The sequence below is a fragment of the Stegodyphus dumicola genome, chromosome 12 (assembly GCF_044657685.1).
Source record: "Stegodyphus dumicola isolate Sdum_Otavi_A_Nest chromosome 12, ASM4465768v1".
In the NCBI taxonomy this organism is placed as follows: domain Eukaryota; kingdom Metazoa; phylum Arthropoda; class Arachnida; order Araneae; family Eresidae; genus Stegodyphus; species Stegodyphus dumicola.
This window is the reverse complement of record NC_140779.1, coordinates 124603437-124675525: the sequence shown is the minus strand read 5'-3', so window position 1 is coordinate 124675525 and position 72089 is coordinate 124603437. Positions and strand designations below refer to the sequence as shown.

The 72089-nt window shown below is 34.0% G+C and overlaps 2 protein-coding genes across 2 annotated transcripts; one reads left to right on the top strand and one right to left on the bottom strand.

Annotated features, from left to right (window-relative positions):
* Window positions 1-35916: 35916 nt before the first annotated feature.
* LOC118192750 (uncharacterized) lies at window positions 35917-36378 on the top strand (the record flags this gene model as incomplete). Its single annotated transcript, XM_085827428.1, has 1 exon — window positions 35917-36378. A coding segment is annotated over one exon (459 nt), but the record flags the coding sequence as incomplete, so codon positions are not given.
* A 489-nt stretch (window positions 36379-36867) lies between these two features.
* Window positions 36868-41503, bottom strand: LOC146993759 (uncharacterized). The gene is made up of 3 exons (XM_085827427.1): window positions 40989-41503; window positions 39422-39485; window positions 36868-37015 (listed from the first exon to the last, which is right to left on the bottom strand). Exons 1-3 carry the CDS (start codon window positions 41350-41352, stop codon window positions 36868-36870), a joined length of 576 nt encoding a protein of 191 aa, XP_085683553.1. The 5' UTR covers window positions 41353-41503.
* Between the last annotated feature and the right edge of the window lie 30586 nt (window positions 41504-72089).

Below are 72089 nucleotides of genomic sequence, written 5' to 3'. Positions count from 1 at the left end.
ATGCGAACTTGGAAAGATGTCATTTCGCAGAAGCTGCCGTTGAATTTGCAGAAGAGGTTAGATCGATAAACACCAGCCAAAATTATTAATTTCCCTAAAATTGGGCACTTTATTTTAAAATTTAACTTTATTTTAAATTTTAATTTTTAAAATTTAAATAATTTTCATGCTGTAGAATAATATTTTGTAATATGTTCCTCGGCGTCTACAAAATTTAAAATAAAATAAAAAAAACTGGAGAGAACAAACTAAATAATAAACTAATATCTAAATAATAAACTAAATAATAAATAATAAACTAATAACAAACTAAAAAATAAATAAGTAAAATAAATAAATAAAAAAGAAGGTTTTTTAATACTTAGGACAGAATAAAAAAAAATAGATAACATAAGAAAAATGAGTGAAAACAGAAAATAGTACAAAAAGGAAATTTAATATTAATACGAAAAGGAAATTTAATATTAATACTGGTATTACAGAGAACTACGGAGTAGGCGAATCAATGTGAGAAAGATATTAGATTAATTGAACTAAAAATGAATGTCAATATAGCAGATATAAGTTAAAAGGAAGAGAGAGTGGTAAATAATGAAATTATGAAACTGAAAAGTGGTAAATTAAGACTTCCTTTTACTAGCAAATATATATATATATATATATATATACATATATATATTATGCACGTTGCACAATGTAGTCGCACTTATTTTAAATAATTTTAGATGGTAAAATTTAAATAATGTTCATTATTTTTAAAAAGAAACTTAAAACTATTAAAGTTTTGAAATTTAACTGCTATATAATTTCTATTTTCTTAATACTTAACAAATTCTTAATATTGGAATAAATGCCAGAAACATGATATAAGAAAGAAAATACGTGATTGAAAGTAAACATATTTGTTATATTTGGATGCAAGAAAAGGGGATAAAATAAAGTCATTCATGTCCCCCAAAAAAAAACATAATTTTATGCAGTTCTTACACAGTGTTAAATCAACATTACCAAGTATTAAATACATACATTACTACTTCGCACATGTCCGCATAAGCAAACGCATACAAAGAATATATAAACAAACGCATTCAAAGCAGTCTGTTGGCGTATGAAAATGTCGCCAAAGCAGAATACTAGACTAATTAAAATTATATTGTATTACTAAAATTTTAACATTTTTTTTTCGGAACACAGTTATTAGAAACATACATATATATTAAGATACTTTTATTTAAATGTTATTTGAAGTATGCATATATTATATAAAATTAGAATATCTATTTTTTGTTAGAAAACGGCAAGTAGAGTGGATAAAAAAAAACCTCTACATTTTATATAATTACGTTTTAAAACATTAGAAAAAGCTCAGCTGTGAAATGTTACTCCTCCACCTTTCACGTATCTGGAATTTCATCTATATGCGGAGCACGAAAGTACCATTTTTGAAGTCCGAAACAATGCGCGTACACGCAAAACATTTGCTTCTCACAAATTCTCCATAGAACTGTAATGGGAAGGAAGATCCGCGGGAAATACGATCTGGGAAATGTTCCAAATATCACGTGGTTCGCATTCCTGTTCCCCTTCAGGGTTGCCGTTTCTCTCTCTAGTACATTACAGCTCTATGGTAGTATCTGGTTGTATTTGCCAAATGGTGAAATGCGCTCCTTGTGCCCATGAATGACCTTGAAATAGGGCATGGAATGGCAAACGTGAAAGGGGGGAACTTCCGTTCCGTTCGTCACGGAGACTAGAGTTTGAGGTAGTATAATTAATTGCCTTTGTGTGCGCGGAGGACGAGTGTGAAATAGTGGAAATTTTTCGAAAGGCCGTTCGTTGTGTGTGTGTGGGGGGAATAGTAGCAGTTGGAGTCACTGTCGCCGGCATTGCTCGCTTGTGATTGGAGTCGGTATAGTCAGGAGGGAAAGGGAGAGGAGCACTAGATGATTTGCAATCCGAATTGTGCATGTTTTAATTTTTCATCGTTTGTAGGAGAAAAACTGCGTGGATCTGAAATGATTGATTTGGTAAGTTGCTGTTGTTGGATTGGTAAATGGAATCAACTACCAATTAGATTACTTGCTTTTCCTCAACATATTTTTAGCTTAAATCATGAAAAATATTTTTCGTGTGCTTGCTTAATAGGACAACGTAAATCATATGATCCTTTTTAAATAAATATGATCCATTTTTATCCCGCTGTACCTACTTCAAAAAATGTCACAGCATCTAGTGGATCACTAAGCCAATCAACATAAAATACAGACGCAATTTTAAACTTTTCTAATGAAAGAATAAAGATAACTGACCAACTTATGATAATTTTTCCCCCTTCTAAAAACAGATTTTCATCTCGCCAAAAACTAAACCCAGGTCACGTGTCCAACGCAGGATTGTCAACGCCTGCTTTACCCCCCAGGACGTGACGACGCTCCTCCGATAGGAAGAGAGGTGAACTTTCACCTGGCAGTCCCAATCGTCTTTTTTTTTTTTTTTTTACTCTCTCTGTAGCTTATTTGAGGGAGGAAAACTATCGAATGGAACACCGGAAATTATCCGGACATGTTTATGTAAACATACATGTCCCTCCCTTTTTTCCTTTGCATTTTTTGCTCTTTCATGCCTGATTAATAGAATAATTACACGATATTGCACTTACCCTTTTCACAGCGTAGTGCTGATTTTAGAATTTGCGGCTGGAGTGAACAGCGGAAGTCGTTGATAGAATTTTTTTATGCTTATCTGACGATGCTGATGACCATCTCCCAATTTCGTTGCTTTTCCCATAAGATTCATTCTTGTCTCGCACTGGTGAGTATCGGTACGTTATAGAATTCCTTAGTCTCTATCAGTTTCTTACGCCTCAGAAAAAAAAAATAGAATTACAAAATGTCTGGTAAGAAAAGGAAATTCAGTTTGATTTGGCAGCACTTTTAATACTTTACTAATGAAGACAAAAAGTTATGTGTGACATTTGTAAAGACCTTTTATCCATCAAAGGTGGTTCAACAGGAAATTTAAAAAAACATTTGCAAAGGAAGCATCCTTGTGTAAATCTGCACAAGAAACGTGCTTTGCCGAATCAAGATGTTGATGATATTGATGCCGCTCCAGCCCGTTCTGTCGTCACTAGCCCTGCAGATGGTGGGCAACCATGCACATCCCAGCAGACTACACAACTTACGGTAGACAACAGTGCTTGTGATATTGTTGATGTATTTTCATAAAAATCCCAGTCTAGCATAATGCAGTTTGTCCAGAGAAATACGATGGATGTATGTAAAAAAAACTAATCGATCTCGCACTGATCAAAATGGTATATAAGGATTTACAACCAATATGTATCGTAGAAAATGAGGGATTCCGAGAATACTCAAAGGCTTTGAATCCAACCTATTCCTTACCTTCACGGAAAACGGTTTCTAAATCCTTGCTTCCTGCTGCTTACGAAGAAAAAAAGAATAGTTTAAAAAACGTTCTTAGTGCTGTACAAAATATCTGTTTGACTGTAGACTGTTGGAGCAACCAAAAGGCTGTTTGACTGTAGACTGTTGGAGCAACCAAAAGGCATGGCCGTGACAGGCCATTTTATTGACGAACACATGCCATTGCGAAAGGTGGTTCTAATTCTAAATGAAGTGAAATACTTCAACAATCTACAAAAATAATCATTTTATTTACAAAGCAACTTTCGTTGCATCGAAGGTTCACTGCTAACTAACTACGTCGCAAACTAAAAACTAACATTCTTTTTCAGAAGCGAAGCGCCCTCTAACGGCGATATATAAATCATTTGGGGAATTTTTCCACACTCCCCACCTGATAATTTTTGTAAAAATTATCACTATTTCAGCATACAAATAATAAAATATAAGAAAGCAACTTACATATCAAATACATTCAACTGATGTAAATATAAACTGCAAAAGGAAATTCTATAAAATAAACAAATATAGTTCCCACATAGCACAAAAACATCCTTGGGATATCCCGAGGATGTTGCTCGCGGGATATGCGCACATCCTCAGGACATCCCGCAAACCTCCTAAACACCTCCTCCCGAGTGCTTAATGTCACATCCCGGGATATCCTAAGTCCCATCGACAGCGTGCGGGATGTTATTAGGATATGAACTCCTACCTACTACATCCCGCGATATCCCACTAACCTCCTAAACACATCCCATCATATCCTAAAAACATCCCTTCTATCTCCCATCGACAGCTCATGGGATGTTATTAGGACTTAACGTCCTACTTACTACATCCTCAGGACATCCCGTAATATTCCAGTTTCCTCCTAAACTCATCCTCCTGAGTGTTTAATGTCACATCCCAGTATATCCTTAGGACATCCTATCTAGGTCCCACTGACAGCGTATGGGATGTTATCAGGATTTCAAATTTTTACTAGTTACAATATCACTTTAACCTTTAAAATACATACTCTCCACTGCTTAATACCCGGTATATATACAAAGAAACTTCCAGTGAAAATATGTGAAAGTGTCGTAATGATCTAAAACCTACTTATTTTACAGACAGTCTCAAATGCTTCTCCTAGAGTTACTCAGGAAAAATCAGAAATGTTGAGAATATTTATACAACTTATTTTGTTTTTAAAACTAAATTTGTGAATATATTAAAACTGAGCAAGGAAATTAAAATGAATTATTAATACAAAATATTATAACAGAAAATTTTGCTTTTATTTTTAAGATATTAAAAATCTTTCGAACATTTTTAAACATCCAATAGCCCCCAAATTGAAGTATTCACAATTAAACTATTTTACAAAATCAGTTTCTAATTTCAGTTAATTTGTATTAAAAATTCAATAATAAAATTAGCCATTTAATAATCTTTACATAAATGAATCATCTTTCTTTAAAACATGTAAAGAAATTTTAGTGTTTTGATGAGACTGTTGGGAAATTGTTAAAAGGAATAAATTGTATTTTTAAAACTAAATCAATTCCTAGCCACAGAATAAATCAATGTTTTCGTAACATGAAAATGCTGCAGGCTGTGTCATATATTTAATATTTAGTTGTAAAAATTATGTTCTTGACATTATGTTAACAATTCTTTACATCATTCGAAAGGTAACTCAAGCTCTTCTAAAATTCTATCTTTCTACTCACACACACACACACACACACAACAACAAAAAAAAAAAAAAAAAAAAAAAAATCTGAAAGGCCTCAGATTTTAGCAGTCACTTAAAAGGGCTCAAAGTTTATGAGTGCATAGATTATCAATACAGACGGGGCAGTGGAAATAGCAAAACATTTTATAAGATACTGACACCAGAAATTTAAATATCTTCTGTATATTTGAAAAGTGAAGAACTATATCATGTAATTATATAAAAATATTAAATGTTTTCAATTAGATATATGATGAATTAAATGCATTTTAAATCAATCAGATTAAAAAGTAAAAAAAAAAAAAAAAAAAAAAAAAAAAAAAAAAATACATTGTTAAGAACTGTGTGTATTGCTTTTAAATAGCTTGGCTTGTTAATCAATAAGAGATTAGATTTTAATATGTTAAATTTTGCCAAATGACAAAACTTGAATGAAAAGCGAAACAAGTTTACGATTGACGACATGAAGTCACATTTTGAGACTAATAGCCCTTTTGGACTAAAAAAAAAAAGTTCTGAAAATAATTTGCACTTGTGCTTATGCAAATTTCAGTACAATGAAATTTACCAGTTGAAATCAGCACCAAATTAAACTTCATAAATTCTAACACGTTAAAGGTTATCTCATCCAGAATTTTATTACTAACCATTCATTTCAGAGCAAAATAACACAGTAATTTCCATTTATATGACAATCAATATCGAAAATTTAAACCTGCATTTTACACAACAGAGAAAAATTCCAAAAGAAGATCTACTGTTTATCATGCAATTAAGGCATTTTATTCTGCAATCAGCTTTACCAATTATTAATACTTCTAAGTATATTCTTTCTGTTTAATATACGTTGTGTAAAATTTTCCATAAATTTATTAATTCATTTTATTTTGAGGTGAGCTGTTGTTCAATTCTCAATGTCAACGAAAATGTTTAGTTCATTTTTTATTCGGTCTCAAAAGAGAAATGAAAACATGTGGATTTATGTACGTGTTATAAATACATGTATTTATGAATCAAAATACATGAGAAATCAGAGTGAGAAAAGCACTACTACCTTAATCTGTGATTATAATATAACAAATGCAGTGAATTATAGTTAATAAATAGTGAAAATATTTATATTTCTGAAATATTTCATATATAACATTTTAAGTTTCGCATATGTGGCAATTTGAGAATTTTTTACGTATACCAATTTTTTTTAAATGTCTAAAAATTTTTGTATTTTCAAGGAAAGCTTATTCTTTCACCTTTAGTATACAAGTAATGGTGTAACCAATCCCTTAACATAAACTGTTGGACTAACTGTGACAACAAGGCTGCCCTCTGGTGAGTAGCCAGTACTTGCCTTTTACTGAAGTACTTCAGTAAAAGGCAAGGCTCCCACTAGATAGGTTGTACCAGACTGTTGCGCTGTAACTTTTCTTAAAGTTAAATGTAATGTCCGTGTGTAACTTAAACCTGTTAATAAATATTTGTTACACTATACCGGACTCTTCTATGACCCTATCTAAAATGACCCTTTTACAACGGTAATTTACCAGATAAAATTACTTATTAGGGAATACAGAAAAATATCTAACCACTTACCTTTGTGACTTCATCTGCAGAGAGACTAAAAATGCAGTTCAGCTAAATCTGTTATAATAAATATTTATAATAATGCTAAATCCTGCAATAACTATTAATATGACAAATTTTGTAAACCTATTTATTTGGATGAAAAATAAACACTTTCAGAAATTTATGGCACTATATTATGATTAACAGAGGAAAAACACTTTTCAAAATTCAAAATAGTTTTTATTAATCCAATTTATGACATTTTCTTTTAATTCCTGAAAAATAATCTTAGATCCATGTAAAAAAAATATGTATTCTTATGTATATAAGAACTCTTGATAAACTGGATCTCTGCCATTGCCTTTCACAGCACCTAAAATAAAAAACTTACAATTACTATATGTGAATATAATTTATAATTAAATTTAAACAAATGACTATTAGAATGCAAATTAAAGGAAGCATTTAAATTTTTTAACATTTAGTACCTATAAACAGCGTAGCAATTATTTGATTATAGTAAAATAAATATGGGGGATGCCTTTTAAAATTTTTTATGCCAGAAACTAAACTTAAACCACCAGCTGAACATATGAGGAGTTTTATCAATCAGCCATTGGTAGGTGACCTGGATACTGAATTAACATATAAAGTTGCCAAGATAAAGAGAGAAACAAAATTATGATAATCAGTCTCTTACCTAATCATAAAACTATTTTAAATTTAATGTGTAGGCAAGTCCAAAAAGAATGAGAATGAATTTATTTTGTAACACAAAGTAAAGTTATCTTGCAGGAGCAAAAAAAAACTTGTCTCATGAGATTGGCAAGTAAAAAATAATTAACTGCATCTGATAACACATAAGTGGTTGTTAACCATGCGCAGAAAATAAAATCTGATCACGATACAGATTTTATTTTCTGCACAGATTAGATTTTATTCATTTTAAACTTTTGAATTTAACTGCAGAAATCTACCAAAGAAGTATATATTTTATGTTGTAATAGTAGTAAATGAAGATGTGGCTAATCTTTGCTGTATGGTACACCTTGGTTTCTGTCTGAAAAAAATCGCAAAGTGGTATTGGTTGTTCATGAAATCTGGAAGCCCATTGTGTCAAATAAGTTTTTTGGTAACCCTAATATTGATAATGTTAGCGAAAGTATTCTTGGGAGGGAAATTAAGTTTTTGTCAATAAAAAAGGGTTACTTCCGCAAATATTGTCAATGTGTTGTGATAAACTTAGTTTTGGGCTCTTTTTTTGTAATAGTAACTCTTTTGTATGGACCCGGGTTTTTGGTTATTACCATTCTTTTCAATTTCAGTGTTTGGTTTCATGTAAGTGGTATGGTCTTGTATTTTGAACTTGCTATTATTTTGGTGTGGGTATCATCATTTGAGTATGTCTGAGGTGACTAAGAGACGAAAACTTTAATTGAATTGCTTACCTGGAAGATGGAAGAGATGGTGGTGGGAAGCCTAAATGTATGCATTTGAAAAAAAGGTATGTTAAAAAATGACGTTTCATTTATTTATTTGTCTCTGTGTGTTAATTTTTGTTAAAAGATTTGTTGTTTAATGTTTTTATGTTAGGAAATATGTATTTTTTGTAACTTATTCTGCTCTGTTTGTGCATTTTTGGTTGTTTCTGTGTTTTAAGACAGCGGCAAATTTTTTCCGGTTAACATGATAGTTTTAACCTTCTGATTTTCTTAAAGTGAAAATAGATCGATGTGTACATGGGCAAAGTTAAGGCAGTGCACAATGCCTAGTTTGTGCAGTTCTCTCTCTCTCTCTCTCTTTTTTTTTTTTTTAAAGTTAAAATAGGTTGATGTGTACATGGACACCAAGTTTGTGTATGTCTTTGACTTCTTATTTTGGTTTTGTGTAGTGCCCATCTTGAAATCGGTGCAGATCTTGGTATCAAAAAAGAAACAATTCGCCAAGGGTTACTGTAGAGTAAATTTTTACCAAAGATGTTCTACCATAATCACCATTTCAGTGGTTTAAACACTAGTGGAGCAGTATGCAGAGATGAAGATTTGAGTTTTGTTTACACAGCACGATGGTTTAGGCACTCCAGCTATTACGGTGAACAAGATTATAATAAACATAGCCACAACAATTGTCTATAAATATTGATGTATAACACTGTATGAACTAATAGATTTCTTATGTTAGTATATAGAGAATCCTTAATCGAAGTGAAAATGAGAAGACTGTGCATGCATTTCCTTTAATTGAAACATGGGTTTGACCATACAAATCTCAGTCTTATGGGACATGCCACACTATGCAGATAGACAGTAAATAGTGCTCATGCTGTTTTTGTTTCTTAGAGCTATGAAATAAATATACTTCTACATTTTTCTTTTCTTGTTTCACATTTGGATTACCTATCAAAAAGTAAGGAATTTTGATATTATTACAATATCTGAGTTAAAATAACATTCCAAATAACAATTATTGGTCATGTTAAGGTAATGAAAATTATAAATTAGGTTAAAAAGTAACCCTTAATGTGGCATATTTTTGAATTAAACTCTATTGACTTTAAAAACAACAAAACATCCCTCTTTATTAGGGAATTTAATAAACTAATTTTAAAGAGCTATGTATGAATTCTTTCCCTTCCATGTTATAATAACTGAAACAAAATTCCACTGATACAGTCAAAATTCCTAAATGCAAGTACATAAAATTTACTTTAGCAATTTTAAGAGATGAGACAGACTGAACACATGAATAAATTTCTATCAAAGAATAATTTATTAAATTTGGCCCGTTCCATAGTAAACTTTAACCATTAGATTACATTATTACACCATGTCATCAATTTGAAAAGCAAGTTATATGCCAGACCTTGATTGTAAAAGAAATACACAGAATAATATATAGATTATTGAAAAATGATCTGTACCAGTGTTTATAGATATGATTAAATGTAACAGAAAATTTACTGTCACAACCACATTTTTAAGTGAAATGTATAATTTTAACATTTTATAATATTTAAGATATAGCATTAAATGCAAAACTATGTGCATGGACTAAGTTAGTAAATTAAAAAAAAAAAAAAATAATAATTAAAGAATGAATGTCATGAAAAATTTCAAAACAAGCAGAATTTAATTTAGAAGGCTTTTAGACACTTATGATAAATAAATTTGAGACTTCTTCACCCAAAATTAAATTATAATTAACTAAAACCAGTGTGACTGACCTTCCACAAAATCCTTCAGCTGCGATTTTTTTAAGCTTGAAAACCAAATTCTTCTGGTAATAACAGCTTAACCAGTTGAAATCCCTACAGAAAGTTTGATAACACAATAATAGAATTAATAGAATAGAAAAATTAACACAAAATTATTAGAAAAATTAACACAAAATTATAGAACATCATTTAAACTTAACATTATTACAAATTTTGGTGCTTTCTGACTATCTGCAAAGCTGTGAAAATTGGCAAAATGTTTGGTTAGTTTCTGGTTCATATCTACTGCTCTGTTCACAAGTAGTAATTCAAATAAGCACTTTAATTTTAGGATGCACACACACAAAAATATATATATTGGGTCAACATTCACATATTTTTCATCCAACGGAATACTATTTGGAAATAAAGATTAAATATAAAGCATGTAAATACATGTGTGTGGTATGCATATTCATATTTTGCTGTTATTGTGTACATACTCTTGCAGTTTTAACATAAGTTGAAGCTGTGAGGGCAGATGATCAGAAAGTATCAGAATTTTTCATGTACAAGAAAAAATTGCCCTGACAATAAACAATGACAATAGTATCTCAATTGTTTAGCACTGACATTTACATAGTGCATTAGAAATATATAGTAATATATGTATAATAAAAAGATAATCGTGATAATTGCATACTATTAAATCCTTTTTTTAAATGACAAACTTATAACAATTCTTTCACATATAATTAAACAGAATTCTTTCACATGAACATCCAAAATCCATTCTTAACTAAAAAATAAATAATAAAACCATGTAAATTTCTTATGAAGCTCATCATTTCCAAAATGTCCATTTCTGAAAGTTCCCAGCATTTCTCAGTATATTATTAAATTACTAAACTAAGCATCAATGATTGTCATGTTCACTAATGTGACAATATCTTTCACACTTCTTTGTTACCACAAGTAACAAGTAAGCTTTGATAAATCTTTAACTGATACATGCTACATTTGTCTAAAATTTGTACAAATAATAAAATTAAATGAGCTTTATAATATACTCAAAGAAATAATTTTGCATGAAAATTTGTATGTTATGTAGCAGAATATTGGCCTGATTAATGATTCAGGAAATAATTCAAATTTCAGCTTGTGTTAAAATAAAAACTATAACACAAAGATAAGCAAATTTCCTTATGAACAATGCATATTAACAATATTATATACTGGCGATCACACAGTACTGATTGCTTCAATAAACATTACTGTAATGGTGTTATTTAAAAGACTAATATTTTAATTACTTTCTTAATTAAAACATTAGTCTTTTTCTCTTCCTCTTTCTAATACCAAAAGAAAACCCAGATAAGAAATATAAAAATAAATTATATTACTGAATGACACTTTACATTAATTACACTTATGCATATATTATTTTATTATAAATTATTTCAAAATAAAAGAAGAGAAGGAGGAGAAACTTTATTATTGGCATTTCTAAAATAATATAAACATTAATAATTTAGTACAGTTTATTATTTCAGGCAAAAAGAATTCCCTTTTCTATATAGCATTTATATTTCCCTCTCAACTTCAATAAAACATTACAGAAATGTATTTATGTATACTTGCATATTTGTAAATGTATGTGTGTGTGTATACATATGCACATACTTACAAACCCAGGTTCATACATTTCTGAATCCGGTCCCGATAACAGAACAGTACCCTCCAAAAAAACTTAAAACTTCCAATTCTCCATGTTTTAAAATTGAATTACAAACTAGATTAAGATAATGTTTCAACCATACGTATTTTGAACAAAACAATGCAAACTCTTATTTTTATACAATCGTTCAAACTATTTAATATAAATTTATTGCTGCAATAAAATAATAATCTGATCACACATAATATTTTGAAACAGAATGCATAAACTGAACTAAAAAGAATTCAGTCATAAACATTTGGATAGCAGGACAAATCAGATATTTGAAGACAGCCATTGAGATATACACGTAATTCACGACAGAACGGTAACAATTCATAAAGCTGTGATAGCTAACACATTTAACTGTCAAAATAACATAAATCGAAAAGCAAAAAAGTAAACATACAAGTATTGCAAATGAACTTACCTTTCATGGAACAAAAAATATCCATAGAAAAAGTAAACCTCATGGCGCAGCCATCTTGGATTTCGTTTCAAATCAGACGGACGCGTGACGTTTACGGATTTGCGGAAGAATACAAGGAACTAGTAGTTTGCCGGATGCAATGTGCAATGACGCGTAAGAATATAGTTCTGCAGAACTTCCTACATTATTCCGTAATAAACAGTACTATGTCATATTTTTTTTCTTTACCTCATTAATTAATTAATAGGGAAATAGTTAAGTAAAGCTGAATTAATTTTCAATGAAATGTAAAAATTTGCATGTATGTGACGACCACCTTCTGTCCAATATATTTCTGAGAATACAAACATATTTTGGAATCTGAGAGTATTAGTAAATAAATGTATAGAATATCGCCTCTCAAACGACCACTCCTGAAAGTGACCAATAGTTCTGAGATTATAAATAAATATTGATATTAAGCATTATTTCTATAAGACGACCATCTCTATATAAGACCAAAGTTTCTAGAATCTTGGATAGTCATCAAAGAATTATTTTTACTGCGAAATTATCGCACGACTGTAATTCAATATCAATAACAGATCGCGCGATTGAAAAACATTTTCTGTCCTGTAATTAGGGGAAAAAATTTTTCCTTATGAGGTATTTCTCCCGCTTTCCTAGCGTGCCTTCGTGGTGTAATGGTTCTGCACTCTGGGCCAGTATTTCAGAGGTCCGTGGTTCGATTCCCGGCGAAGGCGGTTGCTAATATTTCATCTCTACGGCTTTCCAAAAAAATCCCAATGTCTCTACAGTGGCGCCCGAACTACAAAAGTGTTGGATGAGGTATATCCACACCTAGGATTTAGTGATTGGGTACCCTTAAAAAAAAGTCGCCCTTTAAAAAGGCTAGTAATATAAGGTATTTCTCCCGCTTTCCTAGCGTGTATTCGTGGTGTAGTGGTTCTGCACACTGGGCCGGTATTCCAGAGGCCCGTCGTTCGATTCCCGGCGAAGACAGTTGCTAATTTTTCATCTTTCCTGCTTCCAAAAAAATACCTAATGTCTCTATACCCAAATTTTAAAAAGAAATTCGTTTCAGAATTAAAATATACATATATATATAATTTTACCTATACTTAGTAGGATTAGTAATCTGTAAGTTATTATACATGTAATTTATACATTTTTTATAAAAAAAATATATGTTATTTAGAATTTTGCAAATATTCTAGAAAATGCTAATCCATTGAAAAAAACTTTTCCATGACTAAATAAATTTTGAAAAACGTCAGAAAAAATAGCAGTTAAAATTAATAACAAAATAACAAGAATAAATCATCAATCATATCAATATTTTTAATGTACAGCATTTAGAAACAATTTAGTAAAATACATATGAAAATTAAATAATGTGCAAGTTTCCAGATGTGCAATGTCAAAAAATTAAAACTGGTAAATTGAACAAATATCCTCAAAATGTTTGACAACGGAAGTCCTCCGGACAATGCAGAATGAATGTCCTCAGGATGTGAAATTGGTGAAGTCCTCAGGACATCTGAGAATCAACATCTTCAGGACGTCCTGTCATGTCCCGGGATATAGCGACTTAAATAAGACATCCTCAGGATGTTAAATTACGATCTCCTTAGGACATCTGATAATCAACATCCTTAGGACATCCTAAGTATGTCCCGGGATATTACGACTTAAATAGGACATCCTGAGGATGTTTTGTGCTATGGGGGTTAACTGCATCAACTCAAACGTTACTCAATACGTAAATATTAATTCAAATTACAAACAGTAAATTATTAGTAATAACTAAACTAATTCTCTAAAATTAATGTTAGTGAATATGAAATACAAGAAGTAAAATTGAAAGGTTACAAATTTAGTTCATTTTCAATCTGATAGTTCAAGGGGGTATATCAATTGCACAGGTCTCTTAAGGTCCCCTTTTTTAGTTTTTACCATACATGATCGTACAAGACCATCACGTCCTTTGAAGACTTGAATTACTCGACCTAAATCCCAGAGGAACTTAGATTTAGTTGTTCCTTCAAGTAAAACTATATCACCAATTTTAAGATTTTTCTTGGCTTCTGGTGTACCGAAGAAGTGAGCATTTCTCAACTCAAGAAGATACTGATTTTTCCATTTTTTCCAGAACTGTTTTATAAGTGTTGTCTGATATTCTTTTCGTTTTATTAGACTCTTTCTTGTTGGAGAGTTATTCAGGATCTCAGCAAAGTTGTATGGATATTCATCCTTATGTCCGATCAATAGAAAATCAGCTGGTGCAAGCGGTTCAGGTTCATGTAAATCGTTGTAAACGTAGGTCAAAGGACGTCTATTCACAATATTTTCGACCTCTGTCAACACAGTCATAAATTCTTCAAAATTCAGTTGAGCTCTGCCTAATATCTTTTTCAACGGTTCCTTTATGGTTTTCATAAGGCGTTCATAAAAAGCTCCCCACCATGGAGCAAGCTCGACGATAAATTTCCAAGTCAAGCCTTCATTTGCTAGAAAATTTTGAAAGTCTGTACCTTTAATTATGCTGTAAAAATACTGTAAATCTTTGGCAGCATATTTGAAAGTTTTCGCGTTATCTGAATAAAAGGTGCGACAGTTTCCTCTTCTCGAAATGAAACGTCTGAGAGCCAAAATGAATTTGTTTGCAGACATATTGGAAATGAGTTCTAGATGTAATGCTCATGTAACAGCGTGCGTAAACAATACGATGTATGATTTCTGAATTTCGTTTCCAGACCTGATGTAAACTGGACCTGTGAAATCCACGCCTGTAACATAGAAAGGTGGAGTTTCAACAATTCGATCTTTAGGTAACTGAGCTGTCATTTGTTTCGCTGGTTTTACTGCGTATTTCCTACAAATTAAACAGTTCCCTAAGACTTTCTTTACCAACTGACGGCCTTTAGGAATCCAAAATTTCTGCCTTAGTTTGGCTAAAGTTGCTGCAACTCCCGCATGCAGAACGTTATTATGTTCCCTTTTTACAATTAATTCAGTAAATTTGGAATCTTTAGGAAGAAGAACTGGATGCTTCTCGTCAACTGTATATTCGGTTTCTTCTAATCTTCCCTTAATTCGAAGAATTTTATTTTCATCAAGAAACGGTGCCAAGCTGAATATATCAGAGCTTGGAGAAACTGACTTGTTAGATTGAAGAGCCTTAATTTCAGGTGTGAAGAAATCCATCTGGGATTTACGAACACAAAAAATTTCAGTGTCCTGAATTTCAAAAGCACTTAATGTTCCACTATTAGCAGGCAGTTTTCTTGCCTTAGCAACGAAACGTCTAACCCATGCCATAATTCTGAGATATTTCAGCACATTACTGAATTTTGTTATATCCAATAGTTGATCATCTCTTTTCACAACAACGTCATAAACAGATATCTTACTACGGAGTTCTAGTTGCTTATCGTTTCCCACGTCAAACTTCGGTTGAACTGGCCAGTCTATACGTTTGTTTTGCAACCATTCTGGTCCAAACCACCAAAGTGAACAATTTCTTAAATTAGCAACAGTAGTTCCTCGTGATATGATGTCGGAGGGGTTATCTTTCCCACGGCAATAATGCCAATTATTGCTTTCAGTTAGTTTCTGAATTTCATAAACTCTGTTTTTGATGAAAGATTTAAATCTTTCGGGAGATCCCTGAATCCAAAAATACGTTATTTGAGAATCTGTCCAGTGGAAGGGGATTACTTCGTATTTTAAACATTTTGCGATTTTATCACTCAATCTAGCGGATAAAAGCGCACCTAAAAGCTCCAATCTAGGAAGTGAAGGGATTTCAGAGGTGCAACTCTACTCTTGGAAGCAACAAAAACTGTTTGAAAAGTTCCATTGTTCAAAACTATTCTCAGATATACCACGCATCCATAAGCTTTCAAACTAGCATCAGAAAAGCTATGGAGTTCTATTTGTTTCACATCTGCATCTAATATTCCTTCTAAATAGTAGCGGGGAATTCTGAGGTGGTTCAGTTCTTCAATTTCTTCGTACCAGACTTTCCATTTATAACTAAGATCAGGTGGCAGTTCATCGTCCCAATCAATTTTGGCAGACCAGATTTCCTGAATCAGACAGTTTATTCTTATAGTGAAAGGGCCATAAAATCCGACAGGATCAAAAATACGGCCTGCGGTTTGCAATAGAAAACGTTTTGAGTTGATTGACGAGGAAATAAAATTTGTCAAGTGCTGAGTGTCAAAATAAAAATTATCATTATCCGTATCCCAGTTAATTCCTAACACTTTGATCGGGACAACTTCAGGAGATTCTTGCATCGAAAATTCTTTGCGATGCCAAATATCTTTGAGCTCTTTGGAATTAGTATGCCACTTATGTAGTGACATGCTAGCTTCATTAAAATGTTCACAATTTCTAAACTTGTTTTCAGGGCTTGTTCTAAATTTTGTTGACCACCAATAATGTCATCAACATACAGGCAGTTCTTTAAGAGTTCTACTGTTTCAGGATATATTTCTGAATATTTTTTAAGGTGATGCTTAATAGTAGCAACTAGGAGAAAGGGACTAGATTTTACTCCAGACAAAACTCTTGTGAATCTAAAGATTTTCAAACTCTCATTCTTATCATTAGGATCATCTTTCCAAAAGAATCGTGTAACGTCCCTGTCTTCTTCATTTAACTCTATCTGTAAGAATGCTTGTGTAATGTCCGCTGTAAAGGCTATCGAATTTTGCCTAAATTTTATCAATAAATCAAAAATATCAGCATATAGGTTCGGACCAGTGTATAAACAGTCATTTAGAGAGAGTGTTTTTGGTTTATGGGCTGAAGCCTCATAAACTATTCTTAGTTTGCTTGTTGCTCTATCATTTCTGATGACTGCTCTATGAGGTAAATACAATAGGGTCTTATCATTTTGATTGTCTTCTTGAACTGGTTCAATAATATGTTTTAACTCGTAATCCTTTAAAACCTCTGTGTATTGAACAAACAAAGAGTTATCAATTTTAAATTTATTACTCAATTTCTTAAATCTTTCAAGTGCTATATCCCTATTATCTTCCATTAAATGTTTTGAATTCGGTTTCCAAGGTAATTTTACTTGGTATCTGCAGTTCTTATACCTGATATCAGATTCGAAAGATTTCATAATTTCTAAATCAACAGTTTTGTCGTTTTGAGTATCACTTTCCAAACCCAAGTTTTCTAGCATCCAAAACTGTTGTAACTGATCTGATATCAAGTTTTCATTTACAATTACTTTCATAGTTAATAATTCACTATGATCATTATTTACTTCACCCTGCAAACACCACCCAAATAAAGATTCTGTGGCTACTACATTTCTTGAAATTCTTTTAATTTTACCAGTAATTATAGAATAGTAGAAATCTACCCCTATGAGAATATCAATTTTGTCACTTTTTCTACAACAATCTGCTAATTGTAGATTTTGTAAAATTTTATTTTTCTTAGCAAAGTTAAAATCTGGAGGAGAGATAACAGTATTGGATATATTTTTGGTTTCAAGAAGCTCAATATATATATTAAGATTAGGATCGTTTACATTTTCCAATTTTGCTCTAACAACATTAAAGGTTTTTTCTAACGCACTTTTATCACCAAAGGAATAAACAGAAAGTGATTCTTTTCTAACAATCGGAAGTTCCATTTTAGTAGATACATCTTTGGTTATGAAAGATCTCATTGAGCTATTATCAAAAAGAATTCTGACATTTTCAGATTTATCATTATTTCGGATCAATGCAGAAGCCGTTTGTAATAATATTTTATTAGATCTATTTTCATCGGAATTATATGACGAAACAGCGGAAATAACGCTCGAATCCGACGTTTTCTTTTCAGGTTTTTCATTATCTTTTTTCTGATGGAATGAATAACAAATGGCTTTCGAGTGTTTATTAAAGCAGAAGGCACAGTTTATTTTTTGTTTACAATTTTGGATCCGGTGAAACCGACCCAAACATAAAAAACACCGCGATTCACTTTTTAAGATCTCTTTTTTCTTTTCTACACTTAAAATTTCGCAATCCACAGATTTATGATTTGTGTTCCCGCAGAACAGACACTGCGATTCGGATGGCGCCGCTAATAACTCAACTGTAGACGGCTTGCTCGTTATGGCCGGAGAATGTTTATGTTTGAAGGGCAAATGCTTTTCCAATCGCGAATATTTTTCTCTAGAATTATAATTAACAGAAGCCGCGCGTTCTCTACTGAATACTTCGTTCCTCAAAAAGGCTAACAAACCTTTTAAATCCCAATTTTCGTCTTTATTTTTTCGGCTATAATCAAGAACGAATTCATTAGGAAGTAATTTCAAAATTAAAGGCGTTAAGAGATTTCCGTAGGTATCAGAGTCTATTTTTAATGCTTCAAGATTTCTTATCTGTACTTCGGCGTGATCTAGAAGTTTTCTTAATCCGTTTATATCATTAGGATTTCTAACAGGTGAAGTACTTAAGAGTTGTCCTAAATGCGAATTAATTAAGATATTCTTTTGACCAAATCTGGAACGTAACAGTTCAAGAGCAGCTTCGTAATTATTTTCGATGAGAGCGAAACCAGAAATAGCGGCTGAGCCACCAAGAAAGCTTTTTAAGTAAATTAATTTTTCTATTTTTGATAAATTCGGATTTTTATCAATCGCATTTTCGAACTGACCTATGAATTCTAACCAATCCGAAGAATCACCATAAAATTTAGAGATCGTTAATTTTGGAAGACGAGTGAATTTGTTACTTTCGTTTTGGGATTCTGTAACGGTTTCATTAGAAATGTCTCTATTTGCATTGTCCGAATTTTCCAACTTATTCAACTCCTTCAACTTTTTCTTTCCTCTAAACTGCCACACTTGAATTTTCTCTTCATATTCTAAAGCGGATGAGATTTCAAGTTCAAATTCGTCTTCTTCGACTTTTAATTCTCGTTCTATTTCAGCGTCTAAATTGCTCAAGGATTTTGATTTTTCGTTTAACTGGTCTAAAATTTCTTCCAATACATTTACATTTATACTACTATCATCTTTATTCAGTTCGGTTTCAATTTTCTTTAATATCTTGGACACTCCGGTCCTCAATACCTTTCGTTTCGATTTCAGTTTAGCAATAAGATCTTCCATATTATATAAAAATAGAAAATACAGGCTTACCCTGGCTGTCTTCGCATAAAATGATATCCAAAATTAAAAAACACAAACTTCTAAATTGGCCAAAGGTTCTCGGCACCGATGCACCATATTGCGAAAGGTGGTTCTAATTCTAAATGAAGTGAAATACTTCAACAATCTACAAAAATAATCATTTTATTTACAAAGCAACTTTCGTTGCATCGAAGGTTCACTGCTAACTAACTACGTCGCAAACTAAAAACTAACATTCTTTTTCAGAAGCGAAGCGCCCTCTAACGGCGATATATAAATCATTTGGGGAATTTTTCCACACATGCAAAGGAAAACGGTATTGATTGACTGCTCAATTTTTGATGAACGTCATTCAGCCAAATATATTGCAGAAAATATCATACACATTTGCCAACCATATTTTCCGATGGAAAAAGTGTCTTTAATAGTGACTGACAATGCCAAAAATATGATTAACGCTGTCGACAGCGAACTAAAGTTAAAACATTTAGGATGCATTGCACACTCTCTCAATTTGGCTGTCACAAATTCTCTAAACGATGTTAAGGACCTTCTAACGAAAATTAGGGATATTGTGATAGTTTACAGGAGAAGTAATATCGCTGCAAAAAATTTGCGAAAATATCTGTGCTCTAGCAAGGAGAGAAAAGACTTAAAAGTCATCTTAGATGTGAAGACTCGTTGAAACAGCACGTTTTATATGGTAAAACGTTTCCTTGAACTGAAAGACGCTATTCGTTCTACAATGGGTTTGATGAACAACCCCCCCCAGACGCTCTTGATGTGCCAGAGTGGGAAAATGTCCAACATCTTTGTGACGTTTTGAAACCTTTTGAAAAGGTGACTTGCGAGTTGAGTTCGGAAAAATACTTGTCAGCATCTATAGCGCCTGTGTTAATCGGCGGACTTCAAAAAATCTGTGAAAATCTGCTTAGTTAAAAGTGTTAATGAACAAGTACAAAATGTGGTACTAGTACTACAACGTGAATTGGGTAATACATTTACAACTATCGATTCAAGAGAAGACATTGCTCAAGCCGCTTTCCTTGACCCCCGAATAAAAATTTGGGGCTCAAATGTGATGTCGCCAAAAAAATTGAAAGTGATATTATTTGTGAGTTATCGGTAGTTGCACAAACTACTCATAATCTTGTTGAGGATGTGGGAGAGGATGATGAAGAGATAGACGAATCATCGGTTTGGTTCGAGTTTGAGAGTAAAGTTAAAGACTCTCGAACTTCATCAGCTCCCGCAGCAGACGCGGCGATCGACAAAGCTGCGGCAGAAGTGAAAAGATACCTGCAAGAGCCCATTCTTTCCAGGAAATCTGATCCACTGGAGTGGTGGGAAAAGCATAAAAATGTATTTCCTAATTTGTATGAATTATTACGGAAAACATTAGGCCTTGTGGCTACTTCAGTGCCATGCGAAAGGGTGTTCTCTAAAGCTGGATTAATACTGAATGATCGGCGAAACCGTTTGAGTGGACAAAAGTTGAAACAACTAATTTTCTTACATTACAATTATAATATTTAATCATTTGTTGACCTTCTTAAAATTCCAACCTAAGTTCAGCTTAAAATGTTTATTTCTATGTTTATTTTCGCTGCATTATTTTCAAAACTGTTTCTGGGAGTCAATTTTTTTTATGCTTAATTTTTCGTTACATATTTTAAGTGGTCTTTATAAAAAGAAATAGAAGGAATTAAATGTCTAAAATTTCCGTAAAGTTAAAAAATTTGATATTTTTATAACGTTTTGCACAGCCTATCAAAGTTTTATTTGTTTTAATTAAATGAAATATTACTTCATTCAAATGTCAATTTCTTAAAAAAATATTATTTTGAAATTGTATTTAGATTATTAATATAATATAAAGTTCTACAGTTCTATTATTTACTTAGCTGTACTCACATATGTTAAGTTCTCATATAGTTGAAAGCATGCTGTCTTATTTTCTAGTGTTTAAATCATCTTTAATTTAAATTTTTATATCGAATGTACTTATTGAATTCATATAATGCGATTTTACAAATATTTTTGTTGCTTTTTGCTGTTACAGCATCCAAATATTACGTTCTCGTAGTTTTAAAGACATGCTGCCTTATTTCCTAGTGTTTTTAATAATCTTTCACTCAAAACTCTTATGTCGAATGCGCTTTGGCTGTAATTTGAGTTTTAAAAATATTTTTTACCATTCTGTTGCATTTTTGTGTTTACAGCAGTTACTGCAACTGCATCCAGGTATTGCGCTCTCACAGTTTTAAACCCTTTGCTATCTTATTTTCTAGTGTTTTTTGATAATCTTCAATTCAAAATTGTTATATTGAATTTGCCTTTTAAAATCATATTGTGCGTTTTTAAAAATATTTTTAACCATTTTGTTGAAATTTACTTATTACTGTAGTACATCCAAATATATTACATTATCTCACTTTTCAAAACATACCTCATTTTCTAGTGCTTTTGGTAATTCAAAATGTTTAAATCAAATATATATGTTTATGCATTTTTTAAAATCATATTTTTTGTTTTTAAAAATATTTCTAATCATTTTGTTGTTTATTGTAGGGTGCCAAATCTCCAAAAGTACAAATTTAACTCTAAATAAACCTAAATGTAATATAAAAAGGAACAGTATAAACTTTTTGCGGAAAAGCTCTTCAACCATGTGTATATGAATAAATGTGTAAATTTTATTTTATCCCAGTATTGTACAATTAAACACACAAGGTCATTAATGTTATATTTAATGTTTAAATTATCTTACTTTTTTATTCAGAATTTTTAATATATATAGGGGAGAGTAAAGAATAAGAGATTTAAAATTTGGTAGCTTGAATAAGTTTTATTTCGCAGTGGTACTGAAGGTCATTATCTTATCTATAAGTGGGATAAATTTATCCCACTTAACATTAAAACATTAAAACATAATTTTAATGTCTAGACCCTACGCACCCCTATGCCCTTTACTACCGATTTGTAGGTATTAAACGACTTCTGTGGCATGTTATTTATCCGTATAAATAAAAAATATCATGTTAAAACAGATTGATCATTAAATTTCTGATATTTACTTAGGAAGCTGCATTCTATGGGCTTGCTACACAGCTAGTTATAGTTAATTTTCTATTTTAAATTTATTGCGACATTTTTACTCATAGTATAAAGTTGCATCAAAATTTCTATTTTCCGATTTTTTTCCCTTTGTTTCCCTCCAACAACACAACACAGCCGAAAAAAACATAGTGTACTCTCCCTTCCTTCAATATCATACAAAGAAAATCTTCCGACGTTTCTCAAGTACGCAACTATGCTCATTTGGGGCTGTCCATAAATGATGTCACACTTTTCTGCAACATTTTGGAACCCCCTCCCCCTCTTTGTCACAAAGTGTCACACTTCAACATACCCCCTCCCCTCCTTTGTCACATGTCATGCAATATTACGTAAACTTATACTTGCAGTTCAAAAACGTAGCACTACGTTATAGATAATATTTCAGACTTTATTTTTAAATTTAAACTATATGTTTTAATGACATCTGTAAATATAACAATAATAATGATTCGTGCACTTATTTTGTATGAAATAAGAGAAAAGTTTACAGTAAAAACATAATTAATACACAGTAGCAATAAAGAAATACCTTCAAATTTTGGTAATTTTAAAATAACTTCAAAATTCAATCTGCTGATTTAAAAAATTTTTATTTTAATCAAAATATGATTCCCCCGTCTTATCACAAACTGTGACATCATTTATGGACGACCTCTTTCACGAAATTGATAGAGCACCCATCGATTTTGCTGCACCTGCACACAAGACACAACCGAAAGCGAAAATGTTTCCATCCATCCACTTCCCGCGCCAATCCTCCCAACCCCCACTGGCCATCAAAGACAATCTACACAAACCCAACACCAGAAACAACCCGCCGCGCTCTCCTGCTCCTCAGACACTTCCGTAGTTGACATGTTTTCTGATATTCAAAATCTTACTCCGTACAGATAAAATCAAACACGTGGTGACGTGGCAAGGTCCGTTGGCAGAGTTCCTTCAGTGCGCAAAATCGCTAGCTGCGTATTTCGGTACTCCAAATCGTTACTAGGGCACTTCGGTACTCCAAATCTTTACTAGGGTACTTCGGTACTCCAAATCGTTACTAGGGTACTTCGGTACTCCAAATCGTTACTAGGGTACTTCGGTACTCCAAATCTTTACTAGGGTACTCCGGTACAGCAAACCGTTACTCCGGTATTTCGTTACTTCGGTACTCCAAATCGTTACTTGGGTACTTGGTACTTGAAATCGGTTTTCGGTACTTTTCAAAGTAACGGTTATTTGAGTAACGGGTATTTTGCACCGGCTACTTGTCTGTACCCGTTACTCTCGTACCGGGTACAGGAAAGTACCGAAGTTGCCCATCACTAGTCATAATTATTCTAGTTTTTAGTTATTATTTCTGCCCCCAGAAGGCGCTTTTAGCTAAATGTCCATCTCCGAGCTAGTTCACATTATTCTTAATTAATATTTCATTTATGCATACTTTTAAGAGAAAAAGGCAAAAATTTAAATTAATTTTTGTCTGCTTCTCATTCTTCCTCTCAGTTTCTCTATTTATTTTTTAAAATTTTATATTTTATAACTAAAGTTTGCAGAATTGCTTTTAGTAATTTTGAGCAACAACTAATAAATGACCTAAACAAGCTAATTATATAAAAATGAAGGTACAAAAGGTTTATGAATCACGCCTCGGTTTTTTATTTATTCTTACTATTATTTTTATTTATTGTTATTGCTATTTATTTTTTCTTCTGAATATGCTTTTTATTCTACCGAATTATTACGCAGTTCTGAAAACTTTAACATTTTAGTTAAGACACGGTAAGTAAATATTTATTAATTTGATTTATCTTTTTGTGTATATTGCATTTAATCAATACAATTGTTCTTATACATACAAACGTATGTATAAGAACATACGTTTGTATGTATAAGAACTGGTTTACTAAAACAATAATATTCCTTTAATTTTCAGTTAGCATTATTTTGTACTGTCTTATATATTCAAGCATAATATTTTAATACCTCGTGTCCTCCATCTTAGGCAAAGCTGATTTCGCCTTTTCCTTCTGATATATATCGACTGCTGACGACGTGCTGCGATAACGTAAACACTTTTTTTTTAAGTGTAATTTTCAATTTATGCACCTTTTATTTCTACAAATTCCAATTCCACATAGCCACGCCTTCCCGCCATCTTGGCTCACCAGCTCGACCCGCCAATGTCAACACTTTTGATTATGCCGTATCGGCGAAGAGTTTACCGCTTGTTATTATTATTATTATTATTATTATTATTATTATTTTATATTTGCCAGCGCCTCAGGGCAATTTTCCAAAACTATGGGTAAAAGCAGCGATGTTCACACCCTCTGCACCATCATGTCACAAGTACAAGCTATCCTACTTATGCCCACTCATTATTACGATCTTCTCTATCGGAATTTTTGGGATTGCCTTTTTACAAAATTTCCTTTTAAATTTTTTCCGTCTTTTTTTCCCCTTCATAACCTACCTTGAAGTATGTTACCAGTCCTTGCAGGTGCCGATGACCTGTAATAGTTCATAAGGAATATCAACGTCTCATACACCATTTTTAATCGCATGAAGGCGTAGACACCTTTCAGGAGGCAGGTCTATTATTTTATTTTATTTTGTTTTATTTTTTTTTACGTATTTCCCGTTACTGACAAATCTTCAATTTACCCCTTGTTTATTTACTTATTTCCCCTCCCTCTTATCTTACATTTTAAAATACTTTTAATCAACATGAATTAGCTTTTAGGAGGTTTTTCTTTCTCCCCTGACGGCGCGGCTACCTTTGATGGGCGGGGCCTTCTGCCACTTTCGTAAATCTCGTTACTGACACAGCATCTGCTGACACTCTTTTCATTAATCTTACTCCGTTCTTTCATTCAAGGTACAACCATGGACCTTATAAGAAATACACTAACCCAGATGGGTTTTCTCCCTCGACCGAGGAGTTACCGGCTGTCACCTTGATCACATCCGGAGGAGTAGGGACGACTTGCAGAAATTTAACATTGGTTGCCTATTGCAGCGTGTATAATTGTCAAGGAAAAGCTGGTTGTAGCGCCTCATTTCACAAATGAGAATTTCTACATATTTTTATTTTTGAAATTGAGATTGATTTTTAAAAATATAGCATATTTATCAAGCATAATTAACGTTCCAAATAATTATAAAGCTAATGCATGCTTTCAGGGCTGGGTGTTTTTTTAGCTTTTCCTATGTTATAAGGAAATTTGTAACTACTTCTTTTAGAAAATAATATTTTAAATCTGAACTAATAGAAAATTTCAAACAAGCAATTTTCTCTTGCAATTTTTATGTTTTTTATTGGTGTAAATAAGTAAAAAGTACTAAAATATTTAAAAACGAATTTTTGAAAGTTTTGTTTAAAATTCTAAGTTCTGCTGTTTTTTTAAAATTATAGATGAGTATTATAACACAATTTCTATAAAAATTTTTATATCAATTATATTACATAATACATCATAGTGATAAACACTTACGACTTCTTAAAAATTTTTATACATTTAATTCTAATATTAAAATTGTAATTAACAGTAATAATTAATTTTGCTTGTATTTTATAATTATCATTTTTTAATTTATTTTTAAATCGGAATAATCCTATTTGGAAGAAACTGTGGCTTTCATAATCTCATCACTATACAACGTATCACATTTAATAATTAAAAAGAGTTATGTGATAGATACGCCATTGGTTTCAGTGTTAAAGTAAACCAAATCGTCCCTACTCTTTCTTGCCGACATGTCGTTGACGCGAGCCCCGCGCACTGGGTTAGTCTATCTCTTACAAGATCCATGGGGATACAGCGAGTACGTTTTAGGAACATGTAGCGGGGTACCAGACAGACAGACAAAGTAGACAGATGTCTTGTTTTTCACTCGCTAAGTCTTTCTGCGAAAAATCAAGCTTTTGTGCGAAGGAAAGGTATATAGAAAGGGGGGCAATTTCGGTTTCCAGAGAAGAGTAAAAAGAACTTCGTATTGTTTTATACGAGTTCAAAAGGCCTGGAAGAAAAAAATTGGGACAAAATAAATTTAAATGTAAATGGCCCATAGTAGTTAAGAGGAGAAAGGAAAGGATTTGGAAAAAAAAAGATGGGCCTCAAGAGGAAAAGGAAGAGAAGTAGAAAATATCCTGATATATTATAGCGTCCATTGGTGTGTGTCTGGATGTGTCGAAAACCGGAAGGGAAAAAAAAAAAAAAAAAAAAAAAAAAAAAAAAAAAAAAAAACTGCTCTGATTAGGAATATAACGTGAAGTAAATAAAATTAACCTAAATTTGAAATATGTAGATACCCTAGCATAATTTTGTAAATGAGCATATAAAGGAAATTTAGTTTGTAGCTTATAAGGTATATAATATATCACATAATTTTGAGCACCACTGGGAAGACAAGGCATGCTAATATAAAGAAAACCTTACCGGTAAATACTTATACAAACTGTTTTTCATTTTGAGATTTGAGCTAATTTAGTATGACTGGTTTCTGAGTCGTTGAAGCTGTGGGCGGGCAAGAACGAGTACGGACGATCTGGTTTACTTTAACACTGAAACCTATGGCGTTTCTATCACATAACTCTTTTTAATTATTAAATGTGATACGTTGTATAGTGATGAGATTATGAAAGCCACAGTTTTTTCCAAATAGGATTTAATACATCTCATTAAAGCACTCTTTACTGAATTTCGCGCATTTTTTTCACGCGTAATTCTTGTACAAACATCTTTACTTTGGTAAAAGGTAAAAACTCTTAGCACAAAATTTATGAACTGAATTTTGCGTAAAAATAAAGTAAAATTAAATAAGATTGGTATTACTTGATGCTTTGAAATAAATAAGGTAAAATTAAACAAGATCTGATAATTTTTTTTTTAATTTAATGAACATTTTCAGGCAGTGATTTTCCAAATTATAATAACATTACAAAACGATCATATTTATTTGATTATATGATCATTAAATTATTAACATTAAAGTGGATTAATTATTTTAATAATTCATAAATTCGGAGCATAAAATTTTCTGAGCGTAATGAAGAGAAAAAAAAAAGATAAAATAAAATCTAGAAGCACTCGGATTGGTACTTACGTATTAACGCAACCAGGCCAAAATTCGCATAAATTGCCAAATTTGGCGACCCTACTTACGGCAACCCTACGTGTTATACGTAGTTTTGTAAAAAGAGCATGTGGAGATTCACAAAATTTTCCTGCATTTTCGTGCAAATTTTTGTAATTTATGAGAAAATAGCAGTGTACATGGATAAAGTCAAGAGTGTGCGCAATGCCATTTTTGTGCAATTCTGGGATGTTTCTTTAAGTAAAAATAAGTCGACGTGTACATGGTTATGGCGAATACGGTTTTCAATCAGTGCTAAAATAGCCAAAAGATTTCCGCCGAAAAAATAATTCTGCAACTTATTGAAATTCGAAACCGGAAGGGTTTAATTGCTATTTTATATTTTAAAACAAAATAATATAAAAAACTGTATTAAAAATTATCTGTAATTAATAAATGTACATTTTCTTTCTATTCATACTTTTTTACTCAAACTTACAAATAGCGCCAACCTGGTTGCGATAATACGTAAGTACCCTCAGATTTTATATTACGCCCAAAAGGAACCTTTTTTAAAAGTTTTGTGTGTAACCTATATAAATTAAATATCATGTTCTTCGCCGGTAAACCACATATATTTGAAAACAGCATATCTTTAGAATTTCCGCACTAAAATTCGGGTTCGAGCGGAGGTTTACATTATTCAAAACTTGATGGCTCTAGATCAGTGCTCCGCAACCGGTGTGCCGCGGCACACTGGTGTGCCATGAGTAGGATATAGGTGTGCCGTAATCAAATACATGTATTTGACATTTTGCAATTTTTTATCATGTATTTAATACACAGTGACAATTTTTTTTCTTACTAATGTCTATTTTAAATGTCTTTATATATTTCACTGTTGTGTGGTTGTGTGCGTGATTGTAAGTGTGTCAGCATTTGAATTTTTTCGGCACTTCCTTGATAACTCGGAACTCAAAAATATAGAACTTTTTTAAGCGCAGGTATCACATTGATAATTATTATGATTGCATATAAATAAATATGTTATGGTTTTATAATTGTATACTTTTCAAATTAAAAACAAAAGTTTATTGTAAATTTTGTGTATAAATCAATACATATATACATTAGCTTTTGGTGCACCACGAAATTCTAGAAAGATTTTTTGTGCGTCGCAGGTGAAAAAAGGTTGCGGAGCACTGCTCTAGATACTGTCGTTTTTGTCACAGTGCAAGAAACATATACAAATTCTTCATTATTTAATTTCTTTGTATATAATACAGGGTGATAATATTTGGTAACAACAATTCGCTAGGAGACACGGACACATATAGTAAAACAGTGCAAAATGGCGCTCCGAAACTAACAGACTTTCTAGGCTACCGCCGCTTTGGGCTAATAAATTAAATTTACAGTAAATTAAAAAAAAAAAAAAAATATGCCGATCTAAAAATAAATTAAAAAAAAATAATAATTATAAAATACAAGCAAAATTAATTATTACTGTTAAATACAATTTTAATATTAGAATTAAATGTATAAAAATTTTTAAGAAGTCATAAGTGTTTATCACTATGATGTATTATGAAATATAATTGAAATAAAATTCCTTTATAGAAATTGTGTTATAATACTCATCTATGATTTTAAAAAAGCAGCACAATTTAGAATTTTAAACAAAACTTTCAAAAATTCGTTTTTAAATATTTTAGTACTTTTTACTTATTTACACCAATAAAAAACATAAAAATTGCAAGAGAAAATTGCTTGTTTGAAATTTTCTATTAGTTCAGATTTAAAATAATATTTTCTAAAAGAAGTAGTTACAAATTTCCTTATAGCATAGGAAAAGCTAAAAAAACACCCAGCCCTGAAAGCATGCAATAGCTTTATAATTATTTGGAACGTTAATTATGCTTGATAAATATGCTATATTTTTAAAAATCAATCTCAATTTCAAAAATAAAAATATGTAGAAATTCTAATTTGTGAAATGAGGCGCTACAGCAAGCTTTTTCTTGACAATTATACACGCTGCGATAGGCAACCAATGTTAAATTTCTGCAAGTCGTCCCTACTCCTCTGGATGTGATCAAGGTGACAGCCGGTAACGCCTCAGACGAGGGTGAAAACTGGTTTGGGTTAGTCTATTTCTTATAAGGTCCATGTGTATCCCCTGCTGAGAAAATGCTGAATCACTATTGACTGATCGGCTTGCTACGTCACTTGTTTGGTCACGTGACAAGCCGATTGCGTGGATTCTAAAGAAGTGTAACGAAAACGGCGTAAAATATAACTTGCAATTTCCTGGAAAAAACTTAATAAGTTTTGTATGCATATACAATTCCGAATTAATAAAAGGTACCATTAAAAGGTTCAGCTGGTAAAGAATATAGAACGTAAAGCTCTTCAGACATAATGCTTGAAGTGACGGCATAAGATATGTTTACTAGGAAGACAAATTTCCTCAAACGAAATATATAATTATGTAAAAAAATTTCGTTACTAGAGCATAAAAGTATTTATTATTGCACAGGGTTATCCAAATTAAACTTCCCCAACTCAGAGGCCTGTGCAGAGTGTTGTATGTGTCATAATGTGAAATAAAAACAGACACTTCAGATCATGCGCTCGAGATTTATTACACAAAAAAATTAGTATAAGAAGTTGCCGATAGGTGGCGCTGTAACACTAGTAATGTGCCTATTGCAGCAGCGTGATTTGCAGAAATAAAGCTTCTGCACAACGTATCCAAAAGACGAGCCCTACAAAAGTGGAAGACAGGCCTTGCATAGGCAGTTGTTTCCAGCTCGCTGATGCACAATAGCGACTTTGAAAGACAAAGCTCTGTTAGTGAAACTTTTCTACCAGAATGACGAGAACTCCTATGCTGCGATAAGAGCATTCCATCGGCTGAAGAACTTACGCCGAGGACCAATGACACCACGCGTTCTACGAGACATGATGAAAAAATTCGTAAGAACGGGACAGCTGGGAATTTTACCAGGTAGATGACGACAGGTTGTGGAATTTGCACCCGTAGAAGACGTTGCTTTGGCGGTCGTGGATCCCTCTAGCCAATCGCCACATGGTGTTGTCAGTGTGCCAATTGTTTCTCGCGCTGTTGATATGCCCTATACGATCGTCTGGCGTGTGATGCGTCGAATCCTCGGTTATTTTCCTTACAAAATCCATAGTCGTCATCAGCTGTCCGACTGGGATCCTGTAGTTCGGGAAACATTTGCGTTGCAGTTCCTTGCCAGAATGAAAGTCGATGCTGCTTGGCCGTGGAACATCCTTTCGAAGGATGAGGCCCATTTTCACCTGAATGGTCAAGTGAATAGGCACAACTGCCGCATTTGGGCAAGTGAAAACCCGCGCGCAATCCATCAAATGCCCTTGAACCCTCCAAAGATTACTGTATGGTGCGGTTTCACTGCAAAATTCGTCATTGGGCCTTATTTTTTTGAAGAGGTGACTCCAACAGGGTTCAAAACCTGCTCAAGTGTTACGGGCAACTTTTACCGATGCACGTGTGATCAGCCGCTGTTTCCCTACAGCTTGGCCTCCCCGCTCGCCTGATCTCACGCAATGCGACTTTTGGTTATGGGGATTCTTAAAGGATCGGGTCTCTACCGAGAACACCCAGCAACCTTGGCACATCTGAAAGACGCAATTATTCGACATGTTCGTGCAATTAATGTGGAGTTACTGCGTTCCGCTGTGGAACACACAGCTTTGCGAATGGAAAGAGTTGTGGAGAACCACGGCGTACATATAGAACATCTGTAGAATGTCTTGTTGATCTGCAGCGCCAACTATAGGCAACTTCTAGTACTATTTTTTTTTTGTTTGTTTAATAAATCTCGAGCGCATGATCTTAAGTGTCTGTTTTTCAAATTTCATCACATTATGACCCATACAACACTCTGCACAGGCCTCTGAGTTGGGAAGGTTTAATTTGGATAACCCTGTACTTTAGATTTTCAAATATCAGAAGTTGTGAAATAATGTAAGAGATTTTTGATTTAAGATAAGAGATTCAATTTTGGGGGTGACATGAGGGGATTGTTTTATTTATTTTATAATAAAACAAGACTGGTTTTGTATTTTTGGCGGAATGGTTTAATCTTTTAATATTTCATTGGTATGCTAATATTTTCTGGAAACAAAATTATAAAATGGAGGACACTTAATATTTACAGTAATAACCGATATTCTGAAAAAGAGTATTGTTTTCGAACTGGAATGCTGAGGATTATACTGAATTGCATGCACCTATGACTGATGCCCGAGAGGAAAGAAATATCGCAGTCCCTGATCTAGCGGGGGGCAAGCCGTGGTTCTTGCCCCGGGCGGCAACTCTTGTGGGCGGCAAATTCAAATATAACGCTGGATATTATTTGGTATTTTATTCGCAAAAACAGAATTCTAATTTTAGTACAATGCTAATAGTTTAAAGGCCAAGTTTAAAAACCTCTTTTAAAGCCCCGTTCACATGCAACGCTCTTTCGCGCAGCCATCGTTCATATCAGGGAGAAGTGGGGTTACCAAGCAGTTTCGCCTTCAGGACCCGTTCAGACGCACATCGTCTTCCATCCCTTAACCCATAAGCCACTGCGAGCAGTGATGTCACAAACTTGAATCTGATTGGCGGATTTTGTAGTGTTTGTTTACATCCTTTTCGACATTGTTAATTATCGCTGTAGAACGTTTTCGGAGTTTTCGGCATGGCTCAAGAAAGACTTTCGCTTTTTCTGCAATTATTTTTGCACCTACAGCTGAATATGCGCTGTTTAGAGGGCAGATCGCTACCCAAAAGACGGCGGCTTCGACGAAGGAAAATTATGTGTTCCTTCATAAATGCAACGTTAACGTCACTAGAATTGGCATACCCAGAGCGACGTTTATGGTCCAAAGTGCGATCTTCGGTGTTCTGGGAAAATGTAGTTCTCTCATCATGGGATGATAAGGACTTCAAGGAAAATTTTCGTATTACTCGGTAAGTTATTTCAAAGTTTTTTAATATATATTGCTTTTATGTATAGAAATCTCTCACTTAACAATGTTCTTTGATTCCTGGAAAATGCTTAATGTTAATGTTAATCAAATAAAAAAAAGTACCGTTATTCCGCTAGTTATGTATCACCAAATCTTCATATATTTTTCTTTAATTATTTAATTTAAGAAAGTTAAATGAAAAGCTCAAAATTATATATTTTCTCATGTATTAGAAGAATTAATTTTTTACTTTATTTAACCAAAAGTTATGTAGAATTATTTGAACATTCTTTTGCTAATTTTCTCTTCATGCTTTTGCAAGTCATTGTCAATAAGATCTGGGCTTTGAATACATTTGAAATTTTGATCCAAATACATCATTTGCATTTTCAACTCTTCAACAGTGAAGAACATTTTCTGCAATTGCTTCATTTTAGTTCTGAAAACGTTTCATTGATCACTCATCTTCATCAAATATACTAACTTTTCATATTATTATTTCAATAATTCCTATTAACCAAGTTTTCTTCATTGTAACCTAATTCATATGTAGTGGCTGCCATTCTTTTTAAATAATGATCTATTATAATTACAGAAGTGTTTAGGGATGCTGGCTGTTATATCATTGGGCTCGGGTTGGTATGGGTGCTGTTAACTGTGTAGTATGCATGTAGGATACTTTAAAATATTGCCACGCTAAAAATTCATTGAAGAGGATTAAGGATAAGGGAAGAGGGATAGGAGATCTTTGAGACTATTCTTATTTGGATATGAGAATACTTATTTGTTGAAACTGTGCATTGAGATCAAGCACACAAACTGCACAAATGTATATTATTTCATTGTAATTGTAATGTCTATACATGAAATCTGTACACTGGGATGGAAAAAAAAAAAAAAAAAAAAAAAAAAAAAATAGTTGCCATTAATAAACAGAGTTAAGTAAGAGATTTATATATTCATGAATGTTTTTTTAAGATAATTTCTAAACTTTTTCAATTTTATTATTATTATTATTATTATTTTTATTTTTAATTTCAGAAACATTTCTGTTCCTGAAATTTATAATATTTAACAAAAGTAAATAATTTTTTATAGCTGTATCATTTTGTTTCTCCTTTGAACATAAGAAACTTTTCATAGTTAATCAGTTATATTTGATTTATTTCTTACTACAGTTATTGTCCTCCAGCAAACATAAATTATTTTGATATTGCGAATGTTCAACAAGAATTTCAAATTAAGTTAAAATCATTACGTATGATACATATTAAGTTAGTGCAAAATTTTTGGCAACTAATTTCTTATTTATTTGAAATTGTTTCAATAATAATTTAAAAAGGAAGTGCATTTTATCAAGTCAGCCAGTTCAGTCTTTTTCAATGCGAAAGCGAGAATCAGCTGAATATCATAACTTTATACCAGAACAGTTAATGATAACTAGTTATATCCATATTAGTTTAGGATACAACTATATCAAATTAGAGAAAGAATTACACGGTACTTTTCCGTTTCGCCGGCGCAAATCTCGCCAAGCAGACTTTGTTGGCGACAACATAGAGAATACACATAGAAAATGTTAACAAATATTAGTTCTAAGAATTTTTTATTTTGAAGGCATAAACATTCTAATATGGTTTATAATTTTGTAAAAAGCCAATAAATAAAGACAACAAAGACATTAATTAAGATATTAAATAAAGACAATAAAAGACATTAATTTAAGAATTTACTATGCTATCATGGTTCAACATCCTGATTCGCCGGTTTGTATCACCCCAAGTGATTTCATCTCACGTAAACTACGCTACAAAAATCTAATTCTCTCGGTAATTATCTACATTAATTTCAAGTTAAATCTTAATTTGGAATAAAAGTTTAAATGCAAGAATTATTTCAATTCGTACGAATAGCTTACTCAGAAATTATGTAAAACCGTAGTGCTTTACTTCGCTAGTGCATTCTAATTAGAACTGATGAAATTTAACCCTTGATTTTTGCCTTTTCTATATTTTCGCCTTCGGGTGAGCGGTGTGATTGCATCCTAATTGACTTAATTACCGCGAATGGTCTTGGAGCATAAAATTTAGTTATCTTTGTAAATATTCTATGTAATTGTATGCCAGTATTGAAAGAAACAATCAATCCGGTTAGAAATGGCTGCGACTTGTTTTGAAAATGAAGCGTAAAAGGTTATCAGCGAAGAATATTCCGTTTGGCATCTGTTGTACCATTATTGGCGACTTTATCATTTGCGCCGGCAAAACGGAAAAGTAGCAATTACACTCTTCAGATTTGATGTTATCTAAAATGATTTTGTGGGAAAGATGAAGTATAGTACTGAATGTTACTTGAGAGATAAACAAACCACTATTGTCAGAAATGGAATTCATTAGTCAGATACTATACAGAGTTATGAACACCTGTAAACTGAATTTATTAAATTTACTGAAATGCAATGAGGGATTAAAACAGATACTAATTATCCACATGAATTCCAGATTTTTCACTATTTTATTTTCAGTAATCCATACTGTTCATTATGTAGAAAACAAAAGCTCATAAATAACAATATACAATTGTGAAATTCATTTAGAAAGCACATTTCAAAATGAAGTTTATCATTTTTCTTCATTAAATTTTTTGAGTTCCTAAATTAAAAAAGATGTATCTTTCTGTCTAAAACATTAGATTTAACAAATTGCTATTGCACTGGGTTCATAAATATATAAAATAGAGACTTCATATACTTTTTAATGAGATTCTAAGAATGCTTTTCACCCTCAACTAATAGACATGAAAGAGTTCAAAAATAGCAAGACAGTTCTGGTTTTAATTTGCAAAACCAAAATAAAACAGCCATAATTTGCAATCAAAAAAGTCAGATGTACATTAAACTGTTATCCCCTAATCAAATTTTTAAGTGAAAATGTATGCATTATTTTATTCATATGTTTTAGGAATTTTTTATAAAAGTAACTGTTTTGTTTCATTTCTTATCTTATAGGACTACTTTCAACTACATCTGCAGCAAGTTGCGATCTCAACTAGTCAAAAAGCATGTAGTGAGAAAACCAATATCTGTAGAAAGAAGAGTAGCAATAGCTCTTTCGAAGTTAGGTTCCTGTGGAGAGCTAAGAACCATTTCAAATTTATTTGGAGTGGCTCGCTCTACTGCTAGCACTATTGTTGCTGAAGTCTGCAGTGCACTGAGCAAAGAATTCAAAATTACTTTCCCACAAAATGATGACCTACAAATGATAGCCCAGGGATTTTATGATAATGGTGGATTACCTGGTTGCTGTGGAGCTGTAGATGAATCTTACATCACGATTAAAGCTCCAAACAAGTGTGGGAAAGATTATTTTTGCCGAAAGCAGTTCTTCAGCATAATTTTGCAAGCAGTTGTCGATGATAGACTGCGTTTTATAAATTTGAATGTTGGATGGCCTGGTTCGGTCCATGATGCTCGAGTATTGAGAAATTCCAATTAATTTAGAGCAGGTCAAAGCAATAAACTCTTTTCACCTACAAATATAAGGCTAAGAAACCATAATGGCAATATAAAGCCATTTCTTGTGGGTGATCAGGCATACCCATTACTAAATTGGCTTATAAAGCCTCATGGAGGTCATTTAAATGCCGAAAGAGCTCTTTTTAATAAGAAATTGAGTACTTCCCGCATTAATGTAGAACAACATGCTTTCGGTCAGCTAAAGGGAAGATGGAGATGCCTTCTGAAAGAAAATGACAGTAATGTTGAAAATGTAAAATCACAAGTGTTGGCATGCTGTCTTATGCATAACATATGTATTACACTAGATGATGAATTCCTCGATGACTGGCTGATACTGGATGACGAAAATTCAGATGTATCTTTAGAAGAAGATAATCTGTCGATTTCTGGAGAAAACCTCACTGGAAATCTAGACAGTCTTGTATCTGGAGCAGATGTTCGAGATTTCCTAATGCAGAATTTGTGAAAACTTGTAATTTCAAATGTACATATTTTTCTTATATACCAAATTATTGATTTTGGTTAATAAATTAAATGAATTCCTGGTATAATTTGCATTAGGAGTTTTAAATTTTTACAAAAGCGTTTAGGCGTCTATTAAACGAAAACTGTGTTCAGCAAATATATGTTCGAATTAAAAAATTATCACCTATACAACATACATAAATTGTGGCATAACACCTTACTTTGTTATTTAGAAAAATATTTAATTTATGACTACTACATTTATTGTACGTAACACGTACCATAATACTTAAATATCTCTGTAAAAATATCTAAAATATGCACATATATTTGCATAAAGTGATTCATAAAATAAAAACTTGAAGTTCAATGGTCAAAATTTAAGATTTCAAACTTTATAGAACAGTAACTGAATTTTAGCAAGAAATAATAATTCAAAGTTAAAAATTATTTATTTATTCGCTATTTTTTCTAATATATCTAACAATTTTTCTCAGAAGACTCTATTTTCTTCAGAAATCTTCTCTTCCATTTCCCTTTCAAATTGCAGAAATTTATCTACAGTTGTTTCAATGTTTTTTCTATCACATCCTTCAGATTTTTCTTCCGTCGCCGGGAAGAACGTTGCCCATTCAATGAAGCTGTCAAGTAACAGAAAGATATAAAAATTATTAAATATTTAAATACATTTCATTGAAAAATACTAATATACAAAGCAAAGATTATTCAGAAATTTATTCCTTTTTCCCCTAAAGTGCATTACCTGAATGAATAGGAAAAAATAACAAAATATAAAGAAAAGTAATAATATCTTTTAATAAATAATGAAATTGTTTTCTATCTAGCATTTGAGAAAAAAATTGTGGTGCCACTAGACTAGAACACGTGTACCTCAAAGCCCAGATTTTGGATATGCCTTTTATTTATTTCATGCTTTGTGTGAATTTAAGGAATTTTTGATTAACAAAGTGAGCAATTCAAAATCTCTGGGCTACAGGTTGGCTGAATAAGATATTTATTCCTCAAATGTAATCTTGGTGGTCTCAAATGTAAACTTGGTGATTTAAAATAAATGTATTGGTACTAACCAGATATAAAATATTTTTTATCTTCTGCATACCAGTGCATTGCCATTTGCAAAGCATTAGGTATTTAATTTAAAATTTAGCGTCTACTACTATTTAACTGCTTCTAAACAAATTAGAGGAATTCATATATTCATAAAACCAACGACTGGCTTCATCAGTCATTGATTTTATGAATATATGAAAATGTTATGTAAAACACTTAAATTTTCCTTTTATATTTTTTTCATACATTTTATTTCACCAAATGTGGAAACAAGACAGTAAACTGTTTATAATACACATTGCCATAAAAATTACAATACTCAAACATTCTCCAAACCAAATTCAATTTTAACAAAATTCAACTGGAAATTGATACTAGTTGCATAGAAAAAGTTATGCAATTCAAGAGATTCCATAAATATCTATCTCAAAATTCACTAATTTTATATGGTAGTGCTCTGCTTTTCATTACTCGGTTATTTTAAGGTTGGGCATTTTTCTGAAATTTTAAATTCAAAATGGGTGCTATCGCTTCAAGAAAAATAACATACTGCAAATCTATTATAAATTATTAGTATGCATATTGCAACTATATATTACATCTATTATAACTAAGCTCTGAATGTGTAATGCTTAACTCTTCAATTATTCAAAATATCTGTATTGTATCTCTTGATAACAAATTACTCATTTATAATCTATTCTATGTCACATGTTATAATATATCTACCCTGTCTTAGCATATTTGTCTAGAACTAATTGAAAGGCCTTGTAAACTATATGTTCTTAAAAAGATTGCAAGCATGCCATGATATCTAAGAAATAATATGATTCATGAAGAATTAAATATTGTGCAGCATCATACTTTTTAATATTACCTGCCTCATCACCATAAACAAACATAATAATGAGTAATTGAAATGCAATTAATTAAATTTTGCTATAAACATTTGAAGAGAACCTTCACTCAACAGGGGTAGTGATGTCTGCACTGGTTCTTTAGTGCTTTAGCTATTTTTGTAAATAATGAAATATAACTTACAAAAATGTGAACTAGGAGTTGGAGGAATTGGCGAACACTCTTGTGACTGTTCATACATTTCAGTTCCTTGATGATCCATGTTGAAATTTAAAATATAAAATGGTTTAAAATTCTGCATACATATTTTGAAATATCACTTAAAATAACATGCATATTTTGAGAGAAACATTATGAACAATATGTTGTTTATGTCTTCTGATAATAATTTAATATAGCATGATTACAGATCAGGAATATAAAAAGAAGGTACTTTTCCGTTTTGCCGGCGCAAACGATAAAGTCGCCAATAAGGGTACAACTGATGCCAAACGAAATATCTTCGCTGGTAACCTTTTAAGCTTCATTTTCAAAACATGTCGCAGCCTTTTCTTATCAAATTGATTGTTTCGTTCAATACTGGCATACAATTACACAGAATTTTACAAGATAGTTAAATTTTATGCCCTAAGACCATTCGCGGTAATTAAATCAATTAGGATGCAATCACACCGCTCAACCGAGGGCGAAAATATAGAAAAGGCAAAATTAAGGGTTAAATTCATCAATTTTCCTTAAAGTGTGAAAATAATTCATTCTAAAATTTTTTTAAATATTTTTTATGTGTATACTGTATGTTGTAGCCAATAAAGTCTGCTTGGCGAGATTTGCGCCGGCGAAACGGAAAAGTACCTTTATAAATTATTTTTATACTGTAGAGGTACAGCTGAATTTCAGCTAAATTATGTTTTAAATTTTGTAATTGCTTACACTAATAATAACAGAAGCATATGTATTGATTAAATGGATCTTAATATTAAACAATAATATGTTTTATGCAATATAATTGATAAGTTTGTAAAAGAGCTTTTCATTAAACTAATTATGTCTGTTGACTGTGATCAAAAACTTTTTTATATAATATTACAGAATTTAAGATATTTATGCATTTAACTTACTTTTCATGTGCATCAAAAGCTACCACAAAACTTTCTTCGGAAGTATTCAACATTTCAGATGGAACTATAAAAGGGAAAGAACCATGAATAAAATTAAACTTCTCTTCATCTTATATAATACATTGCAATTGAAATCTGAAAGCATTAAATTCATTACAGCAGAGTCATATGCATTATATATAATTCCTTTAAAAAAGGTGTTTTATAAAACACTGTATAGGAATTTCTACAAAATAGCTAATTTTTGCTATTAAATGAAAAATATTTGATATTCATTTTGAATGAGGAATATTTTGTATCATTACCACTGAAGGTCTGATCTGATTATATGGCATTCTTCTTTACTAAATTTCATCTCTAATTCAGTTTATAAATATCAGAAATAAATAATCATATATTTCACAAAAGTGATCGGCCACTATTTCAAAACATATAGCCATACTCCACTTAACAGGGATTGTTAATTACAATCTCATTTTACATAACAAAGCAGTCCAGACAATACTTTTATAATGGGGATATAGTTACAGCTTAGAAATATACATTTCAGTGACACGGAATGATAAAAGTTATTTCAAATTAAGGTTAATGGTCATAAAATATATTCAAATCCTAAAGTCCTTACAGGATATAGTTTAGCAAGACCTAAGCCTATAAGCCTACCATCTGATATAAAATAAGTGATAATGTTTTCAGCATTAGTTAAGTTAGTATGCGAACTTCTCAATGATAAATTTGCTTATAAAAAAACCCTTGCAGAAGTGAAATTTGAGCAATTTTTTAGAAACTATTTCACTTTGCCAAAGAAATTAAAATTATGGATTTGAATGATATCATGGAAAGAAGCAATCAAATTCACCATGTGGCTGAAATGTACTGAGCTACTAAAGAAAAATTATGATGAGAAAATAATTGAGCTTTCAAATTGAATTGGATTATCACTGGCAGAAAAATTTAGTGTGCAAAATAATTAAACATTTTTTAAAGGCTACTATGGAATATGTTACAGCATGTTTAATTTTCTTTAAATATTGAAAACATTGAAATCACTGAAAGTATGTAGCAAGAAATGAAATATAAAATTTGCAAGCCAAATATTTCTTTAAATCAACAAATGAAATTGGGAATGCAAAATCCATGAAGAAAAAAAATTAGGCTAAAAATAATCAAAAAATGAAGACAAATTAATTAGCACTACAAAATACATGACCAAGATGATTAAATATATTTTTAAAAGTCGAACAAATGAAATGGATTTTGATTTTTTGTGATGGAATAAATGTTGCAAGAATTTTATACCATGATTCTTACATTCAAAAAAGACAATATTTATGCTTAAACTCGGTACTTCTTATCTCAGAAAAATGTGCAGTATAAGGAAAAAGTAGGCAAACATCTGTTTGAAAATCATGTTGATATTTCAAGTTTGGTAAATTTAAATTTTTGCCTTTGTTTTTGGAGAAGGGGTGAGTCCGAGCACTTTTCTAAAACATATATTTAAAAGCAATATAACGATTTCTAGCACATTTTTAAAAACAAAATGTATTAATAAAATGAGTTTTCTTACCTGACTCTTCCAATCCAAGAATCTCAGTTTCCGTTATCAGGCCGGGATTCGAGGCATCTCTGGAACCTAGAACTTTATCCATTTCATGATAAAATCGAAAAGTAATTTTTCCACCAGCTCCAGACAGTCTTAATTTATCTCGCTGCAGTCGATATTCTCGTCTCAGCGCTTTTACTTTTGTTTTAATCTGAACCGTATTTCTGGAATAGCCAGCATCAGATAATTCTTTCTGTATTTGTCTATAAATTTCAGTATCGCGTACTGTTCCATCCAATTTTTTCTGGATGCTGTCGCACCCCCAGATTTCAATTAAAGCGGTTGTTTCGCTGACAGTCCACCGAGCAGTCAACTGAACGTCAGCCATGTTGTTTACAAATTAACCGCGGATTCGCGCAATGCAGCATGGGAAATATCCCCATTTGCCTTGCTCCATAGAGGTAGGAGTATTCTACCTTCCTTCGGAGAAGCAGTTAATGCTTTTTCGCCATGTGAATGGGACAAGTTGGAAGAACCGGTTTTCACCACCGCTCGAATCTGCTCTTGTGAACGGGGCTTAAGAGATTTATAATTAAATACCCTTTTAAAGGAACATGAGTTAAAATAAAGTTAAGTACAGCTGATTACAACTAGAAATATATGATCAGAAAGAGGCCAAGAGAGTGACTCTAGCCGTTACTGATAAAATCAGACTGACCCTATCAGTAACGTATGAAATCCATCTATCGTTTCCTATCATTCTCTATTCCGTTTCCTATCATTCTCTATTCCGTTTATATCGTATTCCAGACAGGAGTCTGGCCGGGGTGTATTCAAATAAGAAATAGAACGATAGCTTGTTGAAGAAGTCGCCTGGTTTCCCTAGTAAGGTCTGCTGGGAAATAGAGAAGCATTATAACTATTTTCTAACAGCTAACCTAAAAAAATTAACCTTGGGCCATCCTAGACAAATGAAATAATTCAAATTAATATTCATCGAGAATATACAAGACACCGTCATTATGTCCTCAAGATGAAGCAAGGCATTTAGACTTTTTTTGCAGCCAGTCGGCAACTTAGGCTCACCTTTGGTTTGACTCGGAACAGTGGAGCGCATTTTAGATTTTAAAGTCAGCTTTATTTTCATGGGTTTTTTTTTTTTTTTTTAGTTTTTAGGTCTCTTCTGTACTCTTTTTTCAGTCTTTTTTTTTTAAATATGCTTGCTTTTAATAGCCCGCACTATATTTAGACAGACGCGACCATTTATTTAAGACTGTTCAGTGTAATTACGTCAATTCTTGTTAAGGCAATTCACAGTGAAATTTACTTAGATTAAAAGAAACCATCTGAGTGCCGAGGGGAAGAAAGGTGGAATATAGAAAACGAGTCTATGATAAACAGAGAAAAAAAATTCAGCTAAGATGAAAAAAGTAACTTCACGGAAGAAAAGTAAACCGTAAGACTCTGCCGCAATTCCGATTATGCTGAGATTCTAGAGTGTATTAATATTTCTTGCAATTTGCACGATTAAACCTGACTGCATATATCATCCCCAAACAATCTACAAGTCAGCATTTGAAAGAACAATCTTCTTCATCGACATCAAACGAATAGCTGGAGGACTTGAAACCATTATATAAAGATCTCTTCATTTAGATGGAAGCGGGCAGCAGAAAGACGAAAAACTAAAAAAATTTTATTTGTTGGACCCATGCAGTTGGCTGGTCATAGAAAAAAAAATGAACGATCACCAAGAATCTTTCTTAAACAGTCAATCAGTATTATTAGCCGGTAAACATCAAGAAAACGTAAACCTCAGTCCCAATGAACGTGATGGCAAACATTTGACGTGTGATACAGAACATTAGTAAATAATGAAAAGCTTAGGTGATCTTGGTTTACATACTCTAAAGGCAAGAATGCAATTTTTTGTACACCCTGCAAAATTTATCAGAAACATAGTGCTGCCACTACACCATACTAGAGGATTCATTAATTGGAAAAACGTTTTAGCAAGATTAAGTGAACATTAGGCGTCTGGAATCCACAGAGATGCATAATTAAGTGGAAAATTCGAGTATAACAAATGAAATCGTGCTAAGGCATCGATCACGACACTGAGCGACACATTTACACAAAGAAATATGGAGAGAAATTCTATATAGTCATGGATGCGGTGCTGTATCCTTGAACAAACTGTCGTTCTTTTCTTGGGCCTGATGAAATCCCAAGTAGCCTGTTCACAAAGTGACCTCGACCTAGCCAACGAAATTTTCTGAATTTATTGTGTCCCCTTGCCAAACGTAATTCAACTCTTAAGTACCAGTCAAAGCGCCTAACAAAGGGAAAGGAATCATATTTATCAAGGATAATTCAAATAAGTTATCACCTTGTAGGGTTTATATTTATTTTAACTAACATTTATTTTAAGTTTAAGCTATCCTTCCTGTCAAGCCTTTACTTTCTCCTGGAATTGCCAATGCCAGAGTATGTAAATCGTAGTAGAACGCGCAGAGTATTCAAATTTTAGCAGAAGGAATTGAGTTTAAATAGAAGGGAAACGAGATTGTAGGTGTGCTTCTTGAATCAGGAGCGTGAATGTTGTTTGGGTAGAAAGTTTAAGAACCGCGCGTTTCGGCCTGTGTGCCTATTTCGACAGTTCGTTGAATCTTTCAAATTCTTAATCAGAAAGTTTGCTGAATCTCAGCTGTATCTTAGAACGCGGTTAAGATAGTTGCAATTATAGAGCCTCGTAGATAGTGACTTCGTTAGTTATGCATCCTGTCATTTATTTTTAGTTGTACTTTTCTATTTTTGTTTAACCGCCGCGTGGGCGTAGTTTGTGAGCGTCAAGTGAACGCAACTGTGATTTCTAAAGTGAAATAAAAAGGGAGTTAAACCCTTCTTAAGAGTCTGAGTAATTTCCAGTTCATAGCAGTCACTACTACTGTTGCTGACAAGTTGGGGCCTCCCAACATCACATTGGCGCCCGAACACTTTACGAACTGAAATGGCCGAAAACTGGATGGAAGCTCCTGTACAACTCCAATAACAAGAAATGGCGAACCAATTAGAAGGATTTCGAAACCTGGTCCAGAGGATGAGAGCATCAATCAAGTCAAACGTCAATTTCGACGGAAAAAATTCGGTGGCGATATTCTTAGAAGGCCTCGAAAATCATTTCCAGCTATACCTTGTGCCTGAAAGACAAAAAGTTGCCATTGCCACGTCTGCACTAAGAGGACAGTCCTCACTATGGTGGAAGAATATAAGGAAATTTTTATTAGTTGAATTCGGAGGCCAAACATATACCTTTGAAAATTTCAAAATATCATTATTAAAGGCCTTCCCCATAGTGAAAGACCGAGCAAAGCTAGAAGCCGAACTGTATAGTTTTTACCAAAGTAATATAGAAGATTTGACGGACTTAATTCTGCGAAAAGTTAAGCTGATAAACATGCTGTATGGGAAGAAACCCGACGCAGAGATTATTGAAATAATCTTACCAAGATTGCTACCTGCTGTCCAAGATTACGTCGAAATCCGAAACCCAAGGACCTTGCAAGAACTCTTCTAGTAGGCGGTCAAGTTCCAAAATCGCAGAATAGCGGAAAAATCTAGAGGGGCATCGTATTCTCAAATTATCCGAAGGCAATCTTCAAATGAGCAGACCAGAAATGCAAACCGCTCTTATGGGGCAAAGACATATCAAGCTAACTCATCGAAGCTCGAAGGTCAAGGCCCAAAAAAAAAAAAAAAATTTGAAAACAACCGTCCGCGTACCCAGAAGGCAGAAGTTGAAAGGAAAGCTTTAAACGAGTAGAGGGGCCTGTGAAAGCGAGGGTCCAGACCCCGGAAGTTTTGAAAAAACCCCCAAAAAGATACTTAAATACGGTCATCGTAAAGAACTCACATTTACCTATTATACAATTCCTGGTTGGCGATGTACCAGTAGAAGCCCTCATCGATACAGGAGCAGAAGGTAATTTATGAGTGATATTTTTTTTAAGAAGAACTTTAATAGGTTACGATTATTTAAAAATAAAAACACAGAAATTATAGCGGCGCAGGGAAAAACCTGTCAATGCATTGGGAAATTATCATTACAAATACAGGTAAAAGATGAAAGCCTCAACGTATTAATTTTTGTGGTCAAAAATTTGCAGAGTCCACTCATTTTAGGCATGGAGTTTTTAAAGGCCACGAAGGCCAAACTGAATTTTCAGGAAAATTCGATTATGCTGGAAATGGATCGGAGGGTGGTGGAGCCAGTGAAACAACCGCAAGTGGATCTTACCCATTTGAATGACCATGAAAGCGAAGCCATCCAGCAAGTGGTGAGTACTTTTTCGAACTTGTTTTCAGAACGGCCTGATAATTGTCAAATTGTTAGGCATGATATACAATTAACTGCCGACAAACTAAACCTTACCGGTATGATAAACAGAAAAAACAAATAATTGAAGAACACATTCAGGAAATGTTGAAGAACCAGATAATAACGCCCATAAATAGTGAGTACGCGAGTCCAGTCGTACTATGTAGGAAAATAATGATTTCCCTCCTTCGGATAAAAGGGCTTGGAGGCTTGCTATCGATTACAGAAAAAGGAAATTATTAGAAAGATTAAGTCTACAAGATACATGACTACGTTAGACTTAACGTCTGGCTACTATCAAATAGCTATGAGACCCGAAGACATACATAAAATCGCATTTATCACAAAATCGGGCACTTATGCATTTTTACGCATGCCCTTTGGGTTGTGTGGAGCCCCGTCAACATTCCAGAGAGCTATGGACATTGTTCTAAAGCCTGTCCTAGGAAAATCGACTTTAATCTATCTAGGTGATATAATCATAACGAGTAGTACGTTGGAACAACATATTAAAGATCTAGAAGAAGTTTTTAAATTATTAAAAGAGGCCGGTCTTACAATTAACGCATCAAAATGCAAGTTCGCAACTAAAGAACTTAAATATGTGGGTTATAAAATTTCGCAAAAGGGTATAGAAACTCAGGATTCAAAAATAAAAGCCATCAAGAATTTCCCACCTCCCAATACCGCCAAGAAACTTTCTTCTTTCCTTGGGTTATGTTCTTATTATCGGTCGTTCATAAAAGATTTTGCGAACATTGTTGAACCGTTGTTAGTAATTAAAAGAAAGAAAAGTAAGTTTACGTGGACAGCAGAGGCAAATACTGCATTTGAAAGGTTAAAAGAAGCAGTCATCAATGCCCCTGTTTTGAAGTTCCCGGAAGAGGACGAAAACCTGGAAATTGCAGCAGATGCGTCGGACGATGCCGTAGGTGCGGTTCTCATGCAGAATAGCCATCCTTTGGCATTTTTTTAGTAAAACTTTAAATTCTACGCAAAGGAATTATACAGCTACAGAGAAAAAACATTAGCCGTATTAATGGCTGTACACAAATTTCGAGTTTATTTCGGCAAAGTGCCAGTAACAGTCTTTTCGGATCATGCGGCTGTTCGTAGACTTTACTCGGGGAAAAACCTAATGCCCAGGTTAATAAGATGGGCTTTAAAACTTCAAAAATATAATCTCATAATTAATATAAACCGGGTAAGGAAAACAATGTAGCTGACGCACTTTCTCGTATAAAACTGGACGATGAAGGAAATGAACTCAAATGTGCTGTGTTGACTTCAAAAATTTTAGATTCTAGATAAAAAATTATTGCTGAATTGAAAGCTGATCCTGAATTTGGAAGTGTCTATGCATATTTGAAAGACGCGGAAAGCTTTGAGCACACAGATATCGATGCGATAAGAAGTAGAGCAGAAAACTATGAAATAAGAGATAATTTATTGTTTTATACGAATGTAACAAACTAAAATTTCGAATATAAACCTGTCATCCCAACCTCGCTTCGATTAAACATTTTGAAGGAATTACACGACGCGAAAACAGCGGGTTATTTAGGGGTCAGAAAGACTTTAAAAAGGGTACGCGAGGCGGTATATTTCCCGCAATTATACAAAATAGTAACTGCGTATGTCAGGTACTGCAATCAATGTCAATAAATGATATTAATTACAGCCCGGACGGGTACTTAAATAGCATTCGCGCTACATTTCCGAATGAAATTTTAGGCATAGATCTTCTTGGTCCTTTGCCCCAGAGTGAGTTAAATAAAAATCGTTTTCTTTTAGTAATTGTAGATCATTTTTCAAAATGGACAGAAATTGTTCCACTTAAACGCGCGTCAGCCAAAACAGTCACAGATGCATTCTTACACAGATACATTTTAAAATACGATGCACCGATAAAAGTCATTAGCGATAACGGTAAACAATTCGTTAGCCAAATATTTGAAAACATTTGCACTGGACTTGGCATACGCCATATCAAAATGGTTCCGTATAGACCACAGGCAAACATCGCAGAAAGAGTTAATAAAAATATTGTAAAAATAATTCGAAGTTATGTTAGCCCATATCACAAGCGCTGGGATGGCTACATAAATGAGTTAGCTTATGGTTTAAGAACAACAAATCATGATACTACGGGAAAAATTCCAGCAGAATTATTTTTAGGACGGAAGTTAATTACGCCACTAGATAAATTATTCTTTGTGCAACAAAGAGAGGAAGACTTTAAACAAAAAGATATACAGAAACTCATTGATCAGGCGATTAAAAGTTCGGATACGGCAAGAAATAGACAGAAACTGTACTATGATCATAAACGCTGTGAAGCAGATTTTAAAGTTGGGGATAAAGTGTTAAAGCGGAAATTTTCTTTATCAAGTGCCCCAGACAATTTCACTGCAAAGTTGGCTCCAAAATTTGAAGGCCCCTATGTAATTCAGGAAATCAAGGGACTCGTATTGTACCTTAAGAACGAGAGAGGGGAAACCTGTAAAGCAAGTCCCGACCAGGTAAAAATTTATTATAATCAAAATGATTTTGAAATCCTTAAAAGTTTCTTGCAGGATTCAAGCGCAAAAGAAGTGGAAGGTCCAGAAGTAACGCCACCCGCTCCACCACCCAAGAAGCAGAGAATAGAAGAGGAACCTAGCCCTTCTATAAGTCATTCTAGGGTCCCGAAAAGAAGGAAGGAAAATGGTCAGACTCCAGCATTCAAGAAATGCAAGAAATCAACGCCGCCGCGTAAAGAATCTTTGGTAAATAGGAAAAGACCAGATACGACTTTCCACAGTAGAAAGTCTGCGTCGAGGAAACCACTTCTAGGGCCAGATAGTCAGGAGCAAACAAGGCCGCCGTTCACGACAAAAAAAAGACAGAAGGAGGAACGAAAAGACCACTACCAACAGAAGAAATTCAAGAATGACTCCAGACCGGAGGACGCCAAGACCAGCCATCCAGGGGCAAAACGGAAAAGACAGGAACCCGAAGACTACCACCCCAAGAGGCCGGCGTACAGAGGGCGAAAAAGAAAAGTCACCATGGAGGAAACTCGAAAAACTCAAAAGCGGAGATTGACTTCTAATGAATTCCATAACTTGGGATTAATTTTGCCAGAAGAGGATGTCGGAGTTCCAAGCATCGAAAACTCAAAGATAAGTTAAAATCTTCTATAAATATTTTCTTTTGTTCCGAAATGTTATGCGTAAATACGAAGTTCTATGTTTTGACGGAAGTCAATTTGTCTCGGTTGAGACTTAGTTTTGTTTTACTTTATTTAGCTAAGGCAAAAGTATTATTTTCTTTAAGTATAAAATCTGAGAGCAAGCAGTTCCTGTTGGTCGAAAGACTAATTCTGTTATGTTAAGGCCAAAATTTGGCCGAAAGTAAAATAACTTCGTATTCTTGTATTAATGAAAAATTTAGTTTCAGTGCCGCCAGCTTGGCGAAGAAAGCGTGAAGTAAAATTTTATTTTTATCTTATTCATTTTATGGTAAATTGTAAAAATCATATGGATTAGAATTTTGTAAATATACGTAAATACTTGAAAGTTATGTAAAAGTAGAATTTAGTCTAGAAGTATAAAATTTTAGATGCTAAAAGTAAATGCTCAAAAGCAATGAATTCAAATTTAAGTATTAAACTGTAGATAAAATCGTGCTTTAGAGCGAAAGCCTGCATGTCTAAAGATGAATGAGGGAGAATTAGAATGAATGTGTTTTGTAGGGTTTTCCATCTACACTTGAATTTTAAGAATGTTAAACATAGCTCATCGAGTTTCAGTATGTCGATTAAGGTGTGTCTATTTGGTCGTTGAATTCTAACAAATCATTGTGGTTAAGGAAAGTGCTGTAATACAAAAACACGAATGTTCCCGTTTGACACCACACATGGTGGAGAACCAGGGTGAAGTTAAATTCATGTTTGAATACTTGAATAAATGTGAATTAAGCAGTTAATTAAGGAAAATAAAAGGATCGAAAACGAAAACTTTATACAGTGTTAAGAAAGTGTAAATCATAATGTATTTAGAAGATACTAATACTTATTCCTTCCAGATGGTGGAAGGAAGAGAAAAGATTGATTGCTGAAGACCAGAAAGGATCCTGTAAGAAGAGATGGTAATTTTATGTATCTACAGAAATGATTTTAATTTTTGAGAAAACAATTTGTTTTATGTAAACGGGGCTCTTGAGTTTTAGATCAGAATGTGGAAACCTTTTCAACAGGTCGTTTCTAGGACCTGCTTCCAAGTTTACCAAATTCTGGCAGCGGCAAATGTAGGGTTTATATTTATTTTAACTAACATTTATTTAAAGTTTAAGCTATCTTTCCTGTCAAGCCTTTACTTTCCCCTGGAATTGCCGATGCCAGAGTATGTAAATCGTAGTAGAACGCGCAGAGTATTCAAATTTTAGCAGAAGGAATTGAGTTTAAATAGAAGGGAAACGAGATTGTAGGTGTGCTTCTTGAATCACGAGCGTGAAGGTTGCTTGGGTAGAAAGTTTAAGAACCGCGAGTTTCGGCCTGTGTGGCTATTTCGACAGTTCGTTGAATCTTTCAAATTCTTAATCAGAAAGTTTGCTGAATCTCAGCTGTATCTTAGAACGCGGTTAAGATAGTTACAATTATAGAGCCTCGTAGATAGTGACTTCGTTAGTTATGCATCCTGTCATTTATTTTTAGTTGTACTTTTCTATTTTTGTTTAACCACCGGGTCGGCGTAGTTTGTGAGTGTCAAGTGAACGCAACTGTGATTTCTAAAGTGAAATAAAAAGGGAGTTAAACCCTTCTTAAGAGTCTGTGTAATTTCCAGTTCATAGCAGTCACTACTACTGTTGCTGACAAGTTGGGGCCTCCCAACATCACATTGGCGCCCGAACACTTTACGAACTGAAATGGCCGAAAACTGGATGGAAGCTCCTGTACAACTCCAACAACAAGAAATGGCGAACCAATTAGAAGGATTTGGATACCTGGTCCAACATCACAACCTTAAAGGTAAAATAGTCTGAAGTATCATTTTAAACGATATCATAGAAGCCAAATACTACACAATAATGCTCAATTGCACTCCATATGTGTCTCATACAGAAAAAAAATGAGCCAGGTGATTCAATACGTAAAAACTCATGGTGATGTGTGTGTGATAAAGGAAAATTTAATTGATTTCATAGAAGTTGATGGAAAGATAGGAGAATGTATTTCTGAAAGCATAGTATAAAATTAGTGTCTTAATTGGCACTTGATTGTTTAGATATTGGACAATGTCGGTGTCAGTCTTACGACAACAGGTCTAATATGGCTGGCATTTCTAAAACAGTACAAGCTAGGATTACAGAAATGAATAAGCTAGAGGAATTCGTGCCATGTTTGGCTAATTCCTCGTATCTTGTCGGTGTGCATTCTGCTTCTTCGTGCCCGGAAGCAGTTAATCTGTTTGGAATTACTCATTAAATACTTCGCTTTTTTGTTGGATGCACTACTCGATGGTATATTATGAAAAAATGTACAAAATACAGCTTAAAAGGGAGCAACCAGACGAGATGGTCAGCAAAATGGTAGGCTGTGAAAGTCCTTCTAATGAATTTACCGGAAATATAAAATATTTAAAAGAAATTAAAGCTATTTCTCTTGATGCGGAATCAAAGCACGAGGTAGGACATCTGGTACATGCTGTGAAAAATTTTGAATTTATTATCAACCTGAAAATTGGAGCTAATATTTTTCCAGAATTCAATCGAGGTAAGAACTTAAAATTACTTATGAAATAGGAAGTAGGAAAAACAACACAGGAAGCATGAATAATGTAATAATGTCTCAGTAATAGCCCATATTCTGTATAATCTTTTCAGAATATTTCCTTTCGGAAATAGGCATTTCTCGGCAATTTTCCCGTTTGTAGCTGAGCAATAAAAGCCGCTGAGCACTAGTAGTTCGGTCCGAGGGTCAAGTATATGTGAATGTGCTGGTTGTATGAGCATTTCCGTGATTTTCCCCGTGTGTAACATAGATACGAGTTAGTTTCCCTTTCAAATGTTTTCCACTGGGCATTCCTTTTTGCTTTGGGTTCAAACCCAGGCGAACGGGATGGCTGAATGGTTTGTTTTCGTGGATTTCCTCATGTCTAACATGAATACGAGCCAATTTCCTTTAAAAAATTCCTCCACGAACGCACCTTCCTCTAGCAGATACAAACCAGTTTCCCTTAAACAATGTTTCCACCGGGCATTCCTCCCTTTCCATGCAATGCCTAATGGCGAAACACATAGTAAATAATCAAACAAATGTCCTCAGCAGTGGCCAAGTGATTAAGACCGATGAATACTGGTAGTTTGACCTTGCGTGGGTTCAAACCCAGGAGAACGGGCTGGCTGCATGGTTTGTTTTCGTGGATTTCCTCATGTGTAATGTGAATACGAGCCAGTTTCCTTTAAAACGTTCCTCCACGAAAGCACCTTCCTCTAGCAGATACTGTGATACTTCTTTGGCGATATGAAGCAACTCCAATGATGGAACACAGCAATAACTTTTATTTAACGCTCAAAAAAGCGACATACAAAACAAGAAGAAAAAAGAATATTCTATCATTTAAAAATAAATTACATTCTTCGTGCGAGAGTCGCACGAGGCACTCGAGTCTGGTTTCAAATATTGCCATTCACAAATACCTTAATGTTCATCTATTTAAATTATTTAAACTACAAGATTTTAATATTATTTAAAGCTGTTACAATACGAACCAGTTTCTCTTAAACAATTTTTCCACTAGGCAGTCTTTCCTTTACATGCAATGCCTAATGGCGAAACACATAGTAAATAATCAAACAAATGTCCTCAGTAGTGGCCGAGTGATTAAGACTGATGAATACTAGTAGTTCTACCTTGCCTGGGTTCAAACCCAGCAGAACGTTCTGGCTGAATGATTTGTTTTCGTGGATTTCCTCATGTGTAACGTGAATACGAGCCAGTTTCCTTTAAAAAGTTTCTCTAAGAATGCACCTCTCCTCTAAGCAGATAGCCCTCCTGTCTTTGCCATATTCATATAATCTAACCTAACCTAATTTAAGCAGTATGCAATAATACGGAAGTGTGAGAAACTTAGGAGATGCCCGTTCCCAATAGAGCGGAAGAACGAATGGTGGCGAGGACTGAAGGGCACTCAGGATTAGGATTGAATCCGAAAGTAAGCTCAACAGAAAGGCGAGTGTCGGCATTTTTCTAGTATTGCATTTGTCTTAGCGATGCCAGCAAACCTAATCTAGAACAATTATTTTGTATACCTTTTTGCACTGTTCTGAATTGAATAGTTGACCTGTTTTTGAGAATTTTATTGGTTTTACTTGAGTTCTCTATTGTAAAATGTGCATTTAAGGCAGTATTTTATAATAATTTTCTTTGACTTATTTTTGAATGTTAGACTTATTTTTGAATGTATGTGGTTTTTGGAATCGGAATTTTTCATATATTTATGTTGGCATTATTCTTGTACTGTATTTCTATCGCGTTGCCAGCAAACCTGATGTAGAGTTTTTATATTACTTGGAGTGGTTTTGTTTTTAAACCAAATTTATGTTTTGCATTGTAATAATATCTCAGGTTCAGTGTATTTTATGATAATATTGTTCAGGTATCAAAGTTATTGGTTCTTAATTCTGAATTCATATGAAAAAATTTTATTTGGCAGTTTATTATTGTCTTAGTTTATCTTTATGCATTTTTTTTTTAAATTGAATGGTTCTTCTTGAATTTGTGAATCTAATTGATATTAATTGTGTATAATGCAGTAATGGATGTATTATATTTTGTTTGTACTATAGTTTTTATTTAAATTAGTTGGACTCAGTTTTGAAAGTATTTCGTATTTTCAGTACAAATTATGAAAGTATACTTGGTTTATTGTTTGAATGCTATAGGTACTACTTGTAACATGCTTTCTTTAGGGTCTTTTATGACTATGTTACTTATGTTCTTGTGTTCTTGAAGGCCTTGTATGCCACTGTAAACTTATTCTGCTTAGTCATAATAAATAGCTTCTGGAGGCAGGGGCTTTAATCCGTGTAAGGCAGACATCATGTCAGCTAGGTAATGGAGCCCCTGTTCTCTGGTTAACAGTATTCTGATGGCCGTATAAGTGTCTAGAGGCTCCGAGGACACAGCACATTGCTTCATTGCCTTAGATATCGACATAGAAAACCTGGTGTCATGGTTTGGGCAGCCATTGGGCACATGGAACGCACATCTCTAGTTCGGATCCATGATAATTTGAATGCAGATCGGTGCATTTCTGACATCTTACGTCCAGTGGTTGTGCCCTATCTTTGAGGCCTGCCAAATGCAATCTTCCAACAGATAATGCAAGACCACATGTTACACGTTGTGTTTTGACCTTCTTCAATACAGTGTATTTGATTGCTGCCCTGGTCTGTACGGTTTCCAGCTCTGTCACCCATTGAAAACACCTGATCATGGTTTGCTGAGGACAGGCCCAGCACCCCTCTCCATCTAATAGGGTTCATGAAGTGTGGCACACACTTGAAGCAGCATGGAATGAGATACCGATTTCTGTCATTCAAGCCAAATTCTACTCGATGCCTAATTAGAAATGGGCCGTTTCTATTGATTTCACACCCCTGTAAACCCTCAAACTGCTTACAAATTTAATCATTTTGTCTTCATGCCATACTGTTTGCATACAACATATATATATTGTATTTGCTTTCCTTCATGTTGTTGAAATTTTAATTTAGTGTATTATTTATTAACAGTTATCTAAGAGACTTCAAGAATAAGTACTTTACATAGTTCATAGACTAGTGAATTTTTCTGTGTAAAAAATTATTAATGTAGGATAGATAGCTCCTCTAGGTGAAGTGAAGAATCGCCCACTTATTTGTTTTGCTCTTTTTACAAGACTAAGAAGAATTGAATTTTTGTTAATTTTTCTTTGACTTTTTAAGTGAAAATAGGTCGATGTGTACATGGATAAATTCAAGGGAGTGCGCAATGCCCTTTTTGTGCAATTCTGGGAATTTTTTAAAGTGAAAATAGGTTGATGTGTGCATGGATACCGAGTTTGTGCAATTCCTAAAAATGCGCCAAGCAATGTGTGATTCTGCACTTCCCCCGATTTTCTTTTATACTCTTCCCACCCACCAGTAGATTGCAATTAAAAAACGAAGTGACTTACAATTGCAAAATATCCCGACTGTCCTTCAGTAAACATTAGCAATGTATACAAAGCAAAAATAATTATATTCGCGTGAAATCTGTGCATGATGCTTTGTTACTTATCAATATCAGAGTGTCTTGGATCAGATTAATATTTTAACAGATGGGAAATTAAGTTCGAACTATGATAAGCAACTGCAGTTTTTCAATATCATAGTGGCAGGGATATCGTTGAGGATATAATTAATGGCATCATGTATGCTCATAACAACAAAGTGAAGTATAGTGAAACCACCCGGCTGCTGGACAATTACAGGATTGCTAAATATGTGTACAATGGTTCTCTGCTTCAAAATCAAGGAAATCAGGAACTGTCTATTAATGGGGTATATCTGATAATGTGAAGTGTCGATTGCTGGAGGCTCGATTTACATTATCATCATGTTGGGTTAAAATCTTGCATCATGATATACTTCATGTGCATGATAAGGTACATAAAACTGTTTTGAGTGATATCAGCTGTAAAATTAGACACTCGGTACTTCCTTATTAAAGTGGCTATTCCATAAGTCTCGGGCATTGTTTAAGATTACCCATTCCATAAGTCTCGGGCATTGTTTAAGATTACATAAAGCAGTCAGGTTGATTATTCGTGATGAATTATGAACTCTATCTCAGATTTTATTATACTTATGAAAGCTATAAATCTGATTTAATAAAAAGCACCAGAAATAATCACTGTCTTATTGACTAACCATTTAGTCGTCCTCATACCATTTGCCATTGTGCATAATGATATAAAATTAATGCCTTAGTAGTAGTGCTCAGTGAACATCATGAAAATACCAGCCAGATTTAATTAGGAAATATGTAAACTTACGTTTTTCAAGTATGTAAACATTAAATTTACATCTTTTAATGTTTGTAACAAACATTAAAAGATGTATGTTACAAAAGTGCATAAAAGCTAACAAGTTATGTAAAATGTGTAGTATGTAAAATCAAAGAGTAAAATCTTCTGTTAATGATTTACTAAGAATAAATTATTAGTAGATATGTGTACATTTGGAGAAAGAGTATGAAAATCATCAGTGCAGCGTTCTACTGGTATTACTACCACTTAACGCACTTACTATATGACTGTTAATAGACACAAATGTAAAAATTACCACAGTTAGTTTGCGGAATGAGTGTGGATGAATCTAAACAACATGGGGGAGTTTGTTTAGAACAGGGGTTCTCAACCGGTGGTACACAAAGAAGCAAAATATTTTTAACTATTAAATTCAAAAACTAAAATCACAACATCCTGATTTTTTCCTCTAACACTCGTAAATTTATGCGATCTGAGCTTTGTTCAAGAGTGGTGGTGGTAGTAGTATCAGGTTCAATGTTCCGTCTTACTTTCTTCGGGAACATGCAAGGACCTGACTCGGAACAGAGAGCTTACTAAAGCTATGTTCAATAACTGTGGGAAGTAGACAGGATACACAAGAAGGGTATACAAAACCCTTTATTTTTCTCTATTCACAATTATATTTCTCTTAACATTCTTATTTCATTCATGACTATTTTAATTATCTCTCCCCGTGCTCTCTGACATGTGTTGTAAAAGAACACCAAACACGAATGTGTTTCTGTGTACGTGTTCAACACTTCCTCCTACAATCAAAACACTAACGTGTTAAAATTCAACATACCAAGACCTCGTAACACACCCTAATTTCAACTCTAAACCCTGAGGTACTATTCTGAAAGTGGCTAACTCTGAAGTGTAGCGTCAGAGAGCCTAACTACATCATTCAACCTTTAACACATATTTACCATGATTTAGTCTTTTTACAGTCACACGAATAAAAAAAAAATTTTAACATTGCTTTCACTTGTACCATATCACGGTATTTCTTAACATTTAAAATAACAGTTCACATTGTATATAAGAACATATTAACATGCCGTTAATTTTACACATTTGAAAACATACATTAGTAGTACATTGTTAACTTCTATTCTTTTCCAAGCAAGTGCCAATTCTTTCTACATTGAAATACTACATTTCAAAAAGTCTTTCAGATTAAAACTTCTTTCTTGCCAGAATGTTTTAAATAAAATTTATACAATAACTTGTACAATATTTAAGTATTTACACATCGCTACTATACATCAACTTTAGATTTACGCGCGAGTAATTGAAAAACATAATACCAAAATCGGTAACAACTCATTTCTCGCCCTTTTGGCGATAAAGGTAGACCTCGCATGAGGTAAAACTTCTTGAAATCTGCCACTTGCAGTAAGAATGAAAGATTAACTTAAGTTTGCAAAGTAACATAAAATTTTACTTATCTTTGTGATATTCGGACATTCTTTTCTGAGCCCAGTCCTGGAAAGTAGCGTAGCTTGTTGTTTGATTTATCCTCCTTCGTGTGCGGGCTCGCCCTTCAGTGCCTTCCTCTAGAAGCTTTCTTTTTTTTCCAGTTCGGTCACCGTTGAATACCTTCTTTTTCGCCTCTGCCTGTGGTCTTGGCCGTTTGATGGCAGCTGGTCTTGGCGGAACCGGGAAAATTCTTTCGTGTTCTTGCTTGGACCTCGTTGCTGGCCGTTCAAATTTTCCTTGTAACTTTTCCTCCGCCGCTGGTGGCCCTTCCGCAGTTCGGCGACGTTTGCTGCGGAGAATCCTGTCGGATGAGTAGATCTTCCGTTTTAGAGCCGGGTTATAGTTGCCGTCATTTCTCCTGGCTCTCTTTGCATACGTCGTCCTTCTCCCTTCTTCATTCTGGGGGTGTTCGTGAGCTCTCTTTTCTGGACGGTGGAACGGCTTCTTTTTCTTGCTACCTTCAATTTTCCCGCGGGGAAACTTTCTTTTCACTTGCTCCTGCCTCTTAATGGCTTGCCCTTGTACTTGTCGTTGTTCCACCTCTGGAGCTTGTGCCTGCGGTGTCTGCCGTGCTGGATCCTGCAAAAGATCTGTAAATATTTGCATTTTATTACGATCATAGTAGGGTTTGATTTGATCAAAGTTTGCGGAGCAGGTTTCACCATTTCTATCTTTTAACACTACTACAGCGTGAGTTATTTTTTCTATGACATATGCTCCTTCAAATCGTGGAAAAAATTTGGCAGTTTTATCTTCTGGTGCTGAAGAAAGTGAATGCTTAATTTTTAATACTTCATCCCCTACTTTATAAGTTACTCCCCGTCGTTTCAAGTCATAATATAGCTTTTGTTTTCTCTGTGCTACTTCAGTATTCTTTTTTGCTTCTTCAATTAGTTTTTCTATATCACCCATTTTAAATTCTGGGGCTCTTTGTTGCACATAAAAGAATTTATCTAACGGCGTTATAATCTTTCTGCCTATAAATAACTCAGCAGGAGTTTTGCCCGTTGTATCATGTTTTGCGGTCCTAAGGGCGAAAGCAAATTCATTGACATAGTTATCCCAGCTTTTATGAAAATTTTTAACATAACTACGGATAATTTTCACTATATTTCTATTGACCCGTTCCGCTATATTTGATTGCGGCCGATACGGGACCATTTTTAAATGACGTATGTTCAGTTTTTGGCACATGTCTTCAAATACATTACTTACAAATTGAGGACCATTATCCGATATAACTTTTAGGGGCGCCCCGTATTTTAAAATATATTTATTTAAAATAGAATCAGTAACTAATTTCGCGGAGTCTCGTTTTAAGGGAACAATTTCGGTCCACTTACTAAAATGATCAACCATAACAAGGAGATAGCGACTTTTATTTAACTGACTTTTTGGGAAAGGGCCCAATAAATCGATGCCAGTTATTTCATTTGGAAATTCGGATTTAATACTATTTAGAAACCCGGCCGGGCGGAAATTAATATAATTAACTGCTTGACATGTTGGGCAGGACTGGACATACGCCGTTGTTAACTTTTGCAGTTCAGGAAAATAGACTGCATCGCGTACGCGTTGGATAGTTTTTCGAATACCAGCATGAGAAGCTAAAGGGTTGTCATGGAGCTCCTGCAGGATATTTAATCTAAGACTAGCTGGGATAACAGGTCGAAAATCGTTGTTGGAATTCGTAGTTTTTGTATAGAATAATAGACCATCTATTAGTTCGTAATGGGCCGCCCTATTTCTTATCGCCACAATATCTTGGTGGCTAAAATTTTCAGGATCCTTTAAATACTCATAAATGCTTCCAAACTCAGGATCCTTACCCAGTTCGGTTATTACAGTTTCTCGGGAATTTATTGTACATGCTGTGAGCATTGCCACCTTTACGGTATTACCTTCTTCATCTATTTTAATTCTAGATAGGGCATCTGCTACGATATTTTCCTTTCCGGGGGTATGCTTGATTACCAGATTATATTCTTGTAGCTTGAGTGCCCATCTTATTAAACTTGGGGATAAGTTTTTCCCTGAGTACAATCTAGTTACCGCCGCATGATCAGAGTACACTGTTATTGGGGCCTTTCCAAAATAGACTCGGAACTTTTGCACTGCTAACAGAACTGCAAGTGCCTCTCTCTCGGTCGCGGAATAGATTCTTTGTGTTTGATTTAAAGTTCGGCTAAAAAATGCCACGGGCTGTTGATTTTGCGAAAGTACCGCTCCTACCGCATAATCCGAAGCATCCGTTGAAATTTCTAAATTCTCATCCTTTTCAGGAAATTTCAAAACAGGGGCTTGCGTTAATGCTTGTTTTAATTTTTCGAAAGCACTATTGGCTTCGGCCGTCCACGAGAATCTTGCCTTTTTCCTTTTTAATTTTAACAATGGTTCAGCAATAGCTGCAAAGTCTTTTATAAAGGACCTATAATATGAACAAAATCCTAGAAAAGAAGAGAGCTTCTTTACCGTGTTCGGAGTCGGATACTTTTGTACAGCGATTATTTTTGATTCGTCTGTCTCGATTCCCTTCTGAGATATTTTGTAACCTAAATATTTTAATTCAGGGGCTGCAAATTTGCACTTTTCGACATTAACTTTTAGACCGGCCTCATTTAATAAAGAAAACACCTGTCTTAAATCCTGTACATGTTGGTCGAGATTATCACTAGTAATAATGATATCGTCTAAATAGATAAATGTGGACTTTCCAAGAACAGGTCTTAACACAATGTCCATACATCGCTGAAATGTTGCCGGTGCCCCTGAAAGGCCAAACGGCATACGCAAAAATGCATAAGTGCCAGACGGGTTATAAAAGCAGTCTTAGGCACGTCCTCAGGCCTAACCTCTATTTGAAAATAACCAGTCGTTAAGTCTAAAGTCGTCATATATTTGGTGGATGTTACGTTCCTTAGAATTTCTTCAATAATAGGTAACGCATATACCGGATATTTAGTTATGGAGTTTAATTTACGGTAGTCATTTGCGAATCTCCACCTTTTTGGATGTGTCAAAGGATAGTTATTATTTTTCTTACATAAAACCACCGGGCTAGCATAACTACTTGAGATGGGCGTTATGATCTTTTTACGTAGCATATCGGTGATATGCCATTCTATAATTTTTTCCTTATTCTTATCATACCGGTATGCTTTGTGGCGAACTGGCATTGAATCTCCGGTGTCAATACTATGGTTAGTAACCTGAGTAAATCCTGGAATATCACTAAATAACGAAGCAAATTCACTTACCACTTGTCGGATTCTTCCTTGCTCGTCATTAGGCAGGTGGTCAAGATTTAACATCGGCGGTTCAGCCTTTTCTCCACGAACTGGTTTCATTGTCAGCTTAAGGGACGCTTCATTAAAATCTAGCGTTGCTTGTGCCTCTGAAAGAAAATCTATTCCTAAAATAATATGTGCTTGCAGATTCTTTACTATAAAAAACATAACCTTTACTTGTTCGTCCTTGATACGGACATACAGCGGTAATTTACTTATACACTTACATTTTTCTCCTTGCGCCGCTAACACTGTCGTATTATCCGAATTATATATGCGGTATTTCCGAAAATACTTCCTAGAAAAAATCTTCTGCCACACAGGAACACTGCGCGCCTGTATCCAGGAGTGCGGTGGCTGGGATATTATTCACCAACACTTCAATCTTCGGAAGAGTCAAATTTTTCACCATTACTGTATTTAACTTGAAGGAAGAGGGGTTTTCGTGTCCTTCGGATTTCCGCACCCTCCCGTCAGCAGAAATCCGTTTTAGTTTAAATTATTTTTCATTTCCGTGCTTTCCTTCTTTTTCCACTGGCCTTGAGACTTTTCTCCTGGATTGCTATTGAACTGTCGACGTTCGCCGGCTGTTTTTGAATGCTCGGGTTTCCTTGCCCACTGATTCGCTTTGCTTCCGTAGCCGTGTGCTTGAGTTTGCTGTAGCCTTGGCGCACCAAATTGCTTTCGCTGTTGATATATGCGTCTTCTTTCAATGTCCGCCGTTCTTCTACTTTCAAACTGGATTGCTAGTTCAAATAACTGTTCCAGTGTAGTCGGATTTCTTAATTGAATAAAGTGTTGCACTTGGGGCAGTAACCTCGGCAAAATCACTTGAATTATCTCAGGATCCGGACGGTTTCCATACAAGAGTTTGAAGACGTGAATTTTTCTTAAAATAAAGCTTGAGAGATTTTCGATTCTTTGCTGATATATACTAAAAAGTTCCGTTTCTAATTTCGCGCGATCCCTTACAACAGGGAAGGCTTTTACTAGGGCAGTCTTGAAATTCTCGTAAGTATAGGTGGGACTTCCTGCTTGACCCAAGAGACTTCTGCCTATACACTTGAACCAGTTAAGCGCTTGGCCCCTCAAAGCGCTGGTAGCTAAGGTAACTTTTTGAAATTCGTGCACGGGGTAGAGCATGAAGTGGTCATCCAATTTTTCCAAAAAACTGGTTACCGGTGAGTTTCCATTAAATGTTGCTTTTGGTTTCATCGAAGCGCGCATGGTCTGGACGATGTAACCAAATCCTTCCAGGGCGGCAGCTGGCATTTCTGGATTCTGAGCCGCTTCTGCAGGCAGCACAGGTTCTTCTTGAAACTCGGCCATGGTTATTCTTCTTCGTTGGGCGCCACTATCAGGTTCAATGTTCCGTCTTACTTTCTTCGGGAACATGCAAGGACCTGACTCGGAACAGAGAGCTTATTAAAGCTATGTTCAATAACTGTGGGAAGTAGACAGGATACACAAGAAGGGTATACAAAACCCTTTATTTTTCTCTATTTACAATAACTTCCGTACTTCGGAATACAAAGACCCACTACTTGTGGTCTTAACGTAAAAATATAAAAGTAAAACTAAACTCTAATTTAACTTTAAAATAATAAACGTGGAAGATTGGCCTTATATTAACAGGAAGCCGTATGTAGTACAGAGAACTGTGAACACTACAATACGTTTAAAGTTATCAAGAGGATTAAACCTCTGGCCTGGAAGGCAACCAGCAACTGAGTAAAACTTCTAAGGTAAGCGGCCTGCTTCGACTAACTGCTTCCCTCTCTCGCTTGGCAAAAAGCCACAACTTAAATACTTGGCGTTCGCCAGACAAACTTTGCATAAATACGTTAACGCTTATAATTCTGGCCGGAAGTAGAAAATAAGAAGTGATAGTAAAGATTTAAAATAAAATAAACGTTAGTAAAACTTAAGATCCTTACAGTAGTAGTACTTTGTAGTGGTGGTACTAAAGGTTTTCAATTTTTGTTTAGATGGTACGCATTAGTCAAAAGGTTGAGAACCTCTGCCTTATGGTCAAATATTAGAAGAAAATGATAAATGCAGTTTCTCTAATTTGTAGATTTCCACAGTGATTTAATTTTTTGGGAGGTTAACATTAATATAAATAACTGTTGTAATCATAAAACACTGACGGCCATTAAAAGCATAACATTACTGAAGACAGGAGATAAGGCCATATTTATTATACAAATAACTTTTAATATATGGTTTAACTGAACATGTGTAAGCCAGTTAGGCTTAAAGTACATGGTTTAAAAAACAGTTAGACTTGGAATATACCACCTCGTACAGCCATTGCATGAAGAATAAACAGATACTGGGTGTGCACCTAGAATATGTGAGAAAATGAGATTCAATTATTACCAGTGTTCAGTTGATGTAGCCATAGGTAGACTGTGGTGTGTTAGTTTTCTATAATCATAGGCCTGATATATTCAGTAGATGACAGATCTGATGAAATCATAGATCAAGGGGAAAGCAGACAATTAAAAAAATGGTGGGAATTTAGGAGTTGTTCTCTGTTATGTGCCAGACATTCCTTGTTGATCACTACTTCTAGACAACCTCTGAAGATAGACCGTAGCGAACTTCGAAAACCTCATAGCAATAATAAATGATTCATCAGATTTTAAAAACACTGCCTTTTTGTAAGTAGTGTACATACAATAATCAATTTATGGAAATAAACTAGAAACTAAAATATTACCTCGCATGCTACAGACATTTTATGAACGTTGATTACATAGCACACTTCCAAATGGCTAATGATTTCATATTTTTTGTACCCCGAGTTTCCATACTGCATCATCTATCACATTTGAAGTCTTCCATTGGGCAAACATTAAGGAATGCATTTTTGTACATAATGTACTATTAATACATTAGGTACAAAATGTACCTGGTGCTCACATAACATACACAGCAAAACATTTGTTGTACGTAAAGAAAATGTGGATATTTTCTCATTCTTTACTTGAATTCAATCATTATAATATGCGTATTATTTTCAAAATTAGAATTTTTAAATCTGATAAATGATTTACAGTAGCCTTAAATAATGGCGCTTGTTCAATTGTACATTAAACATGGAGGCTGTTTTTTTGGGAGGGAGGTGTTTAATTTATTTGATTACTGTACAAAGTCTTTAATAAAGACGTCCATAATCCGGAATGATCTATAATCCGGACCTCTATGCGCATACGTAGCGTTTACGCATGCGCATAATACCTTTACGCAAGCGCGTTTAATGTATAACGGACGGTATAAGCTAGGCTAAAATTTTCTAATTATCTATTTCAGTTAATGTTGCAGAATGCGTTGTTCCTTAATCTTCTAATTGGATCCGGCTTATTACTTTTTCAGACTGTTAGAGCAATTTTATAAACAGTAAGCTTGAACTTTCGATTATGTCAAAAAGAGTTTCCGATTCTGGAGCTGCCAAAGGATCTACAAAGCGAAAGCATGTTTCGATGTCCATCAAACAAAAAGTGGAATTGCTGCAAAAAATGGATAAAGGCATGAAGAAAGTGACAGAGAGGTTAGTGAAAACGAAAAAATTTCGATTGACAAGTTAGTCGGTATTCTCGGCACAGCAATTACAGAACTTGAACAGCGGAACTTTGTAACTGAACAAGAAATTATATCTGTTTATAGAATTAAAGAGCACATAAAACGATGCAACTTAAACAACTTACATTGGAAGAAATGTTTAATAAAGTAAACAAATAAATATTAAGCTTTTTTTGGTAAATTTTGGTACTCTTTAGATCCTAATTGCTCTTTATTTCATAAATTACGGTTTCATATTTTTAATTTTATAACTTCTGCATGCCATCTTACCAGATTTAAATTGATGATCTATAAGCCGGAAAACCCCTAATTCGGAATCGCCGTAGTCTTGATGAGTCTGGATTAAAGACTTTATACTTTAGTAACTTGGCTAAGAGTAGAGATAATTTCATGGAGTAATTTCAAAGAGAAATTAGCTTATACCTATTTCATATATGTGGAAAACTATGAAAACACACGTGCAGCCAACCCGTTCGCCAGAATGTGAACCCAGGTCAAATGATCAGTATTCAACTACTTTACTGCTTGGCTGCTAGCGAAGCCAGAGCTAGACATTTTATCACCTAATGGAATAACTGCTGCTTACAAATTATGCATTCCGGTGCCTGCCAAAATTCTAAAAATTTTGACGCTCCTATGTCTTGCTGCCCATTGCACTCATACAGGTTGTCCTGGCCACCGATGAGCATTAAACGTGAAGGCAACTGGAATGTAATGGATCTTACGATTACACTTGGTTTCAGACCTGTATGGGGATGCATAATGCATGACATGATGTGGCATTTTGTTGATGCAGACCATGGATGGTATCCTTGATGTATTAAGATTCATCTGGAAAAAATGAATTTATATTATTTATCCTTCTATTTGCACAACTATAGCTGTAATCACTTATAATGTTCTAACGAGGTTTTAGTTAGGTTATTTGAATATGGCAAAGCATATAAGGGCTGCTTATTTTTCCTACTAAAGTTAGCTGAAAGAATGGTCACTTTAAAAAAACTACTTTAACTTTTTGCTATGTAGCACCCACTTATTCTTTGGTGGTAAAGTGCCAATAAATAGTATTTAACTGTAACAGTCATGTATAATCATAACTGACTTCTGATAATTGTGTATGTAATTTTATATTTCATTTTTGTTAGCCATGTTCTCATTTTATAAATATGGGTCTTATTGATTTGCTAAAAATAATGAAAGCAGAAAACTGTTCATTTTTTCTAGTTTCAGTCTGCTGTCATGGGATAATAAAAATCTCATAGAATTAAATTATAATCATTCCAAAAGCATATTGCAATAGTAAAGTTCTGATATATGCAAATAAATCATTATGTGGAAGAAAGGAAATTGGTTCGAGGGAAACACAGATTATTAATTTTTGTTCATCATAGTTCACAAAGTGTATAACTTTTTTTTTCCCAATGGCAGATTGTGAACAATTACAAATGTAACCCAGTCCATTAATCTATACAAGTCCGGATGTGGTGGTCTCTTATTATGGAGGCACCTAATAGGTGGGCCACCATCGCCTTTCCTATGAAGGGACGGACAGTTACAACCATGCCTTCTCCGATACTCGAACCCAGGCCCTTCGGCATCACAGTCAGCTTCCTTGATCACTATACCGACTGGGCGGACAAAGTGTATAACTTACTCAAAATAATTCTAAAATGATGAGTTTTGGTACATTCTAATTATCTGAACCACACCAGAATGCTGTGAAAAAGTATTGATGGTCTAAACCATGTTGCGAAGAAAAATTTATGTGGCTACAGATGTCACTAAAAATCATTTATATGGCAACCCAAGTATACACATAGCATTCTCCCGGATAGCACTTCTCCAGATATTTTCACCAGTGTGGTTGCGGATCAAGATCCCTCTTATGGGAATTTCAGTACTTCAGGATTGACGTGGACCACATATTGCAGTTTCAGTTCTATCTAGTGAAATCTTTGGCGACGTAGCTTTCTGCATTCATACAACATAAAAGGCATCACATGCTCTTTCCTTTCCTTTCTCATTTTAGGAATCTAGTGCCAAAATTTTACAATTTTCTGTTTATATATATATATATATATTGTAGAGTTGCGCGCCTCCAACTTGCACGCAACCAAGAGGTGACTGTTGAAACCGGAGAAATGACAGAGTCTTGCTAAGGGTTTAAGTCACTTTTTATTCAACTTAAGAAGTTACAATTGCGTGCTCTTGACGCTCACAAACTACGCCGACTCGGCGGTAAAATAAAAATAAGAACCTGAAAAGAAACTAATAACAAGACTCTAACTACAAGGCTCTCTAAAAGTAACTACCCTCACCGCGTTTTACAATACCGCTGCTAATTCAGCAAACTTTGGATATCACGTTGAACGATTAACAATTCTCCAAGGCAAGCACACAGGCCGAAACGCGGGGTTCTTCAATTTCTGGCTAACTACCTCCACGCTCGTGAAGTACGAACAGCACACTTCGAAATCGTTTCCTTTCTATTTAACTCAGAATACTTCCGCTGATAATTTGAATCCTTGCGCGTTCTACTAAAATTTACATACTCTGGCATTGGCAGTTCCAGGGAAAAGTAAGGCTTGACAGGAAAGATAGTTTAAACTTAAAATAAATGTTAGTTAAAATAAATATAAACCCTACATTATATATTAAAAAAAATTTCTTTAGTGAAAAGATTTATGGGGAGAACAACGGTGAAAAAAAAGCCTAGAATTGTGCATGTCTTGTATTTGAAAAGAAGAATGTAAAACAGTAGGTGATGGTGGATGCATCGTTGAAATAAATTTAAAGATATTCAAACGAACATCCCTCTCCTAATTCACCAATAAGTTTGCAAATGCTCATCAAAGTTGCCAATGAGTTCATGACTTTTCAGTGGATCTGTAGTAAGAATCTAAATTCCATATATTTTATGGCTCTTGTTATAGACGGAATTAAGCACAAGAATTTTAATTTAAATATAGAAATTTTAATTTAATAACTTATAGTTAAACACAAAAACTTATTGCTATGTTTCACTTAATGGGAGAGCAAACATAAATATTGGTGTAAAATGTAGTCTAAAATATTAATGGTAAATTTAAAATACATTCAAAATGCAATTTCTCACAGTTCCAGATAATCCCCATCTTTAGAAAAAAAAAGTAATGAAGTAGAAATAGATAATGGAAATGACACTGTGTATTTTAAAATATAAATGAAAATTTAAGAGAATCCAAGCAATGTTTATGCATCTAAAAAGTATATTCCTTACTACCTTATGCATACTAAAGGTAAATGATAGATTTAATTGACAACAGTTACTTTTAAAACAAGAATAATATTAAGAGCGATTCAAAGGTTATATTTAATTTAATGGACAGTAGGCAATGTAGGCATATATATTTTGCTGTAAATTGATTGGGAAATGTTATTCAGTAAAGAAAAAGATCCCACGTGTGCTTTCTCTATATCACTACTTTGATCTAATCCATCATTAACAATATTTTTCCTGAGATTCCATCTCAGGGTGAAAACTGAGATAAATTTAGGTGTATAATTGTAAGCTTTGTAATCTTGTTCTTGAAAATGTAGTTGTATCACTATAAAACATTAATAAACTATGTTAAATATTGTTTTTCCAACATTCCATTAGCAAAATGGAATATGAATATAACCCTCTTAAGCAAATAACCCATTTTCCTTCCTTTGTAATGATCCGGTATTTCTCAAGTGTGTATTGCATAAAGTAAAAATATATATTAACATATGAATTAATTCAGTTGTACATAAAATCACCTCTGACTTCTTAACTGATTTTTTTAAAGGATTAAAACATTACCGCTGTACGCCATAAAAGGGTTTTTATTACAAGGGCTACACATGCTACTTTGAACGAGAAGCTTTACCACGTGACAAAACAAATGACGCTGAAAGCTCTATGTTACGTCTATATTGTATTCTTCTAACCAATAGCAGCGAAGCAGCTATCACAGCAGGAGGTACAGCGTACGTTTTAGGAACATGCTTCCCTAGTGTTTGGTCTGGTGTAATCAAGGCCCGCCAGTGTGAAAATATCAGTATATCACAGTATCAGTATATCTCCGAGCGGGGTAGTTCAAAGGGAACAGACGTCGCTTTCTGTCTTCTATCTTTGACTTACTGACTACGTTTAGGATGAATGCTCAGTAGTTACCGCGTCTTGCCAGATTATGCCTATGATTGCAGTATGATTATGCCATTGCTTATTTTTTCCACTTCGTGTTTTGCGGAGCGATTTTAATTTTTATTTAGGACTTGGTTGTTTAGTCTATCTAGTTTTTTATGTTTTAAAATTTCTTAAATTCATTTAATAAACATCGTATCCTCGTTGTTAATTGAATCCTGAATGTTGGGTGGCGTTTATAGAATTATTCTTACTTGTCCACAGAATCTGCTGACTTATCCAGCCATTAAGTAGCTGCAGATCATTTCTACATAACCATTGAACTTCCATTAATTCCGTCTCTAGAGGGCTGTATGTTTATATCATAATTTGACTTTTATAAAAATTATTATTCTAAATATTATGTTTCTATAAAAATATACTGTGCTTTAAAAATGTGGATGATAGTATCAGGCGCTCTTTCAGTAACTTCAAAAGCAACAGTTTGTTTAGAAATAAAATTATGCAGTTAATGTCATAAAATTCAAATAAATATCAAACGAAAATTCTCAGTTTTAGACAATTCGATTTAAACGAAGTAAAATAGCAGACGATAAAACGCCGAAGGCAAAAATTTACTCTTATTTTTTTTTAAAAAGGAAGATAGAGAGAAATTTTAAAAAAGTAGTTAAAAACTTGAATAATATCATCTATAATTTTTAAAAAATAGCTTTTCATATAGTATTAATAAATATTTATTACGCTTCATTGAGGGAAAAAATGTCATATAATTAATTCTCCGTAAAATCTTACTTGAAATTTAAGGTTAAAAATAGCTGTGGCAATTCACTGTAACAAAAATCCATAGACCACATTTGGCGTTATTATCACTCAAAAAAAAAGATGCCAAATTTCAAAACTCGAATATATGTAAATTCGTGTATATCTTAGAAAATTTTGAATAAAAAGTCGAAATTTTTGCAGATATGCTTAAAAATACACCTACTTTAAGATGATGGTAAAAATGTTATAGGTTATAATTCAAAATTTTTTTCGAAAAATTATTTAAAAATAGAAATTTAAAAAATAAAACACAAAAAAATGGATAAATTTTATTTGGAATGAACCTAAATTTTGAAATGTGAGAGAAAAAATCAAAAAAGTTTAATAAAAAAAGAGATATTAATAAATATTTGCCAAATTCAATTAACATTGAGGAGCTAAAATTTTGAGAGCTAATATTTTAAAAACTACTCGTACGATTTTTACAAAACTTGGTATTCTGGCATAATTTGAGACGTAGAATCGAAATATGGAAAACAATTGGTATGTTATTTCAGAAAAAGTCCGATTTTGTGTAAAAATACCTATGTTAGAATAGTACTATATATAAATCTAATATATATCCTAAGTCGCGCTTTCGAGACATGAAAAACGCAATTTGAATTTTGTCAATCGGCCCAGTAGAACGGGAGATATAGCACTGTCCCATGTAATGAAAATGAAGTTGAAATTATTGATATGGACACGCAACAGGGCTCTGACAGTGTCATACCACCTGCTCTATCACCAAAAATTCCGCCTATCATGGTTAAGCCTGATATAAAATTCAGCAACTTCATCAAGATACTAGAAGCTGACTTTGTAAGCAAAGTCAGTGGTGAATTTCTGAAAATCTTCCCGGCTACTGAAGATGACCATAGAACCGTTACGAGTTACCTGGACTCAAAAAAAGTGGACCACTACGTTATACTAACAAAGCATGACAGACCGATCAAGGTGGTAATCAGAGGGTTACCAATTGACTGCCCAGTGGAAGAGATAAGCGAGGCGCTACGAGACCAAGGGTACAAGGTTCGACGACTCGCTCAAATGCATAGAGTAAAAACCAGAGTACCTATGCCACTCTATCAGGCCCAAATTAACAACGTACCTGGTGTTGAGCAGGTGTATGACATTGCCAAGCTCCTGGGATTCTATGTTAAAATGACGGCTTACCAATCAAATGGAAGTGTTGTGCAGTGTCACAACTGCCAACACTTCCATCATTCCTCAGATAACTGCAAATTCAAACCCAGATGCGTAAAGTGTGCTGGGCCACATAAATCTGTTGAATGCTCTGCCAAAAGGCTTGATGTTGTCAAATGTTGCAATTGCTTACAAACAGGGTATACTGCTAATTATAGGGGGTGCCCTAAGTTCCCCGTCAATAATACTGTTAGAAACAAAAATGCAGGTACCACTTTAGGTTCTAATACCCTCAGCGCTTCCAAGCAGAGCGAAACCAATGTACAAACTTCTTATGTGTCCAACGGTCGAACCTATGCTTCGGCAGTTAAAAATGTTACTATTGATAATTCTGAAAGTATTTTAATTAAGCCACCTACTAAGCCTCTTAAAAATGCAAATGTCAAATCTCATGTTGATACTGCTAATAATTGTAACCCATCTGCAGAGGGAGGATTTAGTGCCATTATGGATATTTTAAAATTATTTAAAGAATTAAGCTGTGTTTTTAAAGGCCTATCAGTAGGCAATGTTATTAGTAAAATTAATGCCAGGCTGCCAGAGCTGCAAGCAGCTAATAATGCCATTGACAAGCTATTTGTTGTCTTTAACATTTGTGAGAACATATTTGGCTCTAACAATGTAAATAATGAATAATACGACTAATAATTGTGTACATATTTTTACATGGAATGCGAATGGACTATCCCGGAAAATTCATGAGCTCCGGGATTTTGTAAATAAGTACGACCCCGATATCTTCTTCCTACAGGAACACCGCCTTGGCCCTTCAACACCTATCTTCGTGCAGAATTATGCTGTGCACAGATATAACCGCCCAGCTACAGATCAGAACCCCCGAGGAGGGGGCACAGCACTTCTTGTTAAACGCTGCATTCCTCACAACCCTGTTCCAATACCACGGCTTTCAGCTATTGAGGCCTCAGCCATCTCACTCATAACAAGCAATAATATAACATACATTTTTGTCTCCACATACATTCCACCTACACGTTACCCTCAACTTGTCCGCATGGACTTGCAGGTTGTACTCTCACTTGGCACACATGTAATTATTGGTGGAGACCTTAACGCTAGACACCGCGCATGGAACTGCTATAATTCAAATGTCATAGGACGTGTAGTTTTCAATTTGGCCAAATCGGCGAATCTACACATAACAGCTCCCAAAACCCCAACACGGTATACTGCCCGTTCTACAGAAATCTTGGATTTCTTCCTGCTCAGAAATATCAACGTTCCGCTGGATATTTCTGTGCTTGACGAACTCTCTTCTGATCATAATCCTGTCAGAATGATTCTGAACGTCAGCAGCTATACTCCACCAGACACAAGAGTCTTTCGCACTGACTGGCGAGCCTTCGCCAAAACTCTGAACAACATGCACTACACAACCCCCACAGTACACTCGAGGGATGACATTGATAGTTTAATCAAGACATTCACCGATGAAATTACTCATGCCTACTCCACAGACCGAAAGCCTGTGCCGAAAAGGCACATTCACAGAAGCCAAGAACTCAGACTTCTCATCAGACAACGGAACGCTGCCATACGTCAGTTCCAGAGGTCCCGCAACCGCGAGGACAAACAGAGATTCAACAGACTCTGCGGAGAGGTCAGATCTCTACTCAACGCACAGGCACAACTCAGCTGGACCAGATACCTTCAGAACCTCTCCACAGACGATAATTCGCTATGGAGAGCCATCAAAAGGTATACGAAATGCCACAACAACATTCCGCCCCTTAAAGGACCTCAAGGGATCCATTACACCGAAATTGAGAAAGCAGAACTTTTAGCGCAGCATTTGGAATCTCAATTTCGCACAAACAACATTCATGACTCCACCACTGAAAGCACTGTTCAACACTTTCATTCCACTTTCTCTGCAAGCCCACGCACGGACAACATCATTCCAACCTTGCCTTCAGAAGTCCTAGCTATTATCAAGAAACTCAAAAACAGGAAGAGCCCTGGCATCGATAATATCACCAACATCATGCTAAAGAAGCTGCCAGTCAAAGTTATCTCCATTCTCACCAAGATCTGTAACACCATTCTGGAATGGCAACACTTTCCTGAGTGTTGGAAAAAGGCCAAAATAGTACCCATTCTAAAGCCTGGGAAGCCACCGAACAAACCTGAGTCATACAG

What these genes read in the sequence shown, in the direction of transcription:
- LOC146993759 (XM_085827427.1), bottom strand. Translation starts at nt 41,352, where the DNA reads ATGGCTGACGTTCAGTTGACTGCTCGGTGGACTGTCAGCGAAACAACC. An exon ending in TCTTGGATTGGAAGAGTCAG is followed by an intron (nt 39,486 to 40,988) that starts GTAAGAAAACTC and finishes TCCCTTTTATAG; the next exon opens with TTCCATCTGAAATGTTGAAT. An exon ending in GCTTTTGATGCACATGAAAA is followed by an intron (nt 37,016 to 39,421) that starts GTAAGTTAAATG and finishes GTTACTTGACAG; the next exon opens with CTTCATTGAATGGGCAACGT.